Source organism: Talpa occidentalis, unplaced genomic scaffold (genome assembly GCF_014898055.3).
Source record: "Talpa occidentalis isolate TD23 unplaced genomic scaffold, MPIMG_talOcc4v2.1 talOcc4.7, whole genome shotgun sequence".
Taxonomy (NCBI): Eukaryota; Metazoa; Chordata; class Mammalia; order Eulipotyphla; family Talpidae; genus Talpa; species Talpa occidentalis.
Window position 1 is genome coordinate 30477820 of NW_023605083.1, and position 72089 is coordinate 30549908.

Genomic DNA, 72089 nt, shown 5'->3' on the forward strand with positions numbered 1-72089 from the left:
ACTATATGAACCTGTGCATCATACTTAACCTCTCTGTGCTTTAGTCTTCTCATATGTAAGAAAGGTATTGTTGTCATAGGTCTATCTCATTGGTTCTTGTAAAAATTAAGCACAGGAGTTGTAAAATATTTGAAACACTACTAGCACATAATATATACTCACTAAATGTTGTTTATTATTAATATCTAGCATTTTGCTACTCTAAATTTGTTGTAGAGCAACCCCGATACAAAACGGGGTGCCTGACTGTGGGTCCTCACCCGCGCGCTTTAAAGGGCTTATCAATGCTCAACTGCAGGCACACGTGAAAGGTTAATAAAAGGTTTATTTACAAGGGAAGGGGAAATGAGGAAATGTACAGCTCTGGGAGAAAAGTGGGAGACAAAGTTTTAAATGAGTCCTACCCAATCCGCCGATCAGGAATCCCAAAATGGCGCTCTCAGAGTTCGCCGCCAGCCAGGAGCGGTGAAGCCAGGAGGTGAGCGATCGCGAGCCAGAGAGAGAGAGCCCAAGGCCCACGTGTTTGGTTTTTTATATCCAACCTGGCTGCCCAACTCCACCCTCAGGTCCCAGCCACCCTTCCTTGGTGGTGATGGGATTTGTCTTTCCCAGAGTCTTGATGGCTTTAGTCTGGAGTGGGGGTGGGGTCCACAAAGCCTGTATGGGATTATCTCAGGACATCATTTCCCCCTAACAAATTCACAGCTTATAGTTAGTGAGTGCCTGAGCAATGAGGGATTTCCCCTCGTCTGCTTATGGACTTAATAATTCATTAAATTGGAAGTTTCTCTTTGTAGCTGTTTCTGAAGTAAGCTTTCAAAAAAATGAGTTAACATGGAAAGTAAGATTTCAGTAGCTCAGAAATTAATCTTTCGAACACCATGAATATTAACTTTAATTTGGCATGTTTTAATGCAACAAAGGAGAGAGAAGTGCTTAGCAAATACTGAGCATTTATTATGGGCAATTTCAAAAAGTCCAAAGGAAAACACAAAGAGAAATTTATGTATGGGGTGAAGGCAGAGGCGAAAGTCAGTGGAAATGAATAAAAATTAAACAATAGATCACCTTTAGAGTGAATTCCATTTTTCCCTCAGATTCATATGAAAAACAAGAAATAGAAGGCAAATAATCTGTTAAAAGTTTACACAAAGGCTTACTCATCCATGCCAAATAAACCAAAAGATTCATATAATCTTTGCTAATAGAGAAAATTTGTAAGTTAGTCTTTGCCTAAGTTAAGTAATGTGAATCAGAAATCTGAGGGTAGTTCTGTGAGATTATACTGTGTGAAATACTCCTTCACAACTGTCTTCCACACTTCAGGCTCATAAATTATTAATGTATGTTATGACTGTTAGGGGCAATGTATGGAAATTTATCCAGATTCCAAAATCCCAAATAAAAGTAAATGGTTAAGAGTGAAGGAGAAAGAAGGAAGGAGACAATTATATTGGCGTGGTGAAAATTGAAGCAGTTCTACTACTCCATCAGCATTGATTTTAAAGATCTGAATGACATACAGGTTGATGAATAATTCAAATTTCATTTATTAGTCCACTGAACCTACACATGGCTTCATAAAAATGAAAATAATGTTATTCTCCTGCTTCATCCTCCATAGAATGGAATATATGTATGTAGCTGGGTAGAATTTTTTCGAGGTAGTTTGCTCCAGCACACTGTATACACATATATTTGCATGTCATACATTTGGAAGAAATGTTGAGATAAACAATTTCAGTATCATGTATAAAGGAGACCATTTTGCCCCCTACTGGTAGATGAGTTAGGTCTGTAAAAAAGCAATGTTGATTATCATGTAACAACAGGTAACCTGGCAACCAGAAACTAGACAATGCAACAGTACGGTTCTAGGATTGACATTAAAAAGCAATTGCCACCAATGCATATGTAAGGCCACATTTTAGAAGATTATGAGATTTATTCCATGGCTCCCATCTCTGTTCTTAAGATTTAAAACCATCACACTGAATTTTCTAGCTTGGGAAACAGAGTAGTTGGTGGTGAAGTGAACCAAAATAGAGGTTCCAGAAAAAGAAACACATTTGTTGGGGGTAAAATAGATTGAATGTGATCATCCTTTGAACAGAATGAGTTTGAAAAGTCTTTGGGGCCACCAAACAGGGCACTATTAGGAAAATGGAAAATCTGCTGTTCTAGGGTACAGGGAAATAAAAAAAAAAAACTACTATCTATATGCTACAAATCTGCATTTGAAAATTACTTATGTAGAGAAATATTAAGTGATCTGTTATTTCCTAATAGGTACTGACTCAACATCTTCTTTGGATTTAACCAATAGTAAGTATTTTTCAGTTATATAACAGACAATTAAAATTAAAGTTTTGGCTATGATCTTATTACAACAGATATCTAGATACCAGGCATTTATTAATGTAGAGTTTCCTGTAAGACTTTTAAGGACAAATGTGTGAAAAGTCACACATTTTTTAGAGACTGCTTTCCTCCATCATAGTTTTATAAAGGGTCAAAAGTGGAGTTGTAAAAGAATTATTCAAGATGCTCTTTTTTGGAGAGGGTGGTACTCTGGTCTCCACTGACCCCTAGTGGGTGCAAAGTATTGCCTTACAACCCGGGTAGAGAGTTTAATATATATCTCCTACTGTCTTGCAGACCAATGAACTATTAATTAGGAGGTTGAGGTACAGCTAGAAGACTATGATTTATAAGTAGGTACACTCCAAGAATTTGTTGAAACAGATGCTACACGAGTGCTTTTTAAGGGCCAGGCATGGCCTATATTGATAGCAGAGAGGAAGCTGGTGGTGGGTCATAGCTTATCTGCTGGGTACTCACAGGGTAACAAGTGTCAGCAGAGAGGTATTAAAAGTATCCCCAAATTCCCAGGGAATGAGGACTGAGTAAGCAAGAAGTAAACATGATTTTATCACCATCAAAAAGGCAAAGGATGTGAGAATTCTCATAAGATAAAGAATGTGCCTATGGGATATACCTAATCCAAAAAGTGCTGAAAGTAGATGCCACAACTATACCAGTCACACAGCTGTTTTCCAACTCTTTTAATCCCGTTACCCTTCCAGTTTTCTCCAAAAAGAAGTCAGAAATCTTGATTCGGATGGGCTAGGACATGTGAATTAGTGAGTTTAAACAAAATGCCTAACATTTTCCCCCAAGAGCAAGTTCACTTTTGCAACAGGTCCAAGGTCAGAGAAAAGAAAGTCTAAATTTTATTTTACATTTAGAGTCCATATACAACATGGAGAGAACACTGAAATTAGGGAATTCCAAAACTTAAAGTTACTGTGTAATTTTATAGCTCATAAAGTGGCAGAGAAATCTGGCTGTCACTCAGGGTCACAAGCAAAACTAGCCCCAGTCAACAAATTAAATGTATTATGGAAGGCCATGCACCCCTATGTTCATTGCAGCACTATTTACAATAGCCAACCTATGAAAACAAACTAAGTGCCCAACGACAGGTGAGTGGATTAATAGAATGTGGTATATACACTCAGGGGAATACTATGCAGCTATATAAAAAGAAATGGACTCTTGCTATTTGCAACAACATGGAAGGAACTAGTTGGGATTATACTTGTTGAAACACCATCAGAAAGAGAAAGACAAATAACAAATGATATAATGTGGGATACAAGGAAAGAAATACAATATTGTTGCATCGGGACACCACCACACTGACAAATGGGAGTCATGGAGCAGGCTGCACAATGCAGGATGCTGCTGAAGAGCAAGATCCTGGCCCTTTTATTGACACATGTAATTGGTTTTTAGGAGATTAGGGAGATTAAGGAAAGGGGAAGGGTGTAGAAGATTAGGGATTGTGAGTCTGCCCTCCAGGCACTTCTAATCTACTTGATGCTACACCCTAATCCCCAGCCATGTTTCTAATCTTATCAACAAGGCTCTCCACTGATCAGCTTCTGGGGTCCCTTGTCATACATCAGTCCTTGGCCCCCTGGGCATTCCCAGTCATACATCATGATGTATAAATCGGGAGTATATGTTATGCATTGGTCCTCAGCCCCCTGGGCTTTCTGGACATACCTTGTGATGCATAACCTTCCCAGTGTGATCCAGCTTTGTGCTCTTGTTTGATCTGAAGGGCTTAAGGGTTTGGGCTCCTGTTCCTAAGTGGCTGGACCACTTTGACCTCGTTTAGGTGACAAAATGGCGGCCAAATAGGCTGCCTAGGAGTAGCAGACCCACACAATATAAATGCGGGATACAAGGAAACAAAACAATAAAGTAGAATTGAGAACCTGGAATAAATACACACTTATATTGACAGTTAATTTATGACAAAGGAGTACACAGTGGTAAAAGGAAAGTCTCTTCAATGATTTGTTTTCAGACAACTGGACAATAACATGCAAAATAATGAATTTAGAACATTACCTTATATCATAAAATTAATTCAAAATGGGTTAAAGTTTTGGCCATAAGATCTAAACAATAAAATCAAATGCAGAAAACCTAGGCAAACCATTCTAAGACATTGACTTCAATGATATCCTTGGGTATTCAACTCTAAAGGCATGGTAAACCAACGCAAAAATAAACAGGACTACATCAAACTAAGAGGTTTATGAACAGCAGAGAAACTATAATTAAAATAAAAAGACCCCCACTGAATGGGGAAATACATTTTCATATCATACATTTGACAAGGAGCAAATATCCAAAATCTACAAAGAACTCATACAACTCAACAACAAGAAAATAAACCAATTTAAAAAATGTGCAGAAGAGACATTTTTTCAAATAAGTCATACTGACGGCCAGTAGGCACATGAAAAAAATATGTTCATAACACTAATCATCAGGAAAATGCAAGGCAAAGCCATAATGAGATTTGTAAGAATGATCTAAAAACCACATCACACCTGCAAGCATGATCTATATCAAAAAACAAAAACAAACAAGCAGAAACCAGTGCTGGTGAAAAAAGTGTGGAGGAAAAGGAACCTCATACACTGTTGGAGGGAATATAGTTTGGTTCAGTCCAGGTGGAAAACAGTGTGGAGGTTTTTCAAAATATTAAAAAAGAACTACCATATGATCCAGCAATTCCACACCTAGATATCTACCCAAAGAATGCAAAATACTAACTCAAAGAGGTATACACACTCCTATGTTCATCACAGTACTGTTAACAACAGCCAGGCTATGGAAACAACCTACATGCTCAATAACATCAGTGGAGTAGAAAGATGTGAATACACACACACACACACACACACAGTGTAATAGCATTCAGTTATAAAAATGAAAAGATGAACTCTCATGATTTGCAACATAAATGGAACTAGAGGGGATGATAGTGAGTCAAATTAGTCAAAAGAGAAAGATTATACTCATGTGCAATATAAAGAAGCAAAACAAAGTTAACAGATAGAACTAAATCAAAACAAACCCTAAAAATCTGACCACTAGCAGGGAGGGTGGGATAGCAAAAAGGGAAGAGGGTACACTGGACTATAATGGAGGGATATTGGTGCTTATACCCCAAAAACATGTACAGTGTTCTAAACCACCATTAGAGTGATAAATGAAACAAGTATGAAAAGTAAAATCATATCTCCTACTGTTTATAAAGAACTACTTCAAATATACAAATATCAAAAAGTTGAAAATCAAAGAATGTAACTAATATACTTTAATCCAAACTAAGTTTGTTTAGCTACAGTAATATGAAACACATCTGAAGCAATAAATGAGAAAAATGAAGACATTTCTCAATGATAAAAATAGTAAGTTGAGAATGTTTACATTTTAAATAGCATCACATACAGAGGAATAAATTCAACAAAAGACTCAGAAGAACCCATTAGTGAAAAGTTTTAAATATTATTTGGAGAAATTAAATAAAATATAAATAAAAAGAGAAACATAAGATGTCAATTAGAAATCTTAATGTTTATAAAGAAATCTGTTCTCCACAAATTGATTTGTAGATTCAATACAACTCCAATAAGAATCTCTTAAAAATTATTTTGTAGGTATTGAATTTTTATAGACATAAAATTTGCATGCAAGATATTCTAGGACACTCTTCTCAGGTTCAATTAATGTGCAAGAAAGATCACACACAAATCTGTTTTGCTTACTCACTAAGTTACGGATTTATTACAAAGAATGCTAAGGGATCCAAATCAGCAAACTGATGAAAGAGATGCCTAGGGCACTAGTGATGGTGATGATAGTGGGTGAAATTTATGAGAATCATTGAATTATGTATTTATGTGGGGAGCACTTACATTCATGTTTGTTATACCTTAATTTACAAACGTTAGTTCAAAATAAAGAGTAGTTAAGAGGATAAACATGTATATATGAAAAGACAGTATATGTTAAAACTAGTATTTCAAATCATCTGATGACAGTTTTGGACTGGTGATAAGAATAAGACTTATGTAGAAATGAATTGAAAACTTACCACAGCATTGAAGAAAAGCTTCATAATATATTTATAATAATTGACAATTTAAATTGCTTATAAGAATGTTGGTCATGTTTTCCCATTACCACTTTGATTCTTTCACTGCTGTGACTCTCACAGCTTTGCTCCTGTTAAGATAAGTCTCCTGCTTAGATAAGTCTCCAAATAGGATATGAAAACAAAAGCGATTTTATTTTTCTTATTGAATCTACATTGGTCCTTGGAATTATCAGTCTTTTCTAGGCCCTCTCAGTATAGTTTAGAATATTAAGTAGGACTGATATCAACGACTGGTAGATTCTTAAAACTGCTATAGTTATATGAATCTATATTGCCCCATTTGAAAAATTACAAAGTAATTTACTCATTTCCAGTCTTGGAGGGTTTTTATGATTCTCAAATAGTGATAATCATATGATTCCATGTGAATTTACATATGTGCAAAGGAATTTAAATTTTCATTTAATCCCAGTCTTTATAATCGGCTATTTCTGATCATTGATGCTTTAAGTAAATAATTTTGATATTTGTAATATTGCAAGCTGTGCATCTCCATAAGGGGATAAAAATCTTTTTATTAGCTACTAAATTTTTTACGCTTGTAAGAGTCCACAAGATTTTTCAAGGCTGAATTCAATTCCAATTCCCTGCCTGCACATTAAAGCCCACATGAACTGCTCCATATGAATAGTCATTTAATATTTTACTAGAGCTTTTAATTTTACTATCCCCTCAGTAACTTATTCCCCTGATTACAAGCCTTATGGTCAAAAAATTCTCCCCAATAGCTAGTATGAATTTTCCATTCTGTGCTTCCTACCATTCTAAAAAAAAATGTTAAACCTTCCCTATGCCCTTTCTTCCCTAATAAGCCAAAATACTCTATGTTCTTTCTTCCATTCTTAATGCCAACTTTTGTTATACATTAGCTAGTGTAAGAATACCTAGATGAGCACAACATATATGTTACGATCATTAGTTTAAGATCTGAAAAGTTGGGTAGGGTCCGTTTAGCTTTTATTTTGAATATAACATTACCTAAATTACTCCATTCCGCCTCAGTTTCCTTATCTAATAAATATAAATAATAGTGCCTACTTGATAAGGATACTGTGAAGTTTATTTGATATAGAATATGAGATAAGACAATGCATGCTTATAATAAATGTTCAATGGTGATGTTACAATAATTATTTCAGTAGTTAAAATATTTTGGTTTGTGAGCCAATGGATGGCTAGATTAACTCAAAAGTAGAGGCTCTGATGAAGTATTTGAGTGATAGTTGGCAGAAGAACTTCAGAATCAATTTTTTGAAACACAGCAATGAAGATCGCAAAAGGGTCACAGCTGTAGGGGTCTAGAACCATCAGTATTAATAGCATATGATCTCAAACACGACCATCTATCTCCATTTCAAGCACTGAATTCAAAGATAGAGCATTTTATTACTCCAACATAGTTCAGAATATTTAGTATTCTGGGGTCAATGAGTCAAGAAAAGCAGTTGCAACTAGAGATCCACTCTTGTGGATGAAGCTAATGGCAAGAAAGGAGCACTGGGCAGTCACTTCTCTTGTCACCATCTTCTACTATTATAGTCGCTACTACTACTGTTGCTGCTGTGACTGCCACTGCTACATCTCCTTTTAGTATTACCAGCAAGCTTCTCTACCTCTTCATCTAGAATCAGTGAGAATCCACATAGTAAATACAAAATTCCTTGCCCAACAATTTATGCAAGGTTCAAATTGTGATGCCAGAAGGAAAGAGAAATGTCATTTTAAATTATTATTTAGAGGAGTTTACCTTCATCAATTTAAAGATGACATATTCATAGTCACAGATAGAGAATGAAGATAACTTTGAGGAATCCCTCAACAAAAACCTGAAATAATTGTGCGGAAAAATAAGTGACTTTCATATACTTTGTTCTGTCCTCTGATTTGCACATTATTTTTGAATGTACCCAACATATTTTAAGGATTAAATTCACACATCTTTTCTGCCTCTACCTGGCATAGCGTATTGCAAATGCATGCTTATCAAATAAGATTCAATTGAAGTAGATTTAATTTATCTAATTTTGATTAAATTTTTATTTAAATCATTATTGACTTGAACAAGTAAATTGCCATGACAATTGCACTTCTTGGGTAAATATTGCCAAACACATTCAGGCAATATTTACCTGAATAAATATTGGTAAATATTGATTAACAAAAAAACCTATTTGAATAATTAATTAACCATGAGATATAATTATCATTATCAAATTATATTAGGAAATGTGAAATTAACATGTATGATCTCATAATGCCCTTATATTTTCCATAACTGAAGGGTAGCTTACTAGTGCATTATGGAGAAAAACACCCACAGGTTTATGGTGCAGTGGATTGAGCGCAATGCTGTGAAGCTGTCTGTGAAGCACTGCCCTCAGCAGTGCTTTCAGTCAGTCTGCCTGTTCTGCTCCCCGCTCTGTCTCTGGTGAATCCTCTCACCTGCTGTGCCTCTGGCCTGTAAGCCAGCTGTATAAATAAAATAAATCTAAATAAATAAATAAATAAATAGATGTTTAAAAAGTAAGTAGAACATTATGGTTGAATAAACTTATTTTGATTCATTGATCTTAATTATTAGGAGCAGCAGAAAAAATAAAGCAAAAAAGATTTTGCAGTTGAATGAGAATTTATTCACATTTGAGTATATACATGCATGTGTAATAAGAAAAATACTGACTTTGGAGTCAAACAAATCTAGGATGCAATTCTAGTCTGCCATTTACTTGTGAACTTGTGAATAAATTCCAAAATTAATTGGAGCCCCAGTTTCCTCATTTGGAAAGTAAGCACAATAGAACCTACTCTAAGTTATTACTCTGAGGAGAGAGTGTAGAAACAATGATAAGAGTCTAAAACAAAGCATGCAACACAAAGCATGGTAGTAACTTCTTACTCAAAAGACAGATGATTACTTTAGTAGAAACCAACTTATCTTGCAACTGACAGTGTCAACTAATACATACAACTTGACCCTTACAGAAACACAAAATTAATTCATTTAATTTTTTTCTTCAAAAACATCAAGCCTAGCATCTCATTTGATTTCACAATAAGATGAATGCACATTAGATGAAGCAGACAAAGGCTTAGAGACACAGGTTAGTCCAGAGATTTATGCAAAGCCAAAAGGAAGTATGTGGTCAAGTTGTAACACAAATCTACTCCTCCTGACTTTCAGCATTGTGGTAAAATGTGCTTTTTGCCTTAATTCCAGGTAGCATCTATTTCAGGGTTTGGGGTGCCTACCCTCCATTAGCCTTCATATCTGTACTTGAATATCAGAGCAGCAACAAACACAAATATGTAAAAAAATGTAGACATCCAATATGTTCAGAGTAGACACAGTATATCACTTGTGTAAAATACAAAATTACAGTTGTGTAAGCAAAGAGAACAAACAGCATTCTGAGTAATGGAATCTCAACAGGAGAAATTTGCCTCAGCTTCAGGTTGAAAAAAAACGATTATATATCTGCAGGGGGAAAAATATCACCATTATAGCTTACTTTGTCAATACAGCATGGGCCAGTCATCTTTCCATTCTCCTATCTTTATCTACCACCTCAACCCATTCAGTCTCAACAGAATAGCTTAGTTACAACTAAAGAAACCAATAGACATACAGGGCATGTTCTAGCTGAAGACATCCAAAATGGGGTAAATGAAGAAAAATCTAGGCTATTTTCCCAAAGTATTATGGAAATCATACTGCAAGGCTCCTGAAGAAAAAAATAAAAGAGGATTATTGTGAGGTGAAAGGAATCACGATGAGGATGAAAGAAAATAAGCAAAGGAAAAAAAAAGGCCTTTCACAGGGTTTCTACTGCACATGTGCACTTATTTTATTCAGAAGAGTGTTGCTACAGAACCCAGCAGGGGTAAACTATTATTTATCTCTGGTTATTAGCCAAGTCTAAATTGTGTAACAAAAATAACAAAAGATTTTCTTTACATCTAATTAGACATAAAGGCTAGAACAATGTTCTTGTGAAAGGATGCTTTTAAGATGTTTTTTTGGAATTGAAATAGTAACAACATTTGTTTTGTGTGGTAAACAGAAGCCTTTTGGCAGTGCAGTTGCTTTCATTTTGAAACTGCCAAGAATTATTTGCTTATCTATGGAATTTCAACTACTTCTCTGCCCATGCATTATATAGATGCTGATCTACATTAAGAGGGGCTTCAGAAGAAAAGATGGGGGCTCACTGAGTCCCTGGGGCAACTTCCCCCACTACACACACACACACATTCAGAGGAGCAGGGGGTGGAAGACAAAACAAGACTAGAGAAGGAAATGTAAAGGATGAGAAAGAAGAAAAACACAGAAGTATCACCAAAAAAAGAAATGTGATGAGAGAAGGAGATAAGAAAAAAGGTTGGAAGAACAATGTCAAAGAGAATGACAGAATTCCTAGAGACCAAATCATGGCAGAAGGGGAAAGTTAAAAATAGAAAGAAGGAATGGAAGGAAATAGGAGAGGGTTGGGTAGAAGGAACAAGAACAAAGAGAGTAAAGGGAATAATGAGGAAAAATGGGAACAGCCTTGCAAAGACTGAGAAGCAAGAATAGCCTAATATAATTTAAAAATGACTGCAGAGCTGTCTAAATGCTAATAGCATTTGACAATTTGATATGTATTTATAGCTATTTCCAACTATCTCTGAATACTACATAGGATTATCCAGATTTTGGGGGGTTTATACCACAGGCATATAGGGTTAACAGCATAATGAAGTAAAGAATTATTCTCCAGTACAATCCTTTGGCTTGTTTAGCACTCTTCCAAAGTTCCCTGAGCATGGTGCATAAAATGCAATAACCAGGGAAAAGGTAGAGGAGTGTGTGTGTGTATGTGTGTGTGTGTGTGTGTGTACATTTATCTATCAATATCTAAAAATCTTCAAGGTAGGCTTGAAATCCACAAAAGTACAAGGTAGTTTCAGAGAAATTCATTAAATTAACAAATATTATTTATCCCTTACTATGTTTCAGAACTGAAAATTCAGAGGGAAAAAATGCAGACATAACCTTTGCCACACAGAGCTGAGTCCAGTGTGGAATATGTGTTAAATAGCATGTTGAACAAGTTCAGAGCCGTGGGGAACATGTAACCAAAGATTCAAGAGTCAAGTGAAAAATATTGTCTGAGTTCAAAACTTAAAGATGACTGATAGGAATAGGAGTTGCAAGAAAAACAAAAAGAGAAAATGTCCAAGGTGGAAGGAATAATAGAAGAAAGGAATGATTCTTTTACTTTATAGTAAGTCTCTGTCCATGTCTGTATGCACACATATGATGAAAGCTTTGAGATAGGATGCTGTAGAAGAAAGAGTAAAGTCATGAAGGGATTTATCCATCTCCTATGGATTTAGGGCTTCATGATCAGGGAATTAAACAGCTATTGAAAAGTTGCTTATCAGTGATTAATACTATAAAAAAATTTCCCAACTATCACACTTTGGAAAGTGAATAAGAAGTGGAAAATACTGATGTCAAGAGTTAAGAAGCTCTCATAATTACCTATAAAATAGGGCCTCCCTGGTGGCGCAAGGGGTTAAGCACCGCACTATGAAGCAATCTGCAGCCTTTGCAGCACGAGTTCGATTCCCCAGCCAGCCAGAGAGAAACCCACATGGCGCAGCAAATCCCTGCTGTCTTGCCCGCTGCTCCCCTTCAGTCAATCCATCTGTTCTGCTCCCCGCTCTGTCTCTGGTGAATCCTCTCACCTCCCACATCGCTGGCCTGTACCCCAGCTTTTGCATGCATAAATAAATAAATCTTTAAAAAAAATTACCTATACAATAGAAGATGTTGGTCTGAACTAAGATAGTAGCAGTGAGGTGAGAAAAAAGGGTCTGGACTCTTGAAATTAACTTGTAGAATCAATGAGATTTGATGACTGGATTTGATGACTAGATTTGATGACTGGATTTGGAGAGATCAAGGTGATGACTGTATAGCTTGAAAGACAACCATCTGGCACTGTATCTTACTAATCCAGAAGTAGAGTATCAAAAGGGGAGTTGTCATCTATTTTTGGGCATTTGGGTTGTTTCCATAGCTTAGCTATTGTAAATAGTGCTGCTATAAACATAGGGGTGCAGGTGCCCTTTGGAATTAATGTTTCTGTGTCATTTGGGTAAATACCTAGGAGTGGAATTGCTGGATCATATGGAAGCTCCATCTTTAGCAGGTTGAGGAATCTCCACACAGCTTTCCATAGTGGTTGGACCAGTTTGCACTCCCACCAGCAGTGCAGGAGAACTGCACATCCTCACCAACATTTGTTGTTGCTAGTTTTTTTAATATGTGCCATTCTCACTGGTGTAAGATGGTATCTCACTGTAATTTTTATTTGCATTTCCCTGACTACAAGTGATGTTGAACATTTTTCCATATGCCTGTTGGCCATTTACTGGATCAAGAAGATGTGGTACATATACACAATGGAATATTACTCAGCAATCAAAAAAAGATACACTCATACAATTTGCAGCAACATGGATGGAGCTGGAAGGGATCACGCTCAGCAAAATAAGACAGAAAGAAAAAGGAAAATACTGGATGGTCTCACTCATAGCAGAAATTTATTTTCTAAATATAAGGGACCAGGAAAAAACCTAATTATAATAAAGTAAAAATGAAAATCAACAAGCAACTATAAACCAGAGACACACTACAGGGGGTGGGGGAGGGTAGTAGGATCAAAACAAGGGGGGTGGGAATTGTATGGGGACTATAACCAAGATGAAAATGCATACATTATGCAAAAAGTGAAAAATGATGGGAAAATGTATAAAAGAAAAAAAAAAGAAAAAAAGGGGGGAGTTGTAAGCCAAGAAGTTCTAGGAATGCCAAACTTATTGACACTAAGAGGCATGAATCTTCAGCAGCAGCTCTATTGATGAAATGGAATATTTTTCTGTCTTCTGAGCTTCTCCTTATTTAAATATTACTCACTAAACAAATTTAATAAAGGTTTGTAGAATGAATGATTGAATTCAAGATGGATATGAGGGAGTGAATAAATAAATGAGCAAATTAAGGAGTGAGCAAATAGATGAGAGCAAAATCATGGATGGAGGAAGGTAATGAACACATAAAAGTAAGTTTTCCTAATTCAGGGAGTCTATTACTCAAGATGACAAACACAGAGCAAAAGTAAAATATACCCAGACACAGTGAGATCTGATGAAGCTTCATTTAAGGATACAAACAGGGGTTTGCACACTTTATATGTATTGCTTTTTCCCAGGAGGATGAAAAGTTACAAATAACAATATCCCCATTAATTCTCAGAGAGAAGCCCAATTTAGACTTCAGACTCTGATATAATAAGGGTTGGCTTCTACCTTCTACCCTTGAATGGATACATGCTTATTTAATGATCATTTTAGTATGATATAAAAAACAAAGAGGCAGGATGGCTTCATTCACTTCATCCCTGGTTTTAGAGCTCTCTGGGAATTTTAAGATCAAAACTGTGAAAACAGCAAGATCTAATAAAAAATAATTCTTAATTTGCCATACTTTAGCACCTTCAGGTCATAATAAATACTCACACGTATAACTGGGGGAGAAGAAGAGGGCACCAGTTAGTGTTTGTTACATTACTGAATCATCCATCTGAATGAGCACTTTCATCCTCGTATGTTTTAGTGCAATGCAGAGAAACTCATTTCTCACTCAATATAATTGTCAGCATATTTAATAATTCAGAATGAAGACAGCTCTCAAGCTAAAGGGTAGGACATTTTAGTGATAGCAATATCAACATGTAAAGTAAGAACATCTAAATCTGTCAGATAAGGGCAAAATCTGAGGTACACACTATAGAACAGAATTTTGACTATGTCAAAAGCAGAACAAACATAATTGGTCTTATGCATAAACTATCTTGTTAGTTTCTATATAAAAAGTGATTTTTATTAATAATGCTAAAATTATATTCTCTGTTGTTCAAGGAATAGAAATTTTATTCCTAAATTTTCAGTTATTAGAAAAAATCATTAAACCCAGAAAAACTTAGATAGGATTTATTCTTTATTTCATTATGACATCTTATTTCAAATTTATAAACATTTTTTTCTCCTCATCTTTAAATGGGAATAACAATTCTGATCTTTTGAGACTATTGAAAATATTAAATGACTTAGTGTATGTAAACATTTAATAAATATGATGCTGATGCATGTGAGAAGTGCAAAATATCAATCAACATAACTAGTATTCTTAAACAGGCTGAACTCCATGGGAAACAGATCAGAAACACATTTTTGTCCAACTAGTTATTTCAAACATACCCAGCCAACTTTCTTTTTACCCTATAAGCCCCAAGAATCAGCACAAGGGTGAAGTCACCTCCAGCAAAAGCCCCACTGAGCACAGCCTCAGCAGGCTACTTGAATGAGTATGAGGCAGAGCCAACCCCAAACAGATATCCCACTGTTTATGTTATGACAGAGCACAACAGCAGGTACACAGCCTAATGGGGAGTGAGGGCAGACAAGTCCCAAAAGATACCATGCAGACATCAGCACAGACTCAGAAAACTCAGGAAGGGCCTGAGGATGATTCCATAAAGGCAAACTCTTCACAGACAATATCTCCCCAACCCATGTAAGAACCAGTTACAGATTAATTCTCCCTGACATACAGCACCATCTACTGGAAAAGTAAAAAACTAGAAGTAAAAAACAAATAATGAGAAAATGAAGAAACACAACAAATGACAACCGTGAGTCTTTAGGGGAATACTACACCACAGAAGAGAAAAAAAAATCTACAAAACTTAATCAAAAATACATGCAAGATCCGTTCGTTCTATCAGACACAGAGGTCAAATTGCCATGATAAGGAAATTAAAAGAAATGGGGAAAATATAGAAAAGTTGATAAAAGTTACATAAGAAAACTCTGAAAATGCAAATGAGGGTCCTGAGAAATAAATGAATGAATATACGATTGAAATTGAAGCTTTAAATAAGAAAATAAAAGAAATGCAGGTTGTAAAAAGATCAAAAGAGGAGGCAAAAAAATTTCTGAAGAAAGCTATGAAAGTAGAACAGACCAAATGGAAGATCAAATCAGTGACCTTGAAGATGACAATGCACAAAAAATCCAGGTGGAAGAAAAAAAGATATAAAGAAAAAAAAATGAAATACTCTGAGAATTATCCAAGTCCATGAAGAAAGGCAATATAATAATAATGGGTATCCAAGTGGGGGAAGAGAGAGAAAGAAGAACAGAGAATATACTTAAAGAAATATTAGAGGAAAACTTCCCAAAACCTGGAAAAGGAACTAAATATACACTTCTATTACGTTAAATCAACATCAAGGTACCTGGATCTAATGAGACCTACACCAAGATACAGAGTAGTGAAACTTGCAAAAATTCAAGACAAAAAAAGAATATTGAAGCTAGCTAGGGGGAAAAAGCAGATAACCTTTAAGAGAAATCCCATCAAGCTAAAAGAAACACTATGGGCAAGAAGAGAATGGAATGATGTAATTAAAATACTAAAAGAGACAATCTTACTGCCAAGAATACTTAATCCTGCAATGTTCTCCTTCAGATAGGACAGAAATAAAGATCTTCTCAGCCCAACAGAAGGCGTTTGCAAACCCCAGATTCCTCTTTTCAAGAAATGATGAAAGCAGCTCTCATATTTAAATTGAAGAGAAGAACATACACAAAGAACTGCACAAGGAAATTAAAGTACAAAATTAAGGACAAATGGCCACATCAGATTTCTCTATGTTTAATAGTTCTCTAAATACAAATGGACTAACCAAAAAGGCATAAAGTGTCTAGTTCAATTAGGAAATGGAATTCAACATTTGACTGTGTCCAGGACACATACCTCAGCTCCAAAGTAAAGTGTTGGACATAATCCTACAAGCAAATGGGATCCAAAGAAAGAGGTTTGATAATATCAGATAAATTAGATTTCCAACTGAAGGTAGGTACTAGTCTCTTTATTCACATATGCGCAAAAACTCTCAGAATGCATGTGAAACACCCATCCCCCACCCTACTCCTGTCTCAGAATAAAGTATGCAAACTAGCCTCTGCAGCTCAGCTGATATCCACCTAGGGTATGAGATGTCATTTTCCTATCTTGCAATTAACTTCAAATGCTTCAGGAGATCCTATTGGAGTCTCCCAAACTTGACTTAAAATATAAAGAAGAGATAAACAAAAATACATACCCCTAAACTTATAATTCCTTACACTTCCAATTTTTTTCTTGATTTTCTATGTTCTGATTTTACTATAGGTTGTACAGATGATGAGACAACTCAAAAGGCTTTTTTAAACCCTAGAGGAGATTTCTTAATCTCTGCATTATTAACACAATGGATAAGATTATTTGAGAGCCAAGGCTCTACATTGCAGGATATTTAATAGCATCTCTGCCAAATAGCCATCAGATGCCAGAAACTTCCCTTCCTCTTGAGGGATGACAACTGAATTTGTCACATAATATGACCAAATATTCTATGGGGGAGTGAGTCACCTCTAGCTGAGAACCACTACACAATGGAAACTAGCTGTGACTGTGTATTCTCTCTCCAGCATATGAAAGTGCCTTTGCTTGCAGTCCTTATCTTTCAGTTTTATTTGCAATTTTGAGACAAATAATTCATGTAATTACATGAGTTCCCCATCCCCTGATTCATTTAATGGACATTCACTCTCTTCATTTACTAAATAAATACCTCCGTTCGCTATGTCTCAGACATTGTCTCAGTCACTGACTGACAAGGTCCTACCCTCTGAAAGTTTACAAGGTGGTGATACGAGAAACATCATAGAGCCCTCAGAAGATAGACAATAGAAATCAAAGCAGTGATTGAGGAAAATTACCAGGGCATTGCTGTATATGATGGGGGGGGGGGAGGAAAGGTTTGGAACCAGAAAAAAACAGTTAGTAAGTAGTAATTGCCATAGCCCCCCCCCAAAAAAAAAAAGTTAAGAAAATAATGATCTGGATATGACTCCTGGGTTGAAGGAGAAGGAATAAAACAGAATGAATTTGAAAAAAAAAAAAAATGGAATTTTCTAAGTGGTTGGGGAGACAGAAATGGGAAGAAAGAAAAGTCTTCATTTTGCTTAATGAGACATTATCACAGTTTTCCTATCACTAATAGATGTGAAATTATTGGGATTTTACAAAAGCAAAAATTATCAGTCATAACTGTGGCAATGGCAATAATGAGCGGTATATTAGGATATTCACTTGTGATCATTTTGACTTGAGAATAAACTCTGTTGGATCAGAAATCTACAGTTAAGGATTTCTCTAGAAATGATGGATAGTCTTCACCTAATTTTTCTCTGAAATTATTAAGATATACACAATGGACTGGTAGATGTCTCAATTATGCTTTCAGGAAAATAGTTTATTATAAACTCAGATTCTTAAACTAGCATCCAAAAATTAAAAAAGTAAATAAATAAACTGCCTCTGAGGACTTTCCCTATGCAGAATCAGACTAAAGAAAATCTTATCTTCACAGACAGGAGGTATTAATCTTCACAGATCCTTGAAATGACAGCTATTTTAAAAATAGACTAATTTAAATTTAAGAAACTTTAATAATACAGCAATTGGACAGCACGTGTTGAAAGAACAGGTTGCAAAGTTTGTGTAAAATTCTAACTCAAGTGGCCATAGGATTACTTAATTAAGCAACAAAATTAATAGGACTAGAATTTGAACTTTTTCTTTTTCTCCCCATTTCTCCATTTGTTCAATAGAATTTTCTTAAATTTTACATCACGGAGATTAAATTGTTTCTTTTTTTTTATGCATATAAAAGCTGGGGTGTAGGCAGGGAACAGAACAGGAAAATCTACATTTGATATATACTGCTGAGGAGAGCAGGGAGCAGGCACAACAGGAGAGGTCTGCTGAGCCATGTGGGTTAGCTCTCTGGCTGGGGTTCACACTCATGCTGCAGTAGGTACAAATAGTTGCCGATAGCTTCATAGTGCTGAGACTAAACCCCTTGAGCCATCAGGGAGGCCCAGGAAGTTTAAATTATAAAAAACTTTTAGACTCATAATCACCTCCAACCCTCTGCAAACCACTTTCCAGTTCCCACAATGGATTCTTCATTCTCTCTCTCTCTCTCTCTCTCTCTCTCATGCTTTCTTTAAGCTGTGTAAGAACAAATTTTTGGAAGGCATATATTCCTGGGTGCAGATATCAAGAATACACTTACACAATCACTCTGTAAATTCAGGCAAGTCCTTCTCCAAGATTTCATTCCTTTAGAGAGGAAATTTTTTTTACATGGTTATGTTTTTTAAATGACTTAATTAAAGAGGCTCATAACATAACAAGTACAGAAATCATTTTTAGTTGTTTCTCCTCTTCCTTTCTCCTTCCACTAAGTGATTTAGTAATAGGAAATATGAAACACCTATTACCCTATTATGTATTTGCCATTATACATGTTAAAATAATAAGGGTAATGAAAGACACAGAATTTTTGCATGCTGCAATCTGAACAATGCCAGACTAATAAAACAATTCAAAAATTACAATTCAAAAATAAAACATTTCAAAAATAAAGCAATTCATGAATAGAAAAAAACAAATGCAAGGATGTATATAATTATTAACTGATTATTCTGGGTATTGAAAAAGTGAGTATTTTTTCTTCACTGTTCTGTTTCCCAAACTTTATATAATTAATTTTTAATTTCCTAATGTAAAACATTAATAAACTTCAGTGAAAAAAGGTAGAGAAACTTTCCACAGTAAACAAAATTCTAATGTTCTCATTAATGAAAACAAAGGCTACTAGATAAACTTCTAACTCAAAGAAATATGCCTCAGACCAAATAAGATGTTCTTTGACATTTTTCCATGAACTGTTATCCTGCTTACATTATGAATGAACCAAACCCCACTGGGGCCCATGGAACAGACCCACAGTCCTCAGACTGTTTACGACAATGACTTACAGCATTTTTAATATAAAAATAAGGTATTTTTCAAGCAATTCTGGCCATTAACATAATAGTATTAACTAACTAGTTTTTAAATGTCAATTATCTTTATACAGATTAGTACTAAATTGTATAACTAATATGATTTAGATTTTTTTTTCCTAACAAAAATACAGAACAAATCTTAATATTTAGGCATATACATTTACAGCTCAGTTTTGCCTTTTTTCTGCTGATTTCTTAAAAGTCAGAGTGTTTAAGTACACAGCAGAGTAAGTCTAGTCCACATACCACATTGCAATTTCAATTCAGAATCACATCTCTTCCTTACCATACCCTAAAATGATCTTCAAAGAAAACATGAAGATTTGGGTCAAGATCTTTCTCACTAAATTACAACTAGTTACTCAGAAATCTATTTCATTCTAATAATGTATTTTCCTTTAAGTCAAGGGGAGAAGTTTCGATTTTTTTTGTATTGCTAAATCAAATGCCAGGACATAGAACCTGTTCAATTGTAAATAAGTAATGGATGAGTGGATGAATGGATGGATGAATATTTGAAATGAAGGGAATCTTCTTTTAAAAAAAAATAGAAGTAACATTGCATTATAACATTATATATGTTCCAGGTATACATAATTAAAAAATCAATATGTACTACATTAAGTTCACCTGTAAAAGTATGATTCAATCAAAATGGAAGAAATGTTAATAAGCATATAGCCCTAATGTCTACCAACTTTAGAACATTTTCCAGTGCATAACAAATGGTACGTTCAGGATGCCTTTGACTCTCATTATCTTGTGATAGGACACTCAGGACTGTAAACCTCTTCACCCGGCTTTAGAATCCAGGTTCTGTCTATGCTTCTTTTAACCAAAGCAAGTTGTTTATTATTTTTCACTAGGGCCTGTTATTCATTCATCTATTTTTCTTAAATTGAAGAAAACATACTAATGAGAGCTCTCTAAAACCTATTCCTGATCATAACTCTAAAGAGGACCACTTTGAACACATCCCATCCCCATTTACTACAGTTTCAACGGCACACAACGCAGTGTCTCAATTACTTGGTCTGCAAGTCAGGAACTGACAGCCATTTTCTGTCCTTATGCCTTGCCATTTATTAATTTACTCTTCCATTCATTAAATATTTATTGTACATCTACTCTGTTGCTGAAATTGTGCTGGATCCTGGGGTGTAAGTAATAATTTTGATCTGCCTAGAGCTTGAATCTAGAGACCAACATGCAACAGTATTTTAGAACAGTGCTTTTCCCAGCTTCGCATCCAACTGGAAAACCAAATAGATTTGAAATTACGAACATGAGTATGAGGCAAATATTCCCCCAATGCTTAATTTATGAAGAGGCTGAAGAAGAACCATAGATACCTCATAGATCAAGGATATTTAAAAAATTAGATATTTCCTTCTCACCATCATAAAGTATAGGACTTGTCTTCCCACTGTAAAAAAAAAACAGAAAACTGAGAAAAGCCTATTAAAAAACTGTTTTCAGATATTGACCAAATAGGAAACACAAGGCTATTTTCCCTAACACTAGGGAAACACAAAGTGAGACAAGGCCAAGCTTTAGCCTGCAGGCACTTTTCAGACCACATAGCATGAATGGGGATTCTAAGCAAAGCACTGTGACCTTGCTGAGTTAAGACTTGACTTTACAGTTCTGGAAGCTGAGGTGGCTAGAATTCGCAGGTTAAATTACCAGACAGGAGGGAGCTATTAACAAATGAGGTCCAGAGATCTGCATAGGGATCCTCTTGAGTCTCTGGATGAATATCATCCTGTGTTTACATGAGGCAGAAAAGGAACACAGTTGAGCTCAACAATTCCCAGAATTCACATAGGGTTGGTAGATGTTGGACCAGCCAAAGTAAAGAGAATTTGTTGAAAAACTAAGATGACTCAACAGAAACTCCAGAAGGGCAACAACTTAATAGTGAACTAAACTAGCCCTAGAATATAAGCTCCTCTAAAAATACCAGAAAAAAAAAAAAAACAATTAAAAAAATGTTTCAAGTTAAGTGGAGCTATAAGTTCCTCAATTGCAAGAAAAACAAATTTCAATGCTCTTTAAAAAAAAAAAAAAAAAAAAAGATTTATTTATTTAAGCACTGGGTACAGTCAGAAGCACGGGAGGGTGAGAGAATTCACCAGAACCAGAGCAGGGAGCAGAACAGGCAGACTGATGAAGTACACTGCTGAGGAGAGCGGCAAGCGGCAGGAGAGGTCTGCGCTCCACGTGGGACCTCCCCGGAGGCTGGGGATCAAACCGGTGCTGCAGAGGTTGCGGGCAGCTTCGCAGCCCACCACTCAACCATTGTGCCACCGGGGAGGCCCTCAATGATCTTTAAAAGAAGAAAACTCATATGAGAAAATCAACAATGTGAGACACATGTAAACTGAGAAAAAAATGTAAAGAATTCATAAACAAAAAACATCAGCTTTCCTCTTACACCCAAACTACAGGAATGGCCTTCCACAGTAAACAACTTGAAACTATAAAAATGATATTAAACAATTGATTAATTGTAAACAGTTAGTAAACAACTAGAAACTATAAAAAGGATATTAAACAATTAATTAAATAATTGTTTTCAAGATTGCCAGATAAAATACAGGGTACTAAATTACCTTTGATTTCAGACATTTGATAGATACTGATACTTAAAAAAAGTATTTGTTATGCCTCTAATATTCAAATTTAACTAAGTGCCTTGTTTTCACTTGGCAGATTTGGCAACTCTTTGTGATTGGAAAAGAGTCACTGGTGATGAATATTGATAGGAGGGAAAATAATGTTAACCCAATGATAGTCTCGACATTCAGGCTAGAGGTAATTCTATACTATATTTAAGGGTAATGGAACCCAAAAAAGCCTAGAAAATCTTACCCAAAAAGAATCTGCAGACAGAGAGCTTGGGGAGGCCAACGTGGCTAAGCTATATAGGACAGAGTACTGTAGACAAGAATGTAGGAAGTTTTTCAGTATCCGGGAAGAAAGTGAGCTCCACAAATTCAATACATATAATTGTGATTGATAAAACTTCATGAGGCAGGGAAAACAACTGAAAAATAATCAAGGGACTAAGTTAAAAAATTCCCAGCACTCACACAGAACCAGAGTTTCTACCAGTCACAGTAGAAAGTTTCCAATAAATACATGAGACTTTTAGTAAAGACTCCAAAACAACAATGTCTTAATCATGGAAATAAAATAACATTAAAGTCAATTCTAGATGTGTCACAAAGAGACAAATGACATGCCTCAAAAGAATCAAACTCATATATAAGTAATTTAATTATTGGTCAGATGAAAAACCAGCACTGAATACCACAAAATTTACTACTCAGCAGTGTAAAAGTAATACAGTTAAATATCCAACTGAATATTCTTAGGCAGGAAAATATTACCAAGAGAAAAAGCAGTCAATATAAATAGTGAAAAATGACAGGGAGGATGCTACTCATAGGTAAGGATTTTTAAAAACTATTTTAAATTTTCTTAATCTGTACAAAAGGGTAACATTAATATGATGAGAGAAATTGGATATAATTTTAATGCTTGAAAATAAATTCCTATATTCGCCTAACAAGTTAAATAAGAGAATTTAAAAGATTAGTGAACGTGAAAACTTAGTAATAGATCTCTAAACATAGTGACAGAGGGTAAAAAAAAAAGATGATTAAAAGAGATTCTGTGACATGTGTGACAAAATCAGTCAATCTATCTTACAAGTAATTGAATTTCCAGAAGGAGAGAGGATATGGGCTTACAGACAAAAAGAGAGTTCAAATTATTATTAGAATTGTCCAAAAGTACTGAAAAGTATAAACCTGTAGGTCAAAGTCAACAAATATAAAAGAGGAGAACCATAAAGAAAATCATCTCCAGGCACATCATAATCAGATTTCTGAAAATTAGTGATAAATAAAAGGTTTTAAAATCAGAACAGAGGAGAAAGGAGCACAGTACACAGGCAGGAAAAGAATGCTCCCTGGATTCTTGCTAGTAAAGTGCAAACCACAAGACAATTAGAGCAGCAATTTTAACATATTGAGAAGAAAGAAAAAACTCTGAACTTAGAAATCCGTATCTAGAAAATAAGTCCTTCACAGATAAAGGTAACCAAAGACTTTTTCAAAAATACAAAAGGTGAGATAATTTGTCATCAAGCAAACTTGTAACATGAAAAAATGTTAAATATCATAGGTAGAAAGAATCTTACACCAGCTATAACTCAGGTCTACACTAAGGAATAAAGAGCACAAAAATGATAAATATATGGGTAAATACAGACAATGTCTTCTCAAGTTTTGATTTCTTAAAAGGTTAATTGGAAAGTGAAAATTTCAGAATATTAAATCTTCTCCCCATAAGTAATGATAAAACTAGATAAAGCTGTCAGCAACAATCCCAGAGTTCTGAAAATCAACCACAGGCATGCAACAAATTCAGAAACATCTATTAAAAACAACAACAACAACAACAACAACAACAAACTACTGAACCTTGAGTAAGATCAATGGGAATTTGGGAATTTGTATTTTTTTAGCCTGGAGAGGCTGTTGTACACCCTTCCACTGGCTTCATTAGAATACTTATACCACAAGAGGGTAAGCTCTAAAAAACAGAAGCTTTGTTGCCAAAGGGAACTTATTAAATTTTTAAGTAGACTATGGGAAAACATGTACCTGGAAGTAGTTGGTAGCCAAGTGACAAGTTGAGGTCACACCCAATCTGAAATTGCAAACTTAACTGTGGACCTGATGAAGAGCCAGACGTATAATAGGGAGACTCACAGAATAAGGAAGCCATAATAGGCTTAGAGCAGGCTCCCACACACTTTGGTGGTCTAAAAAGCTGTGTGTAGGGGCCTCCTTGGTGGCTCAAGGGGTTAAGATGCAACATATGAAGCTATCTGAAGGCTCTGCAGCACCAGCTCAATCCTCGGCCAGGGAGATACTCACATGGCGCAGCAGACTTCTCCTGACTCGCCCGCTGCTCCCCTCAGCAGTGTATTTCAGTCAATCTGCCTGTTCTGTTCCCCACTCTGTCTCTGATGAATCCTCTCACCCCCCACATGTCTGGGCTGTACCCCAGTTCTTGTATGCATAAATAAATAAATCTTTAAAAAATAAAAAGTTGTGTGTATTTATAAGAATGTGTGTAAGATGAGGAGAAAGTGGAGATGGAACAGCCATCCACTGAAGGCAGATGAAACTATGTGCATGCACAGAGAGATATTTGAAAGCAGAAAGTAAAAGATAGGTCAAATTTACAAATTGTATGAACTTTGAATGAATTTCCCCAGAGAGGAATCCTTACTGATTCAACTGAGGTATTTGAGTAAAACCTCTGACTATAATCTCTGATCAATTAATAGCTGATCATTAAATTCTATTGACACAGGGATGACCCCTTAGGAAACTAGGATTAAAAATAAAAACAAGGTTTGTTGTTTTTTTTTTTTTAATATGAGCAGATATTTCAGTGGCCACACTTTATCACATACTATAAGAAGTAGTGCAAGCAGGTTACTAAACAACCAGTAATAATAACAACTCTAGGAAGATTCACACAGAGTTGCTAGAATATATTACCTAAAATAACTTTCAGCAAATAAAGAAATTGTAAGACTTACAGAGAAATAGGGTATATGACTGTACTCATGGAAAAAGAGCAATTAATAAAAACTGTCTCTGAGGTCACAGATGTTGACTTAGCAGAAAAATACTTTGGAGAAGCTATTAGAAAGACGTCCAATGAACTAAAGGAAGCTGCATATAAAGAACTTAATGTAAGCATGCACAATAAGAGTAAGTACAATGTACAATAATGTGTGAAAATATAAGTATGGACAATATTAATCCAACAAATTATTTAAAAGATTCAGCATATAAACTAAATAAATGTAACATTTATTTCCATTATTAATACTTCGTAATCTTTCATATAAAGATGTTGTACATATCTGATAGACTTACACCTTTTTGTTTTGAAACTATGATAAAATGCCTTTTTTTATAAAAAATTTTTTGGTACAGAACTGGGGTACAGGCCAGAGGGTGTGGGGGGGGGGAAGGGAGGGAGAAGATTCACCAGAGACAGAGTAAGGAATAGAACAGGTAAACTGACTGAAATACACTGCTGAGGAGAGCAGCGCGCAAGGCAGGAGAGGTCTGCTGCACCATGTGGGTTAGCTCCCTGGCTAGGGATCGAACTCAGGTTGTAGGGGTGACAGCACTGAGATTTAGACCATGGGCCACCAGGAAGGCCCTAAAATGCCATATTTTTAAAGTCTAAAAAATTCCTCATGTTGGGGCCTCCCCAGTGGCGCAGCGGTTGAGCGCTGGGTTGCGAAGCTGCCCGCGGCCTCTGCGGCGCCGGTTCAATCCCCGGCTGCTCCCCGGCCACCAGAGGAGGGTCCCACATGGCGCGCAGACCTCTCCTGCCGCCCGCTGCTCCCCTCAGCAGTGTCCTTCGGTCCTTCTGCCTACTCTGCTCCCCGCTCTGGCTCTGGTGAATTCTCTCACCCTCCCGCGCTTCTGACTGTACCCAGTGCATGTATAAACCAAACAAACAAATAATAAATAAATAAATAAGACATGCCTCTAGAAAATTAAAAAAAAAAAAAAATTCCTCATGTTAATTGCCTGTCTATAGGTTACAGTTGACTGTTGGACACTAACCTTTTATCCTGTAATCCCAATAAACTTCAAGTTTCAGAAGTTTTTTATAGATTCTTTGGGATTTTCTATATCCAAATAATATTTCAATTTCATTTTTGAGTAAAGTATAGCTGAATATAGAAATCTTGATTTACTTTTTCTTTCTTAGAGTACTTGAATGTTATCCCAATAACTTTAAACCAGTATTTCTGGAGAGAAGTCAATTGTTGATAATGGGGTTTTTTCCCTATATGCGATACATTGTCATTTTTTTACTGTTTTCAAGAAATTCTTGGTTTTGACTTTGGGCAGTTGGAGTATGATGTTCTAGATGTCAATTTTATATCCATCCTTTTTCAAGTTAGTTGAGTTTTTTAGAAGTCTAAATTAATATTTTGTTCAAATTGGGGAAGAATTAGCTATTATTTCTTTAAATAGTTTTTTCTACTTTATCCTCTTCTGTGATTTTATTAAACTTCTAATCATGGATTCTCATAGGTCTCTGAGATTCTGGTTTTTTCAATTTTTTTTCTTTTCTGTTCAATTTTATCTTCAAGTTGGCTGGGTTTTTTATTATTATTATTATTATTATTATTATTATTATTATTATTCTACTATTTCAAATATGCCATTATGCCCTTTAGTAAATTTTTTAAATCCAATTATTTTTTTTTTAAGATTTATTTTCTTATTTATACAAGCACTGGGTACAGTCAGAGGTGCAGGAGGGTGAGAGAATTCACCAGAGCCAGAGCGGAGAGCAGATCAGGCAGAGTGACAAAGTATACTGCTGAGGGGAGCAGCGGGCGGCAGGAGAGGTCTGCACGCCATGTGGAACCCTCTCCTGGTGGCCGGGGATCGAACTGGCACTGCAGAGGCTGCGGGCAGCTTTGCAACCCAGCGCTCAACCACTGCGCCACCAGGGAGGCCCTAAATTCAGTTATATTTTTAATTTCTTCAACCTAATACAAAGAACCTATGAAAAATTCACAGCTATTAAATTTCATGTGAAATACTAAATGTTTTTTCTTAAGATTGGGAACAAAGTTCTATTCCAACTGTATACTAGAGATCCTAGTCAGTGTAATAAGGCAACATAAACAAATCTACATTAAAACATGAATTCCCTTTAAAAAATTAGAACTAATACATGAGTTAAGCAAAATCAAAGGAGACAGGATAAATATAGAAACATCAATTAATTTATATAATTAAGCCACACTCATGAAATTCCATTCCATTCACAACAGTCTCAAGACATGAAAAATTACTAAGTGATTAAATTTAATACAAGAAGTAAAAGTCCTATACCAGAAAAACTATAAGCCACTACACAGAGAAAGAAAGGACAGAGACAAAAGAAGCATTCTAAAGTCATGTTCAATATTGTGAAGATGGCAATTTTCCTCAAATTAGTCAATAGATTCAAAGGAATCTCTATCAAAACACCAGCAGGGGTTTGGTTTTGTTTTGTTTTTCCAGAAACTGATAAGCTATTCCTAAGATTGACATACAATCTTTATTGGCTAATGATAGCCAAAACCATTTTGAAAAAGAATAACAAAGTTGGAGGACATACATTTTCCATTTCAAAACTTACTGTAATTATACACAAAAAATAGTGTAGCACTGTGAAAAGAAATGATGGATAAATCAAAGGAAAACTAATGAGAGTTCTGAAGTAAGTTCTTACATTTATGGTTAATTAGCCTCTAACAAAGTGGCTAAGGCAACACAAAGGAGGGGAAATGTCTTCTCAAAAAATAAAGTTAAGATGATTTTATATCCACCAATAAAAGTGTGAATATAGACTTTTCATCAGATCATACACAATAATTAACCTAAAATAGATAATATACCTAAATGTAAGAACTGAAACTTAAAATTTTCAAAGAATTCATAGAAAGCTATCCTTATTACCTTAGATTAGGAAAAAGTTCCTAGATACATACCTAGAGCATGATCTATAAAAAGAATAAAAATGATAAATTGGACATGAAATTGAAGCTTTTATACTTCAAAAGATGCTCATGAGAAAATTTAAAGATAGCTATAGTGAGAAAATATTTGAAAATAACATATTTGACAACTGTGTCTATCATACATAAAGAACTCTTATGACTCAATAATAAAAAGATTAACAAATTCAATGGAAATAGTTAAACATAATGCATGTGAATATGAATAATAAGCACTGGACACTTTTACAATTTGAATAATCACAATCTTCAAGGATTTCTTACTCTTCAAACTCTTATATTTATTTCCCATTTCATTCTTTTAGCACTATCTATCGTGTGTTGTTTGTTGTCCTTATACATTTGCCCTGACTATTCAACTGGTTTATAGATTGGAGGAGACAATAAAGAGTATATACTTTGAGGAAGCAAAGTCTGGTATAGTACATTGCACAGAGCAGTTATTAAATAATTATTATTAAGGAAACAGGAGACTTCAAGAGAATTTTAATGAAATTCTTCTATAGAAGACTGAATGTAAAACCTTCACGCTTATCTACTTTTTCCCTTCTTATCTACAAAGAAGTTTTCAGAGCATCCTTTGCTAACTCTTAGTTTTAACAATTCTCACTATAGATCGACAATATACACAATCAGTCAAATACTTTTAAGATATATTCCAGTTAATGTAGGTACCTTTTTAAAAAGAGCAGTTTAATTTTGTCACCTAAACAAGGTTAACATTCAGCTTCAAATTCTATTCAAATATGTTTAACCAGGTGAGACTACCTTCATCAAATCCACAGTGCCTTGAGAAATACTAGGCAAGAATTTTAATATTTAGTCATGAAAAATATACATAACATAAAATTTACTTTTGTAAACATTTTAAAGTGTACTATTCAATGGCATTAAGTACATTCATATTGTTGTGCAACCATCACAACTATCTGTCTCTGGAGTTTTTCAATATGAAACTGAAACTGTATACATTAAATACTAACTCCCTCCCCCCCTCATCACCCAATTTCTTGATAGCCACCATTCTACTTTGCTTATGTGAACCTGTCTACCTTCGTAGTTATATAAGTGAAATCATGCAATATGTGTCCTTTTGTGCTGGACTTATTTCACTTAGGATAGTGTGCAAGGTTCATCCATATTATAATCAGATTTTTTTCCTTTTTATTGAAGTAACATTGGTTTACAGTATTGTATACAATTTACAGGAATAAAATCTCCCCGTTCAGGTGTTATTACAAGACCAAACCTACCAACCAAGACACCTATAGGTCCATTATACTCCTTCCCCAATTTATTCTCTCCCCTCCACTTCTATGGTAGCCTCAGTTCTACAGTTTAGGGTTCATAATTTATAATTGCTTTCTTTTCTGCAATGTATACTCTGTGCTCCTTTGTCATAGATCAACTGTCCATCATAGGTATAGGTTTACTTTGGGTTCCCAATTCTAGTTCATTGGTCTGTGGTCTATTTTTGACCTAGTGCCACCCTGTTTTGATAATTATACCTTTGTGGTATAGTTTAAATTGGCTTTATCTTACCCTTTCTTTAATTTTTCTATATTCCACAAATAAGTGACACCATCTAGTATTTGTCTTTCTCCTTTTTTTGTTTGACATATACCTTCTAGTTCCATTCATGTTATCCCAAATGGCAAGATTTTAACTTTTTATAGCTATGTAGTATTTGTGTGTGTGTATCATATGATTTTCCTGATCCACTCATCTGTCTTTGGGCACTTAGGTTGTTTTCATAGCTTGACAATTACAAATAGTGTTTCAATGAACATAGATTGCATATGTTCCTTCAAATTAGTGTTTATTTATTCTCTGGGAACATGCATAGGAGTAGAATTGCTGGGTTATATGGTAGATCCATTTTTAATATTTCGAGAAACCTCTATAATGTTTTGCACACATGCTGGACAAGTCTACAGTGCCACCTACAGCGTACAAGGATTCATTTTTCTTCACATCTTTGCCAGCACAGTTTTTTCTGGTCTTATTGATATGGGTCATTCTCACAAGGGTGAGACTGTATGTCATTGTGTGTGTGTTTGTTTTTTTTTTTTACATAAGTGATGATGAGTGATTTTTTATATAACTGTTGGTCATCTGTATGTCTTTGAGGAATAAACACTTATTTAGCTCTTCTACCCATTTTTGATTGGGTTGTTTCCTTAACGTTGAGTTGTATGAGTTCTTTGTAGATCTTGGATATCATCTTTTTCCAGATACATGGTATACAAGTATTCTCTCCAATTCAGTCAGGTTTTTGTTTGTTTGTTTGTTTGTTTGTTTTACTGATAGTTTCTTTCATTGTGCAGAATCTTTTTAGTTTGATATAGCCTCAATTGTTTATAACTTCTTTTGCTTCCCTTGCTGTTGGAAATGAATCCACAAAGACATCACTGAAGCCTATGTCATGGAATGTTTTGCATATATTTACTTCTATGTATTTTATGGTTTTAATCTTATATCCAAGTCTTTTATCCACTTTGAGTTAATTTTTGTGTGTGGTGTGAGATAGTGGTTAAGTTTCATTTCTTTTTTTTTTTCATGATGCTATCCAGTTTTTCCAATATCATTTGTTGAAGATGCTTTCTTTTCTGCAATGTATACTTTGTGCTTCTTTGTCATAGATCAACTGTCCATTATAGGTATAGGTTTACTTTGGGTTCCCAATTCTAGTCCATTGGTCTGTGTGTCTATTTTTGACCTAGCACCACCATGTTTTGATAATTATACCTTTGTGGTATAGTTCACAATCTAGGCGTGTGATACCACCACTCTTGCTCTTTTTTTTTTTGGTCAGGATTTCTTTGGTTACCCAAGGTCTTTCTTTTGTGGTTCCATATGAACTTCAACAATGTTTGTTCTATTTCTTTGAAGAATGTCATTGAAGCACATAGAAATTGCATTGAATCTGAATATTGCTTTGAATAAGATTACCATCTTCACAATGACAATTCTTCCTGTTCATCAGCAGAGAATAAATTTTCATTTCTTTGTGTCTTCTTCTATTTTTTTAAACAATGTCATATAGTTTTCAATGTATAAGTGCTTCACCTCTGTTAAGTTTATTTCTTTTTCATGTGATTGTAAATGTGATTATTTTCTTGATTTCTTTCTCTTCTAATGTCATTTTTTGTATATAGGAAGGCAATTGATTTTTGTATATTGATTTTACACCCTGCTACTTTAAGAGCTAGATATTCTTTAAATTCAAAATCTCAAGGACAATATCCAAAGATAAAATATAAATATCCAAAGATAATATAACAAAATCTCAAAGATAATATAACATTGTGCTATTGGTATGCTTAGGTGTGTGATCTGTCAAATTAATAATTTTTTCTCACTCTGATAATCTTCAAATGCATTGTTATTTTTTTATAATCAAACAGTAAAAGATATTACTTCCCTGAATTGAGTACAAATACATAGTAAATAACTAATCATTAATTATGCATGACATTATATACCAATTATTTGTGAAGACGCCTGGGAGTGTTATAAATATAATCTCATTAGTTTTCTCAAATTTTCCACAAGCTTGAAAGGTAGTCATTATTATCTCTATATTTAACACATTGCTATATTAATAAAAATTATGGACTCTTTTACATTTAACAAAACACATTTACATTTATCATTCTATTTGCCCTTTTGTGAAACAGATGCTATTATCATCCTCTTTTTTCAAATGAGAAAATGTAGTTTTAATTACCTCCCAGAATCCTTATGAACATTAATAAAGGCTAATCTTTACCTCTGAGAAAGTGGCTCTAACATAAAGGATCATCTTAATGTAGGAGAGAGTTGGGGTACCTGGTTTGGTATGAGGAAATGGTATCATCTGATTTATGGTTACTGTGTGGAATTAAAGATGTAGATTAAGAATGAGAACTACATTGATAGAGCATTATTAAACATGGAAAGAAATTCACCAACAATGGAGCCCAAAAACAAACAAACAAACAAACAAACAAAAAACACAACTCAGATAGATTTTGGTGGTAGAAACAATAGGAAAGTCAGAAGAGCAGCTATGGGAGTTAAGACAAGGAGTGACTCAAGAATGACTCCTTGGTTTCTGATCTGAAATGTTGTGTGGGAGGTGGTATCATTTACAAAAGCAATTATAAAACCAAAAGGATGTATATTGTTTGTTATTTTGTTTGTTCATTTTTTGGTTGGCTGGCTGTTTGTTTAGTGGTGATGACTACATCAAAGTTTAAGAGTTTGATTTAAAAGTTAATTTTATGAAAGTTGTGAGACACTCAAATGAAGACCTAGCAGGAAATTGCATATTCAAGTCTGGAGTTCATAGGAGAGATTCTGGCTGATTGTATATATTTGGGACTTGTCAGCATAAATGGGGTAATTAAAGTCAATATAATACATATCTCACCTAGAGAGTGAATTTAAGAAAGAGAAGAGGGCCAGGGCAGCATCCTGGAGAGCTCCAATATTAAGAGGTCAACAGAAAAGCTGGCAAAAGTGCCTGAGGGGTGACCAGGAACAAAACAATATCTTGTCATTGACTCCAAGTGTAGAGAGTGCTTAGGAAAGAATAAGCTGTGTCAAATGCTCCTGGAACGTCAAATCAGATTAGGGAGAAACAAGAACTTTGAATCTATTCACTCATCCATTTAGTGCAAAAAAAATTCTCCTAGCTTTGATTAATTCTTTCATCTGACCAATACTTATTCTTTGCCAATTGTGGGCCTAAAAATTGTTTTAGGTCCTCAGAATAGGATGGCAAATGACGAGCCATGATTTCTGCCTCCATGAAGTTTGCATTCTGTTGGGGCACAGAAACAATAAAATAGGCTAATAAGCAAGATGACTTCATAGCATGCCAGTGCTGGAAACAAAGGCAAAATAATAGAGAGTTACTGGGCCAACTTATTTAGGTCTAGGAATAGACAAGGACATCAAAATTTTTTATAAAGTGTAATTATAAGAAAATTTGTTTCTCTTTGAGTTGAATGACAGCAAATAATATTTGCTTTAAAACTTCACCAAAAATGGCCTCCCTGGTGGCACAAGGGGTTAAGCACCGCACTCTAAAGCAAAATGCAGTCTCTGCAGCACGAGTTCAATCCTTGGCCAGCCAGAGAGAAACCCACATGGCGAAGCAGAACTCTCCTGACTAACCCACTGCTCCCCTCAGCAGTGTATTTCCCCACTCTGTCTCTGGTGAATCCTCTCACCCACCGCATCTCTGGCCTGTACCCCAGCTCTTGCATGCTTAAATAAATCAATCTGGAAAAATAAAAAAAAAACTTCACCAAAAAAAAAAAAGGGACCTGAGACAATAGTGGGAGCTAAGTTCATTAACTAGAAGTTAAAGGTGATCTTCTAATGATCCTAGCGTTGGTGTCTGCTCTGAGGAAAAGAAGGAAGCTGTTGGAGGCAGTGCAATGCCTATGGCATGAGTTCTCTGGATACTGCTAACTTCGTAAAGTATTTCTATCACAGCACAAGAACTGTGGGCTTTTCCAAATTGATGTTGAATGTTTTCTAACAAATATTTTCTAAGAGAAGTAAATATATTTTCTGTCATCTACAGTTGTGTTCCATAGAATTAAGATGTGTGACAACTGTCTGTATGCATGTGTTCCAAGACGGCAGTCTGCTAGGCAATACAAGAAATAAAATGTCATTTGTTTTATACTCTGACCATCCCCCTCCTACCAGTTTGGCCATTTCTGTTACTGCTCCAAAGGTCATGCAGTTCACAGAAGAATACAGAGGGAGGGCAATGAGGCAAAGAAGTAGCCTTGACTTTCTCCTTCAGTGAAGCAAAGTGTATGAAACTTTTCCTGTGACCGCTAGGCACATGCATGTTTATCAGAATCCTCAACTTATGCACGTTTCTCTTACAGGACACAGATAAGTCTTCTGGAACCATCTGTCTCACAGCAGAGTGTAGGAGGAGCAGAGTTCTTTCTGGAAGCCAATCCTAGACTACTACCTGAAGGCAGCTGGAGTTTGAATTCAAATCTGCACCAATTAAGTTTCCCTATTTTCTGAAGAGCTGGACAATTATAAGCTTCTCTGCCATCTAACCTCAAGCAATTTCAGGTCTTGAATTTCTTGCATCTACCAAACAGAGCTAACAAGTGACAATCTATAGATGATTTTTGCCTCCCCAGAATTGACAGGTAAGTTTTAAGGTTTAATTTTAGTGTTCATTTCAGTTAATGTTGTTGCCTACAAGGCAGAACATAAACTGTACAACTGCTGCCAATATATTAAGAAATATCCAGTCCTTTTGGACAAGAACTGGGCATTGGAAGGTCCATAAGTTCATGAAAAGCACATGAAAGGGCACTTGCTGGGATAAATATGGTCACTGACTCCTCTCATTTCTCTTGTAAACATTTTCTTCCACACCACACCCTCTCAATTAACCATATTAACTGGAGGCCAAAATATTTAAAATAAGGCTAATTTACGGAGTGATTTTTTTGTGACTTCATATGTCTTTGATCCAACATGTATAGTTTTGACATAATCTAAAATTATCCAATTGCCTATCTGCCATGAGGCTTATTGGCTTCACAAACTGAATAATTTTCTACATTCCTGAAAACCAAGTTGGTTTTTTCTTTTATTAAATTATCCCAGAAACTCAAAGGAATGTGAACCATGAGTTGAAACCCTAGTATAAGACACCAAAAATTTTCCATTCCTTCTAAGACTAAATCTGCATGTCCCTCTGGGGGAAAAATATAAAAGGAGTGAAGTTTAACCTCGGTCTTCCTTTTTTCCATTCCCTATAGTTGAAAGCACTCAGCAAGTTCCTTTGAATACATACTGTCATCTATCCCAACTGTGAGAAAACCACAGCAGAGTATTCTTTCAAATCTCATTCCTATAGAATCAAAGCCACCAAGTGGTAAATGTCATCAACTCAGCTACATATCAACAGAGGAAGAAGAGAAAACCACTACTAAACAACAGAGGCTATTTCTACTTTGTGAAAGAGTGGCCTGCAGTGCGAACTTCAAGCAACGTGAGAGAGGCACCATTCCAAGCAAGGCAGAACATTTCCAGGCACTGGAGAGTCCAAACAAGTCTTCTAGCTTATAAGATGCATGATTATCTCTGAGATGGGAACAAGATCAACAGGCCAACTGCTCCTTTTTAATTTTTATCTCCTGTCATTTCAAAATTACCCATTTGAATTCATCAATATTCAATAGGGCATAATTTTATGACAATAAATTTATAAACAATTTGATGGATATTTGCAGTTATCTAGCCTCATCTATCAGTCCACATGATATATAAAAAGATGTGGGAGTGAAACCACTACCCTAAAATCTGTTCACAGTGTTTGAATACGTTGTACGTGGACTTCTTTCTTCTCAGGTGTGAAATTCTGCCAAATCAAGAGTCATTTGGGTTAACAAGCCCATTTTGAAAGGTAAATAACTCTAAGAGAATTAGTTTAACAATTAAGTCCTTTATGGAGAGTGCGCTGGCTGCCTTAAATTACTTCCCTCCTAAACTCTAGTTGAGATATCCCCAGAGTAATGAGTACTTTAATAGCAGAGACTCACAAAACAAAAAAGCAATTTTGGAATATGAGAAGGGCTTTAAGTAAAGACATGCATAGGACAAGAAAAAAAAAATGGGGGGGGTTAGAACAGTCATAAGGAATGATGAAGCAAAGAAAGGAGTAAAGAAAGTGAAGTATGAAGGCCTAAAAACAAAGGATGAATGTTTCAGATATTCGTTCTCATTAGGCATGCTCCCAGTTTTTGGTGTAATAGCACCTCTTGACTATTCAGATATAAAAGATAACAGCATAACAGTTTAGTCCAAAAGAGAAAAGTCAAAAGTAGCTTTAAACTCTGCACGCCATAGAAACAGATCATCTCAAAATCTACCAATTGTGTGATTTCTTAAAATTTCCATATATCCAAATGTGGATATGGAGGAGGAGGGGCAATTTTCCTGATATTTTTTTCAACAGCTTCACTGGTTTTATTTTTTAATGATGAAATTTTTTCTTCTATCATTGTGGTCCCCAGAGTTGTCCTGCCACCGTATCTCCCATTAACCATCACCATATTCCCTGTGTTCATCTCTCCCCTGTTTAAAAGGAAGAAAACAAGCTGAAAGACATATGACTGGCTACAGGAGGGTTGTCAGACATGGGAGTTCAATATTGGGCATTATCTTAACTCACTGTGTCATGCCTACATTTCTCAGACCATTATTCTAGTCAGTCAAGGCCAGAAGTGAACACATTTTCACTCGAATACAAGACATCTTTCCTTGAATCCTGGAGAGTTTTGACAGAACTTCAGAGGAGCTATACACAGAGTATAACATAGACTTATGAAAAACAGGTTTTAACCAGACTCAAGAGTCAAATGAAGGTATTTTAACTCTATTACTTACTCTGCAACTGGAATACATTTTTCGAAGAGATTATTTATAGTTGTGGACGCCAAATAGATGCTCTGTAAACTGCCTGTGGAGAGAGTTGCTTTAAGAATCACAAAGCTAGCTGGAGGAAGCAGCATGGAGACTCTCACAGGCACAGTGACTCAGTGGGCTAAGAGAGGACTCCACGGATTTCTGTTTTCATACAAGCTCTGCCCTCACAGTCCTGCCACATAACCCTAGGCAGGCTTTTAACCTGTTTCAGCTGTACTTCTTCCCTAGTTAGTGAATTAATCAGCAGTCCTTGGGAGGGAAAACTAATTTAAATGATTTGTAAACAAAAGATTTTATAGAGTTTACAATTAATGATAAACAGCAAGGCATCAAACCTCTGATAGCTCAAGCAAATCAGTTTCCTGCCCTTACCCTAATCTATCAGAAGCAATCATCTGGCAGTTTTTACAAAATGTTCATATCTGCTATTAGACCAAGGCTTCCCAATCCTGCTCAGTTATAAAATCTAAAGACTTTAAAATTAGCTCCTGATTCCATATTCCAAGTCTACCAAACTGGGAAGGTCTGGAATTATTGCCTTTTTTTCTTTTTTTTCTTAGAGTCTACTGACAGTGGCCACGTGATGGTTTCGATAAATGTTAGACTTCCAGGGCAATGAAAGCCAGAGATCTCAAAACAGTTTCAGGACATCTGAAAACAGTACCAAAGCTGATGTTTCAAGAGTGTGGTATGAAGTTACCTTTTAGTGTTTCCTAGGAGAACCCTAGAAACACACATGAAAGCCAATATAGCCTTCCTTATATATATCCAATATAGAAGACTGCTCTTTTTAACCCACTCCTTTGACCCACGCCCTAAACAATGTCAGTCCTTCAACTGTATTTACAGTTCCTCAATGCTGGTGCAGGAACATTTACTGCTGCTGCTATCTTTATCTTTTCAATGTGTAGCACCCTGAGAAAAGCAAACCGAGTAAAAACATTTTCTAGTTGTTAAAGTCTGCCTAATTTATCACATGGAAATCAAGAATCTTGATTTCAATCATCAGTCAAATTTGCTCAATCAAAATGCCCATCTACATCAATACTGGAGACTGTGGTTGTCATTGCTTGTGTTGTTGTTTTGACTAAGACTTTGTGTAAATGATGATGGAGTTTGTTTAAAATGCCTTACTTTTGTACCATGAAATGAAAACTACATGCAATTTATTGTATAGTTAACTTGAGCATACTCACATGCAATTATTATGGTGGGGGGTCTGGAATACACATTCAGTCCCTCTCCACTAAAACATTAATAAAAATCCTTTGCCTGGGTGTTAAAAAAAAATAGTCTTAGTTCTAATCCAGCATGGTTTCCTTTCCTTGCAGCATGCAGCCTCGCTAAACCTCTTTTGTGTACCCCATGCTGTGTTTATTCATACAACACTAAAATGCAGCCTGAAAAAATGTTTTCTTTTATCATAGTACTTATTCATAGTCTCTTTATGAAACCTGCTCAAAGTTAAATTTAAGTATTATTTTTAATAATTGTATTTCTAGGAAACCTTTGCTTTCCTCAACATATTGTGAAGAATTTCTGCCACTAGTTGTTGCTCACATTGTTTCCTTGATATGTAGTTCATCTCCCACAACTGAGTGCACCACATGATTGGTGTTGGTCAGGAGTTCTGCATGTTGTTGTGATGGAATTCCTTCTGATCAGTCTGACCCCTTTAATAGAGATAACAATTGCTGGAATGGGATTATGAAACAAAAATACTCTCACCAACTTTGTAGAAGTAGACATGATTTCATTTCTATTCCATAATTAATAACTATTCCAATTTTCTCTCTGGCTCACTCCAGTAATAAAACCAAGTCTTCTTCCCCATCTCCACAAAAACAGTATGTCCCACATTCTAATGTCCCACCTTTTGCAGCTGCAACCTGACGAACAGGGCCTCAAATCAACTACCTCTTATAGCTAATAGAACACAGAATTCATGACTCCCAAAGGACTACATTAAGCACAATATCGAGTTTCAAATAGGCACACAAGAACTTTGTGCAGAAGGAGAGAGCACAGAAGGAATAGTAAAAATGGCCCAAATCCAAGTTTCTCACTGGAACACATTCGATTGCATACTTTCCAAGCTGCTGCCTAGGGCTTCAGTATCTAACTAACTGCAAGTGGAAGTTCATAGGGATTTTTCCAGGAGCATTATAGAACTGGTGGACACAGTTTCCATTTCCACCCACTGGTCTCAAGCTTCTCTCTAGAAGAGCTATTCCACACATTTAGCAGCGCTAACATTCAAGTCACCTAGCTAAGGAAGTTTAGTATTCACGAGTCTACCAGGGTCAAGGAAAAAAATAGATGCAGTTTTTTTTTTTTTTTTTTTTTTTAGATGCAGTTTTATTTGGGTGCACAAGCACCCCCAGAGAGAAGTCCCTCTAATTCATCACAGACTGAGCAAAATCACTCTGTTCCAGTTCTCCCTACTAGTTGATAGACTGCATATCTGCTATCATGACTTTCCCAAATACTGCATAATGATCTAACTTCCAATCAGTCAGAATTTACTGCTACTAGCAGTCCACCAGGAAGTTAAGCAGGCAAATGGGCATACCCCATGTGTTTGAGGTCACTAATGGGTTTTGGAACACACTCCATTACTGGGAGCCACTAAGAACAAAGATGGTGACTTGGATAATCACAAATGAGTCTTATTTGAGAGACAAAAAGAAACTGGGGCTCAGTTGATTGATGAGGTACATTCCTAGCATGAGGCCAATTTGTTGAGACTGGAAGATGTGGATGTTTATTCCAGTACATAGAAACCAATACAGAAAGTATTGGTATGTTCATATGTTCTGAACAAAAGAACAAGATAAAGTCCATGAAATCAACTTTAATGAAACAAAGATGAGTGCTTAACTCAATAGAGAATTCAAAATAATAGTTCATAAAGATACTCTCAAAGGTAAAATAAACAATGCACAAAGTGAGAATTTCAACAAACAGTATACAAAGTGCCTAATAGAAATCACAGAAATAGGAATACAATAACTGAACTGAAAATTTCAATAGAGGGAGTCAGGATCAGACCAGCAAGTGAAGGAAAAGATCCATGAACTCGAATAGAAGGTAGTAGAAATCATCTAAGCAGAGAAGCGAAAAGAAAATGAAAGAATGAAAATGAGTAAATACAGTTTAAGAGACTTACGGAACCAGTATAAATGTTAGAGATACATGAGAAGTATAAGAGAGAAAGAGAAAGGATCAGGTGATTCATTCAAAGAAATAATGTCTGAACATTACCCTAACTATCAGAAAGTAAGACATCCAAATTTAGGAAACCCAAACAAAACCAAGGAAGAAGAATCCAAAAAGATCCATACTCAGACAATTATAATTAAATTGTCAAAAGTTTAAGACAAAAAGAGAATCTTGGGGCCTCCCTGGTGGCACAGTTGTTAAAGACAGTGCTATCAAGCTATCGCCTGCCACTGCAACACAAGTTGGAACCCCAGCTGGCCAGGGAGCACCGACATGGTGCAGCAGACCTTTCCTGCCTCGCCTGCTGCTCCCCTTAGCAGTGTATTTCAGTAGATTTTCCTGTTCTGTTCCCCATGCTCTCTGGTGAATCCCCTCACCCCCCGCACCTCTCTCTGGCTTACACCTCAGTTCTTGTATGCATAAATAAATAAATCTAAAAAAAAAAAAAAAAACCTTAAAAGCAGTAAGAGGGAAGTAAATTGTTATATAGAAGGGAACTTCTTGACTGTCAGCAGATTTTTAACAGAAACCTCAAAGACCAGAAGAGAGTGAGATGACATAGTCAAAGTGCTGAGAGAAAAAACTGCCAACCAAGAGTACTTTATCTAGAAAAGTTGTCCACCAGAACTAAAAGAGAATTGAAAATTTTCCCAAACAAAATTGGAATTCACCACCACTAGACCGGTCTTAGGAGAAAAGTCGAGGGAATTCTTCAAGCTGAAGATAAATGATGCTAATTAGTAACATGAAAGCATATGAAAGTATAAATCTCACAAAGGGAAATTTATAGTCAAACTAAAATATTCTAATATTACAATGGTTGTTGGTAAATTAATTATAACTCTACTATAAAGGTTAAGGGATGAAGTATTAAAAACAGCTATAACTACAATACTTTGTTAATGTCAAGATGTAAATTGTGACATTAAAAAAATGATGTAGAAGGGAGTGTAAAAATATAGGTCTCTTGTATGTGTCCAAATTTTAGATGTTATCAGATTAGAGCATACTCTTATAATTACAAAATGTTTTAAATAAGCCTCAGGGTAGTTACAAACAAAATCTATAGTAAGATACATTAAAGATAAAGAAAACTACAAAAATGTCATAAAATCACAATGGCAGAGAGCAAGAGTGGAATAGGCAGCTAAAGGAACACAAAACAACTAAAATGCCATTGATAACATGGCAATATTATGTTCATACTCATCAATATTTACTTTAAATGTAAAGGGGCTAAGTTCTCCAATTAAGAGACAGAGTGGCTGAATGGATACTGTAAACAAGATACAATAATAAGTTGTCTACAAGAGACTTACTTAAGTTTAAGCATAAATATATACTGAAAGTAAGTGGATGAAAAAAGATAATCTATGTAAATGGAAGCCAAAAAATACAGAGATAGTTATATCAGAAAAAATAGGCTGCAAACCAAAATCTAATAAAATTCAAGAATCATTGTGTAATTATATGTATATAATGACAACACCATAATTAAATCATCAAGAGAACATAACAGTTGTAAATATTTTAAATATTTGTGTATCTAACATTACAGTACCTAAATATATAGAGCAAGTAAGAGCAAATATGAAGGAGAAATACATAGTACAATAATGCTAGGAGACATTTATATCTCAATTTCAATCATTCAGACAGAAAGCCAATAAGAAAACACTGGATTTAAACTGCATATTATACCAAAGTTCGAACAGACATACAGAGCAAACATTTTTCCTTTAATTTTTTAAAAATTTTTTTTTGTGTGTGTGTGTGTGGGACCCTTGCTGGCGGCCAGGGATCAAACCGGCGCTGCAGAGGCTGCGGGCAGCCTCACAGCCCAGCGCTCAACCGCTGCGCCACCAGGGGAGGCCCTAAAAAACATTTATTTATTTATTTGTTCATTTATTTATTTATTTATTTATGAAAAGATTTAAATACTTTAATCCACCTTGATGTGACTCAACTGTACCCTTTAAATAGCCACATTAAGTAACATCATCTGTGAATTGTCTGCAAACTTGACTTGGGTGTATTTTCATATTGGACATGCCCAGCAGGCTCAGACTTAGACTCAGTTCCTGTACAAGTTTCTTCCTTCCTTGAGAGGGTCCAAAGCACAGGCCATCAATAATTAAGGACTTTTAGAAATAGCTTATTCAGAGTTAAAAAGCAAAACCTCACAGATGCTTGCCTAGTCAAGGTTTTTTTTTAATATGTCTTTCTTTCTGACCTAGACAGTTATATACAGTCTTCTCATCTTCCTTTAACCCTCCAGCTTCACATTTGGTCTTTAGCAGAAAAAGACTTTTTCCCACATAACTCTCAGTGGCTTCAGGTCAAAACCACTTACATCACAGCGGCCTACCAACACAAGTCTGTGGTGCCCTCAGCTCACAGCAATTCTAGCATCCTGAAGCCTGTCCCTGGAGACTTGATTTATCATTCTCGCTTCAGGTCAGACTGCTAAAGTTATAACTTCCTTATATTCCTCAAACTTAACTTAGCTCCTGCCCTTGGAAACTCCTAGCTCTCTCTAATTTGTACTACAGTCATTAAACATATCTTATATTTCCTATCCTTCTAAAATCATTCCAACATTTGCCTGAATGTGAAAGGAAAATAGTCTGTATAGTGTCCAGAAAGAGAACACTAAGAGAGAATACTTATAAACATGCCCTTAGCTTTGTTCAGGAAGGAACATACCCTAAAGGGCAAACAAGTCTGATTGGGTGTTTTGGTTCACTTATATTGCTTAAGAACCCCAAACTATCATACCCCTAAGGCTCTAGCCATTGGGGTTATACCACATATTCTAGCTATTCCTGTCCTAAGCTTACCAAGAATTCTTCTGAGTAAAGGCTGCCTTCCTACATTGTTTTTCTCATGCTTGGCAGATCAGCTGACACAAGTATACCCATTTTCTTGGAAGCTAAATTTCTTTTTACTATATATTTATGCTTCACTCTAGTCTATTAAGCACTCCTGGGTGAATCTGATTAATGTAACTCATCTCCTGCAACAGATTACTTCTATAACATATAAACATTTATATATCTGAACTTGAAATATTTTGGCTCAACCTCAGACTTTAAGAGACTACTAAAGTTATATAGTAACTAGGGTTAAATGCTCAATTCAGCTATATTCCTGGGAGTTCCTTTACTCACAACTGGGCAACTTGGTTTTTTAGGTCTTCTTTTCAACTTTCATTACTAAAAAATTCAACTAATTATTCTATTAGTTTCTATGGCATTTGTAAATGAAATTGTCTTTGAAGTCATCATTTTGAATTATTTACTTATGACTAGTATTGGTATCTTTAAAGTTAAGTCATGAGTCATTGTAGGCTTCCAGTAGCTTGATAAATTTGCAAAAGTCTTGATTTCTTCAAAGTCTAACAGTTCTCCCAAATTTTAAGGCAAGGACTCTTCTGCAAAGTTCATGAATATTAAAGTAGGGAAAAATCAATGCAATATTCCCAACTAGCAAGCATAATATATTTTGAATTACTACATTTTTCTTGAATCTCTTTCCAGACTATTGCTTCAAAACTATCTTTCTTCAAGACATGGCCAGTTAACTTAGATTGACCTACCTCACCAGAATCCTTACATGGGTTTTTTGTTTTTTTCTTAGCTTTGAATTATTGTTGGTCTTATATTTATTGACTTCTTCCCACATGGAGCCTTTTGGTAGCCTTCAGTCTATAAACAATCTAGCCCTTAGTTGTCTTTTAGGAATTACCAAAATTGGAAATTGTTATGTTTGTATGTTGATTATGTTTCATTATTCTAGCCATGGATTTATTTTAAATTTCACTGTCCATCTCTCCTCCCTGTTCTCTTGGCACTGGTTTAATCTGTGTAGTAAGAGACAGGAATAGAGGTTTGAATTATAAACTAAAGTTTAAAGAGAAATAGCTGCAGATATTGCATCATGCTCCACTAATTCCCAGGTGGTATAGGAGAAGTCTCTGAAGGCAGTCCCACTCAGAGTCAGCTTTTGAGAAGATTATTTCCCCATGTGTATAGATTGTATTAATGATCTCTCTGGTTGGCTTTCAGATACTTAATGCATTCTCCATAATACAGCCAGAATGATCATCTCCAAAACACAACCTTAGCCTTGCAATACAATGATAGTTGAAATCATTTCTGCCTCCACTTTCTATACCAAATGAAACTCTGAGACAAGTACACAAGCTCTTCCTCATCTAGTCGTTTCCATTCTCTGGAACTCTTCCTTTGGAGCCTCTTCTCCAAAAGCTTGCTTACTCCATATATTCCACCATATATTCTATCTCAAACAAGCCACTAGTGTTCCCCAATGGCCCTATGTTTCTGCACATGTTTCCTCTGAGGACAATTCTGTTTTCCCTTCTTAAAAATGTATTCATTTATGTCACTGCCTTTGCTTAAGACTTTATTGATCTACAGCCACCTTAGTCCTGCTTTGTGAGCCCAAACTACTTTATGAAACTTTATCAGGATGCCTGTAACTCCTCATTATGTTTATTTGCTTACATTGTATGTATCCATATTTACAAGGCTCTAAACTCTTTAAAGGCTACATAGATGCATTTAAATCACTTTATCAAGAATGCATGATAGAATATCTTTGGATATAGTCACTGCTCCAGGAAATTATATTTGCTAATAATGCCTTGTAAAGCAAATGTCATTCTACCAACACACAAGAATGAATTTGGAATTCATTTTTGAGCAGTATAAAAATTTCTCAACCTTTAAGAATCTTTTTTCAATTTCCTCAGTAATCAAAAGCATCCAAGTGGATTGGATGACCCATGATCCAATAATAACCCTATTTTCTTACCAATGGAGGAGGATGATGCTATACAATCAAACAGATATTACACATGGACACACACACATACACACACGCACACACACTTTCGAGGGTCTGGATTCATACTCACCTATAAGCTGACATCAAAGTGCATAATATCTATCAAAGTAGGACTTCTAAATTTATCTGAAATAGTCTCACCCAACAAAGGCAAATTTGCCTTAGCAAACTCCTTAGCAAAAACTTAAAATTTTTTTACAGTCTGACTCCTTAGGGAATTAGATACAAGAAGATCAAGAATAATGTGTCACTTTTTTGGAACTTCATTCAAGTATTCAGAAATCATGGAATTTTTGCCCCAGCTTATCTTTTACTTTGTCCACCTGCAATTAAATTCAAACTTGACTGTGACCTTTTATCAACACATTTCCATTTACGATGAAATTATTGTACCAGTAATGAGATCTTTAGGAACAAAAACAGTGTTGTTTATATCTTTGACTCCTGTTGAATTAGTAGTGTACTTGTATATTATATTCAATATATGTTTACTGACTACACATATGAAGTATTTAATTGTCACTCTTTTCCATAAATATAAATAAGCAGTGTCATAAATATTTATAACTATAATGTAGATAGGCGCTCTGATTGAAAACTCTTATCTGGAAGAGAACATCAAAAAGGACAAAATAAACTGAATGAGAAGACATTTTAAAGATACTTAAAATATCTTTTTAAATATCAGAATTCCATGAATATTCAGTATAGTTGATTTGGTATAGATCATCATCATTAGGAGTTAATTAAATGATTTAGGTTTTCCTTGTATTCATAGCATTTCATCACCAAATAAGATATTATCAGATATTACCTCTTTTCTTCCCTTTATGTCTTTAAAACTTTTCACAGACTCTAATAACTATTTTCACAAGTGACCCTTTAACTAGCATATATAATCTATTTACATAGATAGCAGAGTTGCACAGTGGAAGTGTGCTGGGTCCATAAAACATAATCCATACAGATATCTAACCTTTGAACAAAATTATCTATTACTGCATAATAAAGGTAATTTTTGTCATCCCAAGTGGAATGTCTGACGGTTAAGAACTGCAACTTATGAAAGAATTCCCAAATCCAATGAAAATCAGCCTAGGTAGGTGGTTTATATTTTATGGACCCAGCACAATTCCACTGTGTAACTCTGCTATTTATGTAAATAGATTATATTTTATGGTTAAAAGCGTCATTTTTGAAAATAGTAAGATTTCTGTAGCCGTTTCAAAAAAGAAGGAATTTAAAACAGAGAATTAGTGTTTATAGAATTGATAGGAAGACTGGGGTAGGAGGAAGACAGTGGATAAGATTGTCGGGATTTAGAAAGTTAGAAAGCTTTAGTTATTTAAGTAAATTACTCTAATGAACTCAGTTACTGTAGCACTGGAGCAGAGACTTGCCATCTGCCCACCTTTACCAGATAATAAAAATGCCCTCACTTCCAACTTCCAAATATTATGCAAATGTCTCATTAGCAGAATCTAACCCAGAACCCTATTATTAAGGGCTTATTACTATTAACAGCCAAAAGACTAAAAGCAAATGCATAACCTTTCCTTTAAGCAAGCCTGTAAACTATTGCTTAATAAAAAAAATCTACTCATTTATTTGTTTTTAATATATATATATATATATGTTGCTTTTTTTAATGGCTAAAGATTCTTTGACACATCTCCCATCAGCAGGAGGCATCTATGTCCTCTTCCCCCTTTTGGATTTTTGGGTCCCTGTGACTGTCAGAAGATAGAGTATGACAGAAATGAAGATGTGATTTGTGCAATTGGGTGATAAATACCATAGAGCTTCCACCTGGCTCTCTTGTAATGCTTGCTCTCAAGATTCACCTTCTTACAACCTAGCCACAATGCTGTAGAAATGTTACAGGGCAGGGAGAGGGGAACCCCAAAATCCCCAAACCTGCCCATTGTAAATAGGTTCTGCCATCCACTGCATCAAGACAAAACATACAGACCTTTAATGGAAAGGAACTTTAACATAATTAGTGTGCAATACAGAAAAGACAAAGAATATAGTTTCTAAGTCAAGCACCCAAAGTTACCTGTCTCTTTGTGGGTAAAAGTCCACCCAAACAGGATTGGCCCAGAGCAAGGTCCGAAAGCCTGCCACAAGTCTAAAGCACCTTCCGGCAGAGACACATAGAAAAGGGTCAGAAATAGCCAGATAAGTCTGGGAGGAAAAGAGCAAAATAGAAATCAAGATAAAAGCTGCCATTGTTAAATAACCTCCCCACAGGTCTCAACCCACGTCTGTTTCAACTAGTCCACAACCAAAAGGCAAGTTCCGTTTCTTCACGTCTCTCTGCTCCATGTGCCTAATCCAGGTCCTCTTCTTGCTCTCCACCCTGCTTCCTTGCTTCCTCAGTCCCCTCTCCAGCTTCTTCTCCTCCCTGATCAGCTCCATCCTCCTTTTGGGTGGGGAAGGGAACCTGTAACCTCCCCTTTTCCTGGGTACCACCCTGTTACAGAAACAGCCCCAGCTCAGACATCGGTCACGTGAGTTATCCTGATGCTGCACTCCCTCTGGGGATATGAAACCTCAGCTACCAAAAAGCAAAGACAACCTGTCTCATAGCCTCTTTACTGACATCCCAACCCACATAATTTGTAAGCATTATATAATAGCTGCTTGCACTACTAAATTTGTGGTAGTTTATTACTCAGCAATAGATACTGCACAACTCCTGAAAACATAGTGTTAAGAAAAAATAATGAAGTGGATGGAGACTTAGAGACTGTGGAATTCATCTTGAGTATGCAAATTTGAAAGTTGCCCCAGTAGCTTAACAGGTAAGATTTATGCACAAAGCTATGCAATTAGGCGTACAATCATCTGTTATAAATTTCTTGTATTTGTCTGACTCCATTTATTTCTTTTCCAGTTATGCAATCTTAAGTCTGGTGCCTAAAACCTCAGAGACAACAGATCTAGTAGGTCTGGGTCTTCCTTACCCATTCCCAAATCATCGCCCAAATTACATAGTTGTAGTGTGATTTGGGTCTTTAACATGTTACAATTTTCAAAGATACTGCATAATTTTACCACATTAATTAACTCTCATCCACACATTCCCAGAGGAAAAGAAGGAACAAAAATTCCAATTACCGAATCCATTTGCTAAGAAAACTGAGTTCCCGGTAAGTGGAGCCTATCATATATTTCTAAACCTTTCCCTTGAGTTTGGCAATTCACAGTTACAGAACATTCTTATGGCTAAGTTTCTCTTCTGTTGCTTCCTCTCACTTTTTATCCAGATGTTCTCTTTGATTTTTATTGCCTTGTTCTTGTTATTCTTCTACCAAGAGTGACAGTTATTACAAGCTTTTATGTGGCATTGTATGTTATCAAGCACCTCAGGGATTAAATCTACTCATTATTCTGTTCCGCACTCATTACCACTCATTACCTTTTTCTACATGTTTCATGTCCATTGTATATAAAACTGTAGCTTGGTTTTATGGCAAGTGAAAAAAGTACTGGAAGACATAGTTTCTTGCTACAGGCACTTAATTTCTGATAGAGTTAAAAATAGAATACATAAAATAGCATGAGTTTTTTTTAATGACAAACAGAAATAAAGGAAAACAAGTTTTCTGTAATTCTGAAACAATATGAATAGTATTATTGTAACAGGGTGATCCCCAGAGAAAGGGGAGGTTCCAGTTCCCTGCCCCAAGCAAAGAAGGGTGGAGCTAAGCAGGGAGAAGCTAGAGAGGAGACTGGAGAGGGAAGGAGGAAGGATGGAGAACCAAAAGGAGACCTGGAGGCACATGGAGCAGAGATATGTGAAGACGTTGTACTTACTTCTTGGTCGTGGACTAGTTGAAGAGACCCTTGGGGAGGTTATCAATGGCAGCTTTGATCTTGATTTTGATTTTGCTCTTTTCCTCCCAGACTAGTCTGGCTGTTTCTGACCCTCTTCTATGGGTCCCTGCCAGAAGGTACAATAGACCTGTAGCAGGCTTTTAGGCTTCAGTGGCCCTGCTTTGGGCCAACCCTGTTTGGCTGGGCATTTACTCACCAGGAGATGGGTAAATTTGGGTGCTTATATTCTTTGTTTCACACCAATTGTATTAATTTCCTTCCTATAAAAGGTCTTATATGTTCTGTCTTAATGCAACAGATAAGAATCTATTGAGAGAGGGCAGGTTTGGGAGTTCCGAGGTGCCCCTCTCCCTGCCCTGTAACATTATTACTTAGACAGGCACAGTTATAGGACTTAGTGGGACCCCTGTGGCTGTGATGATTGTTCTAAGAAGAACGGGGTTTGAGTTAATCATTTTCTTTCTCCCTATTTTACTGAGCAACTAAGTCATGCTAAGTCATATACTAGTCAGTTTACATATTTATTTAATTGTCTCACAGCTTGGGTTGCCACTTGCAGTGTTGAGCAATGACCCAATAGATCAAATCAAGACAAATGTTGTGGGTTTGCTCAAGGGAAGTGGTTCAAATGTGAAGTGGTATTGCAATAGTTATAGGTAATCAAACCATTAAAGGCAGAATCTACGTCAAATCTTTTATCTACAGCCCATACACTATGTGATTAAAAACTATTAAACTTGGAGATAAGGAATGGTATAGGTATCACAGGAAAAATACACAGAATGTCACTCAACTCAAGGTGAGACACAAAGAAAAGGCAAATCTAACCCAAAAGGGATATAATTAGTCAGGGATATGAGGTATCCTATGTCCCAAGCAATTGGGTTATAGTTTAGGATAATCTAAAACAGAACAGATAATCACACAAACAACAGCATGGATGAATATCAAAAACCTCACATTTAAGAAAATTTTAAAGCTACAAATGAGCCTATGCTGCACGGTACAATTATAAGTTCAGCAGAGATAAGGTTTATCTGTGGTGAAAAATATCATAATAGTAGCAGTTTCCATAGAGTATTGACTAGAAGGAAACACAAAGGAATTACATAGGGTGATGAATATTCTATATATTGTTTGAATATTGGTTACAAGACAGTATACATTTGTCAAAACTCATTAAATTGTGAACTCAAGATCTCAGTCTTTCAGTTTGCTTTATGCTTGGCTTCTCAGCCTCTCAGCCCTGGCCACCGACAGCAAATTACTCAAAGGTAAGAATGTTATAGAGCAACCCCGATATTAAACGGGTTTCTGGCTGTGGGTCCTCACCCGCGCGCTTTAAAGGGACTTATGAATACTCTACTACAGACACACGCAAAAGGGTTAATAAAAGGTTTATTTACAAGAGAAAAAGAAATAAGGAAAATGTACAACTCAGGGAGAAAATAGGGAAATAAAGTCTTTAATGCGTCCTACCCGATCCGACGACCTGGAAACCCCAAAGTCACTCTCAGAGCTAGACGGACGCCGCAAGCTGGCCGAGGGCCCCAAAATGGAGAGAGAGCCCCCAAAGCCCACGTGTCTGCCTTTTGTATCCACCTGGCTGCTTAACCCCACCCTCAGGTCCCAGCCACCTTCCCTTTGGTGGTGATGGGATTTGGAGTTCCCAGTGTCTTTGGCTTTGACCTGGGGTGGGGGTGGAGTCCACAAAGCCTGTATGGAATTTGCTTTGGGACTGCCTTTTCCCCCTAACAAGAACACCGCAATGCATTTCCCTGCTCTCCACTAATTGGGCCCCACACACAAGTCCTGAAAGACATGACAACTCAGCAATACCTACAAACAATGCATTTCATATTATTATTATTATAATGTGTACTACTAATGAAAGCTAAGAGTAGAAAAGGTGGAAAGGAAGCACCACAAGACCAGAAACCTGACTCATGCAGCTCTGAGTGCTGGAAGTGGAGGTAGAAGTGATTAACATAGTCATTAAACCAGCTATAGAAAGAAAAGTCAGACCAAAGGAAAGAGGATAAGGAGGTTGAGGACCATTAGAGAATCTCTGGTCCTTTTCAAATTCTGCATAGTTATTCAAAATTAACAAAAGTTAACTCCCCAAAGGAAGAGCCCCTCCCAAAGAGAAGACTTTATCAGGGCAATTTCTGCACAGGCAAGGGGCAGCAGCCCTTCTGCCTGATTGGGCCCATGCAGGTGCTTCTCTTTGCCATACTTTCTTTTCCTTTTGTAGGGAAGGAGCAGTGCCCTTCTGCCTGCCTGTGCCCATGCTAGAGCTCCTTGCCAACAGCTCCCTCCTCTGCAGGGCAGCCACCCTCCTGCCTGCCTGCGACCTGTGACGATGCTAGAGCTTCTCTGCACTGACCTCCCTTAGCAGAAGCAGCTCTCCCCAAAGCTTCCCGCCTATGACCATGCAGGCCTCTCTTAGCAAACTTGTCCCTATCAGGGCAGCCCTTTCTGCCCACTTGTGTCTGTGCAAGCATTCTTTACCAGCCCCTCCCTTTTATAATAAACCTGCCCTTTGGGCTATCACTAACACCTCTGTCTCATGGAGGAACTCACCTGGAAACTCACCAGTGCAGCTGAAAGGGGAGCTCTGGTGAAACTTTTCCCAGAGGTAACCCTAGGACCCCACTCTCCGAACCCAACATCTCCAAAACCAACTTCACTACTGTTTCTATTTTGTTTATTGAGATAAAACTGGTCCGTTCCATCCAGAAATGGAAAATCTAAAAAAAGATTTTTTAATAAGCACATGTTTGCCAACTAAGAAACCATATGGAAAAAGATAAAACTGAATCTGTTCTTCACACCATATACCTGTATGAATATCAAGTGGATCAGAATAAGAAACCATATATTGATACATAGTAGTAAAAAAAAATAGACAAATTTCTTTATAAGCCAAAAGTAGATAAATTTTCCTCTGTTACAAAAGCTAGGAGTAATATAGGAACAACTTGATACACTTGACTGCATAAAAATTGGTAACAATTATTTTGCATTATGAAGCACTATAGGTAATGAAAGAAAAAAATTAACAAATAGATTTCTGTCTATAATTACAGGGCTCCAGCAAACATAGTGAATGTTTCTAAAACCTGCTGGACTTTCTATAAAAAGTGTGAACAGAACCAACCCCCTGAAGTGACACAGTATAAGAAGAACAAGAATTTTCTGCCTACCCAGGGAAAGTGGTGTTTCATCACTAAGCAGAGTGGCAAACGAAGCTAATTTTCCAGACAAAGGATAAAACTACAAAGACAATTGTGCTGAGACTTTAAGGTGCTGAGCCCCACTGCAGATCTAAGAAAATGCTGGCTATTAAGAGATGCAAATATTTTGAACTGGGAGGAGGTAAGAAGAGACAGGGTCAAGTGAACAAACCATTAAGCTTCACCTTCTGTTTTGTTATGAAGACAATAAACTTTTAATATTATGTACACTTGAAAAAATAAACAAGATGATAAACTGAGAAAATGGATGTCACTTACAGCAAATATTTTTGATATCCTCATAATTAGAAGATAATTATAAACTACCTATAAATTGACAAGAGATAGAAAAAGCACAGAGAAAAGAATTAGAGTGTGTGTGTTTGCGTATGTGTGAATATATAAGCAATGCTCACTGCTCATTCATAATTAGGGAAATAAAGAGCTTAAACTATTCTGTAGACTTAATTTCAGCACTAATATAAATGTTTCTATTTTAAAACTATTATAAGAATGTTGTGGGAGAAAGTAAATAATTGTATTAAAGCTAATGAAAGCAAGGATTTTCAGTTTGAGAGGAAATATTCCAAGAAGTAAAAATTCTAACACTGAAGGGGTCAATGCTAGTTCAGAGTTACCAAACACGGGAAACCCAGTATTATTTGCTTCCTGATGTGATTCTGAAATGCACACTTTCATTGATGAGGTTTAGGAAAAAAATAATGTGATCAAATCAAATCTTATATCTAAATCCATTCTTCAATAATGTAGAACCATAGGGAGAAAGTAAAACTATGCCAAAAGAAGCAAATCAAGAATATAGGAGCTTCAGTAAGACATCTGGGCCAATTTCTTCAACAAGTCAATGCATGTGAGGAAAAAAAGGCAAGAAGGACTAAAGTAGATTAATGTTTAAGAAGATGCTTAGGAGACATAGCAAATGTGCCTTTATTGGACCTTATTTGAGAAAATTAACTCTAAAATCATGCACTTGATTCCAGTGAAGAAATGTTAATATAGAGACTAGTTATTCTAAGTTATTAGGAAATTGTTGTTAATTTTGTTAGGTATAATAATGTTATTGTGGTTATGTGAGAAATAATCTGTTTTTAAAAATAAATACAAAAGTGGATTCAATTGCCTCCCATTTACACATAAATGTTAAATAGATTTACACAGCTTTCATGAATAGCAAAGTAACTACTGGATACATTTTGTGCATAATGCACTTTATTATCTTTGGAACTTAATCAAGAGTTCAACATTTTGAAAAAGCAGTTTACTCATGGCTCATGAGCTGCGGATACAGCCTTTACACTGACCCTGACTATATAGAAGCTTTGCCCCCCTGTGGTTACATGTGTGATATCATGGTGGTCTGTATACCTTACTTTTAAATGTTATTTATAAAGAAAATGGTATTTTAAAAAGTGGTTGAAAATAAGGTGTATTGTTTGTGTGAAATACTCTTTTGTCAGGTCACAGATAAACCTTGAAAGCTGACCACAGATCTGAGGCATCCAGGAGGGAAGGGGGATGTGGATAAGTGAAAACAGGAGGACGAGCAGCACATTGAATTATGACTAAAGCCACCAGATGGGGCATTTGGTGGGGTGGGAGCAAAGGGGTGAGGGGTTGCAATGGATTACTGGGGCTTTGGGTGAGTGAAATACCATACAATTGTAGAGGTGCAAATTTATATTCCTGAGCCAACATGTAAATGTAAATCAATATTACCTCAATAAATATAACTTTACAAAATAAATAAATAATGAAAATATACAGCAGCGACATTCAGCAACAATGGAGTTAAAAAAACACTATAACTGATTAAAAAAATAAAATTGAGGACCTTAAAGGCAGACAAACAGAAAAAAATGGAGATAATTAATAAACTTGAAAACACAATACTGGAGAACACGAGAACAGAACAAAGTAGAGAGAAAAAAGAATACCAAAAATGAAAACAGGTAAGAGCTCTCTGGCACAACTTAAAGAGAAATAATTTTCATATCATGGGCATCCCAGAAAGAGAACAGAAAAAGAAAGGAATAGAAAAGCTGTTTAAAGAAATTGTCACTTAAAACCATCTCATCCTAGAAAATGAGCCAGAGTTGTGATCCAAGTTGGTGTCTCATAGACACCAAGGCACGTTTTAGTAAAGCTGTTAAGGACAAAAAATAGGGATAATACTAAAAATATGAAGAGAGAAAGGGTAAAAATAAATAAATAAATAGTTATTATGTCATCTTAAGTAAATGAAAATGCTAAGATGTTTTAAATTGTGTTAATGACTAATACAATTCTTTTGTTATAAGAATTTTCTATAATTTGTTTTTATTTATATTGACTCATTTGCTGGCCAATCTTGAGGTAGGGTAGTTTACAGCTTGAAATAATAGTTTACAGGATATAAGAAACAGATTTACAACTCACTATTGTTTGTTGTTAGGATGTGAGATACTATCATTTTTTTTCATTCCCATTAAATAATTCATCTCCAGTGACTCGGACTTTTATCCACAAATCACTATATAATGAAAAACTCTTTCTCTACCTCAGAGAAGGGACAATGGATTGCTATCTTTAAATCCAGAAAAAAATTGACAGTTTTCCATGGGCTCCGAACCCTGGGATAAGTGGAATGGTCCCCAAGGTTGGTCAAATGTGACTCTCTGCAGATGGCTGCACAGGCTGACACTTCATAAAACATCATTCTTCTGTTAAGCTTCACAGCATCTCTGCTGCTGCAAACATATTGCTTAGTTCATGAGGATGAGCAGGTTCTAAAGGTAAGAACTGAACAAGTGCCATTGCTTAGGAAACAGAGCAGATGGTCCATCTCTGATGGTCTGCCTTGGCTTGATGAGGGGCTACTCCAATCCCAAGCAGACAGTTGCCAATTAAAAGATGTCATGGCTGAGGAATCTGTACTTTTCTGTGATGCAGAATCAGCCTCTCCCTTTGCTCAGACTCTGCACAGTCCCCAGTTCCATCAGGCCCTCTCCAAAATGAAGAGGCCCCTGATAGCCAGTGCTGTGAAATATTCTGCTGATACTTACAGTGAATGTCTGGATCTCACCCCATTTCCAGGATCTGTTTTATTTCCATACCCTTTTTTATTTAATCACTAACAAATGAAAGTGTCCCTACTTTGTAAAAACATCAAAGACATGGTGTATCCAACATAAACAATTGTTTGGACTTGACATTTTGTTCTGCCACCAAATGAATTTTATTAGCACCTCTTTCCAAGCACATTTTTAATTGAAATATTTTGGCTGACTAGAATTCATTTTTCTCAAAACTAGGCTTTGAAGATATAATTTTTAAGATTTTATTTATTTATTTTTGTAAACAAGAACTGGGGTGCAGGACAGAGGTGTGGAGAGAGAGAGGATTCACTGGAGACAGAGTGGGAAGAAGAACAGGCTGATCTACTGAAATACACTGCTGAGGAGAGCTATGGGTGAGACAGGAGAGGTCTGCCCCACCATGTGGGTCAGCAACTGGCCTGGGATCAGACTCAGGCCGTCCCAGTGATAGCGCTGAGACTTAACCCCTAGGTTGTTAGGGACGCCTTTTGATGATATTTTAACTAGTAAGTATATTTCAATGTTCAAAGTTCAGGATATGTTGAAGGAAAACAAGAATATGAGTGTGGAGACAACCATCAAGATCAAATATCCAGTACCAAGAACTAGGAGCTCCTGTTTAGAAGAGACTCCTGGGACTAGGTCAATGGATCATAGTAGTTAAAAGCCTGAGTAACTTGGAGCAAGGTGTGAATTACATAGCAAAACCATCAGTCAGAAATGTACCAGGTTTGAAGAAAAACCAAAGGAGGCAGTAAACTAGAAGAAAGCAGTGGTTTGAATACAAAAGTGTAAGGAACTAGTGAGGTATGCAGGAGGAATTAGATTAGCTCTGAAAAGAATCTTACCAAAAGGAGATCTTGGCCCTGTGTTTCTTTTAACTTTGGTATGCTTTTCTCAGTTAAAGTTGGGGCAACTTCTTACCATGCCCCAAGTTAGATGATAAAGCCTGTAGAAGTAGACTCCATACATGTATCGTTCACCATTCTATCCTTAATGCTTACCATTTGTTTGATATCTAGTAGGTGCTCATTAGGTTTGAATAAAGGAATGCCCAGCACATTGTTTGACTTGAATAATTATTGTTTCAAAGAATAAGTTGACTATTGACTAATACCCTTGGCATATCTATGGTTGAATGTTGTTTTCTGTTGTTGCTATTCTCTTTCTCTAGTAAATCCAGAGAAACACAAGAAGACTTCTCTTTAAAATTCAGAACATTGAGGGCCTCCCCTGGTGGCGCAGCGGTTGAGCGCAGGGCTGCAAAGCTGCCCGCAGCCTCTGCAGCGCCGGTTCGATCCCCGGCCATCAGCGAGGGTCCCCCGTGGCACGCAGATCTCTCCTGCTGCCTGCTGCTCCCCTCAGCAGTGTATTTCGTCAGTCTGCCTGTTCTGCTCCCCGCTCTGGCTCTGGTGAATTCTCTCACCCTCCCGCACTTCTGACTGTACCCAGTGTTTGTATAAATAAATAAATAAATCTTTAAAAATAAAATAAAATTCAGCACATTGAACCTGGAACTAACTCTCACTGTAATCTAGAGTTGAGTACTTGAACTGTTAGAAATTTCAGGTGAATCGAATGGGTTTTTTTGTAGAAGATTTTTAAATATTCTGATCCTACCTATAAAGATTTTTTTCCTTAGTATTAAGAATTAGGTCTTTAACTTCTTTCTCCTGTATCTCATATAACAGCTTTCAAAATGATCTCCCTGCCTCCAGGCTTGTTTCCCCTACATTTCATCTTCCACACGCCTCCAGCATAACCTTGCTAAAACTCAGAATTGATCAGGTCACTTACTCTTCTGTTCCAGAATTCCTTCTTGGTTCATAATTCATGCCTTAGCATGACAGAAAACACCTTTCACCTTCTTTTATTTTCAGCACTATCCAGGCAAGGTCTCTTTAACCACAGATTCCATCTCTGTGCTACACGCCTGCCAAACTGTAGGTTTCACCTATCCTGAACCTTCCATAACTTTTCTCTTGCTCTTTCTTCTGTCTTATATGCTCCTTTCTTAATTTTCATTCTGGCAGTAACCAACTCCTCTGTCAAATTCTAGTTTAAATGCCACTGTCTCTGTGAAGCTTTTCTTGACTCATCCAGATAGAATTAATCACACTTCTATGTTCTCATACCTTAATGTAGAGTGAACAGATGGAAGTGAATGCTCTGGAGCCAGAAAGACCTCATTTCCATTCCTGGTTCCTCTGTTCACTGTGACCTTGAGCAAAAACACCTAGTCTCTGAGCCTCGTATTTCTCATCTACCAAGTGGGTATAATAATGTCAGCTTATTGATGTTGCTGTAAAGATGGACTGTGTGATCATGTAGACAAATGCTTCACATGGATATTGGCTACTTGGTTGAAAATGCAAATGAAGGTGTTCACATTGCTTTTATCATCTCATTCTTTTATCATAACCTGATTGATATTACAGATAACTTCATTCCTTACTATCCAATTTTAAGTCATTAAAGTCAGGACTATAAAATACCCATTTTTATCCATCATATCTATACAGTGCCCTGACTCATTGATGGTGCCAAATTATTGTTTGTTGAGACAAGTCCATTTGCATTTGATACAATGATTTCCTGGACTTTGCTGTGAATTCATATATATGAAATCATGTGCGTTACTTTAACTAAATTAGCACTCATGGTGCTATAAATTGTTATTTAAAGCTTTGATCATTTTGCTTCCTTTTCAACCATAAGTAGGAAATTAACATGACTTTGTAAGACTTACAAAAAATAATATATAAATTCACCTCTCACCTATATTTCCGCCAACATAGCTGCAGGAGATTGCTTGAATGAAACTGCATTGAATCTCCTGAATGGACCCAGTTCATTCAGTTCAATTGCTATTTAAGTAAGGGCTGTGTTGAGTTCATTGGAAAAGCAGTGTGAGACAGAACAATATAAAAAGCTTTTTTTCTAGTTCAGTTAAAGTAAATAATGACATACGCCCCCACTGAACTAACAACTAAATAGCACCTAAGATATACAGGTGGGAGAAGTAAGTGTGATTCAACTGTGTAAGTCTCACCAGATCATGTCTGCATGTCCTGTCTCCAAGAAAATCACTCCCTCTCTGCCAACAATATAGTCATTCTGTTTTGTCATTACCCAGTCAAATTTCTCCCATGGTTACATATTTCTGACCTATATCATATAGTCCAAATTTTGGGCATATCACTAAAGGTCTTGGGGAGGGGTGATGGTGCCAGATCTTGATTTCAGATATCACTCTCTAATAAGAGGAACCAGAGACCTTTGAAGGATGGGTGATTCTAAGATACACGTAAGAAATATGCAAGATTTATAAGATGAGTCTGGAACATTCAGTATTATTAGAAAGCTTGCAAAACAAAACAGAAAACGTAATTAGAAAGGGGTAAGTCAAAAGGACACAGGAGTCCGCTGAAGGAAGTCCCAATGGCCAAAGGAGGAACAATTGAACCAACAACAACAAAATACTGTCTTAGGACCCAAAGTATACAACAAGTAGTTGTGAGTCCAAAGTTATTATTGATAGATAAATGATGATGATGATGATGATGATGATGATGATGATGATGATGATGATGACGACAATGATGACAACGATGGTAAGTAGGTAGGTAGGTAGGTAGTTAAGATCAAGAGTGATAAGCTACATGGATAATATATCAATCAATGAAAATTTCAGACAAACTCCAAATGAAGGGAATTATGCAAAATATCACATCAGTATTCCTCAAATTTTTTAAGTTCATCAAATACAAATCTCAAACACTGGCACAGCAAAAGGAGTGTTAGGTGACATTATAATCAAATGCAAAGTATTATTCTGGACTACATTCCAGAACTGAATTAAAAGGATGCTGAGAAAAAAAGTTATGAAACTCAGAATAAAGTACTGACTTTAGTTAATAATATGTCAATGTTGGTTCATTAATTGTGACAACTATATCATTCTAATGTAAGAAATTAAAAAGGGAATCTGGCTGTGGGGTACATGTGGGCACTGTACTGTTTTCATCATTTTTCTGTAAATCAAGAACTATTCTAAAATAAAAAGCTTATTTAAACGTATTTTATATTTTCACCCTTATTCTAGTGCTCATCTCTCCTAATTATGATGTGTTCTTTTCTTTTTTTTTTAAGATGTATTTATGCATAAAAGAGGTGGGGTGCAGGCCAGAGATGCAGGGGGTGAGAGCATTCACCACAGACAGAGTGGGGAACAGAAGAGGCAGACTGACTGAAATACACTGCTGAGGAGAGCCGTGGGTGCAACAGCCGCGGGCGCAACAGGAGAGGTCTGCAGTGCCATGTGGGTTGCTCTCTGGCCGGAGATCGAACTCGTGCTTCAGAGGCTGCGGATTGCTTCACAGTGCGGTGCTCAACGCCATGTGCCACCAGGGAGGCCCTGATGTGTTCTTTTCTGGACACAAACCCACTTCCTCATTTGATAAAAATCTCAGAAAATGCTTTTTCTATAAAGTCATCTTCAACCTCCCTAGACAGTGTCCATTGTTTTCCTTTTTCTTGATGTTATAGCAATTATCTCATTACAACATAATCTTGCACTTTCCACTTCCCACACTAGACTGAGTTCTCTGTGGCTTCCACCAAGACATATCATTCAAACACTATGCTGACAAAGTGCTGAACACCATGTAGGCAGTCAAGTAGTGTTTGTTGCCTAAATGAAGGATTATGTCAGCAATGCTTTTAAATTTCTAAAGTAAGTTTACTTAGACTATTTTGGATGTTCATCCCAGCCACTTTGTGTGTTGATAGGCTACTATTTTTTCCCTTTTAAATGAGTAAATTGAGACTCAGAGTTGAAAAGACTTGTCCTATTTTACACAACTGGTAAATGATGGAACAGGCATTTATCTCAGTTCTTATAGCCCTACTTTTCATTCCCACGAAGAGTCAAGCTGAGGTTCATCAACTGGGTTTAAATCCTGGCTATGTCCACTATTATCTGTCTAACCTTGAGCAATTCACATATTCTAGGTGAACTGAAAACCCTCACACATTTTAAGAGAACAGATAATAGTATTTATCTCATAGATTTTTTGTGAAAATTAAAGATACGATGCTTGTAAATAAATTGCAACCACTTTTATTTTTTCACCAATATTAGTAATAGAATAAGAATCACCAATCAGCTTCACCCAAATGCAGAAAAAAAAGAAGAGGCACATTCCATTTGTTCTACTTAGTTCAACACACAGCATCTCCCCCGCTTCCCTCTCCCTCTCTCTCTTCTGCCTTCCCCTTTAAAATCTAAGTTCAATGGCAAGGAACCAGCATTCTGTTTGAGATGGTCATTTGGACTACAGGGCGCTTCTATGTTACTACCACTCATACTCTACATTCTTTGTTTCCTTTGCAGTCCCCCAAATAATGTAGCCTGCAATATCAAAGGTTCAGTAAAGGTTGGCTGGCTCCAGCTTTCAAACTCCCAACACAATCACTTTCATGTTGCCAACTTTGATTCAGTTTGTGATTTATGGGCATATGGAGTGTTTTGCATCCCAGAGTTTCCTCTTTTGAGTCATGATTTGCAAATGGATATAATAACCCATAAACTGATATCAGCATCAAAACAGAGCCATCCAACTCCTGTAATAAATGGCCTTTGGAGGGAAAAGACACTAGCCCATTAGGAAGGGCACAAACAACAAGCAGGGGAGTGTGAACAACAGCCTTCATAAAATCAGGGTTTCTCAGTTCACATTCTGTCCATTCCACTCATCTGTGTGATGAGTGCCTAGTGCAATTGGACTCTCACTCTCCTTTGGCAAAGCAGGCTTGCAACAATAGACTAAACCTCAGCCCTGCCAACCACAAACAGGGATGCCAGTCTGCCTCATTCCAGATTTGTGGCTTGTCTCCATAAAGTAATAGTGATTCTCCTGTCTGTACCAATTGCAGGCTGCAGATGGGTAGGCTAATGCTGTAATGTTGGACTAAATTCTCCACAGATGAACTGGAAAATTTCCTCACTCATTCAGAAATCTGCCAGCCAGCTGTCAGGTCTCCAGGACTCCCTCACTTGCCCAGATCACCAATGAACAGACGGTGTTCACCACAATGATTAGGCTGTGTTCTCAGCTCAATCCCTTTTCTCCTAATGATTTACTCCATTCTTCTTTCTTCGAAGACTCTGGAAAATGGTCATTGAAAGTTTCTTAACCAGATGATTCTTCAAGAAGGTAACAAAGAAAAGTGCTAATAATAGCTTGGAGTGGGGACAGAAAGTCTACCTGTATCATCTCTTCACTGACATGACCTCCACTCCATGACCAATCATTCTTCCAAGGTGCCCAGTGGAGGACACACTTTTGTGCCAAGAGAAATGGGGAATTGAAAAGCAGATGCCAGCCCACTAGGTACTTGACTGTCACCATCAATAAAGCACACAACATAATTTTAGGAAGCTCCAAAAACCAAGACATTCCTTTTAAATATAACAGGAAACAAATGGATAACAAAGAAGTTAGAAAGGAGAGAAGAATACATTTCATTTGTCCTTATAAAATAGAAGAATATTGCTCAGGCTAAAAAGTGTCCTTTTGCCTTCACATATTTAAGTCAATAAAGAGAACTTTAAGAGATCACTTCTGGGCCTTTAGGGAAGATTATTAGTTTTTTCTTTTTTATAGAATTTGTTTTTCTTTTAGCATTTGATCTAGATACAAGCAATTTAAAACATCTAAGAGCTTTCATTCACAGGATATTTCTCTCTGGAGTGAGGATTTTGAAAAATCCCAAAGCTTCTTCATGCAAGTTTCCCTCAGGTTTCTTCCTTGCAAATCATTAGTCTAAGTGATTCACTCACAGATACCTTCTGGGAAAGCATGTGCATTAGGGTTAAATAGGTCTAGGTTCAAAAACTGGCTTCATTATTTACAGTGTGGGAAATATTTGGAAACTCTTTATTGTTCATAGCCTCAATTTCTTCACCTTTCAGTGTTACTGTGAGTTTTCTATGTACAATATCAAGTGCTGTCCAAAACTCCCCACGAATGCCCCATAAACTATATAGTAGTCTATCGGGCCTGCTCAATCAGATCCCTGCCTTCCTCTTCAATTTCATCTCATGCTACTCTTGTAACATACTGTGTTCAGTTCCTTAATATATACCTTCAGTTCCCTCCAACCTACTTTCAATTCCTTATGCCAAGGATTCCCTTTCTCATGGCCTTCTCATGCCCTGTCTTCTCTACTTGAATCACCTTTCTCTGTTCTTTCCAAAGCTCATCCTTCAGATTTCATCTCAAGTATCAGTTCCTCAAAGGTCTTCTTGATCACGTTATCAAATAAGTCCTCTTGTCACACCATCTGTTGGTTTCCTTTATATCTCTTTTCACAATTTACATCTATACACTTGTATTTCTTATTACCTTCTCCTTCATGGAGGTACAAGCTGTGTCTTCACAGAAGGTTTTCTTCATTGATTGACTAATTAGTGTTCCTCCTTCCTTAGTGACACTACTACTCAGACTTCCTAGTTAGGATAAATCTCCTTTGTATATATTTCCTTAGCACCCTATAAACTCCTACTGGAACTCTCAAAAAACTTTCGATTACTTGGTTATAGTCTCTGTTGGCTAACTAAACTTACATTAGGACAGGGTCAAAGTCTGCTTTGGATTGTGTCCATACTGCTGAATATATAACCTGGCATCTAGAAGGTGCTCAACAAATGTTCACCTCTGTCCCCATGTTACTGTTAATTATATATCCTTTGTCCCCTTTTAATTCTCCACTAGTGTCTTCATGCTGCGCCCTCTTTTACCTGGTTTACCCAAAACAAGTTAAAGTGCTTTGTTTTTCTTGGTTGAGGGTGGGTGACCAATTATACATATAAGCAATTACTTAGTACATAAGGTTCAAATGGCTTGTGGGCAGTTTCTGATTACTCTCTCTTTCCTAATTTTACCATCACATCTTACTTCTTCAGCACTTACATTTTCTTCCTTTTTTCACTCCCACCTTTCACAGCAGCCTAGTTTTCACAGAAGCCTCTGTCTTCTAGCAGTGGGTTTTTTCCCAAACACCAAGCCCAACATGGAAACACCTGTTTGTCCTCTATTGCAAATGCTGTACTCAAAAACTCCCAGGAGCAAAACTTATACCTGTGGGGATAACCGTCACATGACCATATCCAAAACAAGTAAATAATCCAAACCAAAACAAATAAATAAGACCAATAAGTATTCTAGACATTCCAAAGACAAAGGGTTTTTATACAGAGACTACTGATAAAATGTTTGATTCCTTACTGAAGGGTTTCTCATGTTCAAAGTCACTCTTCTCCTAAAGCTCTAAACATTGCAATTAAATAATAATGCTATATTCTTTTTGAACACATTATTATTACAATTGATAAGCACTGTCTTTCACATCCACATTTAGAATTTTTCTCCAAAAAAATTCTCCTATTTAGTCCCAAGAAAAATGAATCTGAAGTTTGGGAAACTTCATGACTATCAATCACAGAAATGCTACCCAGAGAACAACAGCAATCCTACAATGACAAAAAGTTAATTCTTTAAACATTTGCAGAATTTTAAGATCTCCAGGTAACAGACTAGATTTATTGAAATTAAATTGAACTTAAAAACTTTTAAGCTCTCTCATTTAGGATTAGTAAGCTTTTAATGTAATCTCTGTAAGAAATAGCAACATAAAATGGCCAAATAACAACATTCTCACCTAAATATGAAAATGTTCCAGAGAATTCAACTATAAGGAAATAAACAGACCTTGCTAATATGGAACAGAATGGGTATTCATAGCTATATACAGTTCTTTGCAACACAGGTATTATTCAGGTTATAAGGAATTTCACATTATTGAAGTACCAATTTAATGTCTGTCTAAGGGACTTATATATTCCTTCCCTGCCTTTCCCATCCTCTGTATCTATCACTGCCATATGCTCTTCCGGTCAAACAGGATGCATTTTAATCCTGACAGTGTGTCACTAGGCAAGGTACTTAAACTTCCTGAACCTGAACTCCTCATCAAAATAGGGTTAATAACTGTCTCATGAATTTTGTGGATTAAGCAAGGTAAGAACGCAAAGATTTTAGCATAAAATGTAGCCCGTATTCAGTCAGCACTTCATAACTATGTTAACACCTCTGCCCTTCATTTTAGGAAAATAGAAAATGCACATCTCTTATTACCTCATGATTTAAAATGTGCCCTCTGGTCAATCCTCACAGCACTCAATTGTATAGATCTCAAACAAATTCCATTATAACAACTCCAAAATGTTTTTCAGCAGTAGTTCAAAACCTGAGCAATAAACAGTAACCATTTTAAAAGAGAAGGGTTGGGAGCCATGTCATGGATGAACTCAAATACAATTGTAGTCACCTGAGCGCTTCAGTTCAAAAAATAAAATACTGAAAGTAAATTGCCTCTTCTGACGACCACTTGCAACAATGCAGTTACAAAGAGACAGTCACAAATTTGATCACAAATCAAGTAGGAGTTTTCAAAAACAGCCCATCCAAATAGTACAGGCTATGTTTGTACTGCTATTTTAAATTGTTCTGAAAAATTAAAGCATGTGAAACTTTCCAGTTCTCAAAATCTTTGTGGATTCCCTGAAGAGGTACCATCATATAAGCTAGTTTGAAAAACAAAATTTCCTAGTAACAATTTCATGAGTATTTTTCTAAAAAAGCAGATTCAAGTCTAGAAGCAAAACTGAACTCTGCCACATTTTACAAGTGTTCTCAACCCTACTTTTGATACATTTTAATGTAAGCAAAAAAAAAAAAAAAACAGTGCTTTGAAAAAAAGTGCAGTAAAATGAATTATGAAAATACTACTTTTCCCCCTATTTTTGAATCTCTGTTTTATCTTTTTTCAGCCACTGTTTGGGAAGTTGGGTAATCCAGGGTCATAGTTAAACCTCTGCAACTAAGCCAGGAATATGATAGGATGTATCCAGCCACATATAAGGAAATATAGAATGGCAGGAATTGTGGTGAACTAAAGCACTGACCCTCCTTCCAAGAGGCAACCTCTGACCAAACCTGTATCACCATAGAAAAGACATAAACCCAGATTTCCAGGTCATCTAATTCTTCAATAAACCAAACACTAGAATTTTATGTAAATTCTGATTTTTCACTGATGCAATTATTTCAATTAAAAAAAAAATAGCTCTTTAAGCCAAGTAAAGCATGTCTGTGAGCCACATTCACTCGTAGGTCTTTTGTGACCACCAATCTTTAGGTATAATTGAGGGGTTTGGGATGGAAAGAATAATGGAAGGTGAAGGGGCTTAATAGACTTCTTAACCCACCTGTCCCTTTCCTGTACCCCATCTCTTCTGAAAATATTTATCTAAATGTGTTCTTTTTTTTTTTTAATAGAGGCATTTTTTTTTATTTGTTTGTTTTGTTTTGTTTATACATGCACTGGGTACAGTCAGAAGCATGGGAGGGTGAGAGAATTCACCAGAGCCAGAGCGGGGAGCAGAGCAGGCAGAAGGACCGAAGTACACTGCTGAGGGGAGCAGCGGGCAGCAAGAGAGGTCTGCGCGCCATGTGGGACCCTCCTCCGGTGGCCGGGAGCAGCCAGGGATCGAACCGGCGCCGCAGAGGCAGCGGGCAGCTTTGCAACCCAGCGCTCAACCGCTGTGCCACCGGGGAGGCCCTCTAAATGTGTTCTAAATGTTGGAAATTTCTAGATTGATTGGCAGGGATTTCACTATATGTAATACAAATAAGAGAGAAAATTCATGTAGAGTATTTCATCTAACCAGCAGCTAGTATGATTATCAATTTCTGTAATTCCAAGTTGCAGAAACTTAAAATCTCAGAAACTAAGCAGCTTCCCTATTGGCCTAGGGGTTAAGTCTCAGTGCTATCACCTTGATGGCCTGAGTTCTATCCCAAGCCACAGGTGGCGCAGCAGACCTCTCCTGTCTTACCCTCTGCTCCCTTTAGCAGTGCATTTCAGTAAATCTGTCTGTTCTGCTCCCCACTCTGTCTCTGGTGAATCCTCTCACCCCTGTACCTCTGGCCTACACCCCAGTTCCTACACAAAAATAAATAAAACCTCAGAACCTAAATAACTTTCCAAAAGTTAAAAATAAAAACAAAACAAGTATAGTTGTAAATAAGTCCCAAAAGCTAGTCCTAGTTGATTCTGATCAACTAAATCATCAAAATATTACTCTTAGAACCCTCCACTAAGGCATGACAATGAATTTCCTTTGTAAGAAAGGCCAATTGTTACATAAACATCCTCCATCCCCAATACACTGCCACTGCTAACATTAACTTTATTGGTGACAAGTTTGAAATATATTCCTTAAGTTGATTTAATTAGCTTAGTTCTATATATTTTTATCCATTGGTTGACTAGACACCTCCAATTAGTTATCCAATAGAATCTTCAGGCTCAATAATCTAATATTGAGTTTTGTGGTTTTACCACCTTGATGTCTCCAAGTCCACAGCTTTTGCTTTTCTCCACTGACAGTGTTTTAGTTTGGACTTTTTAAAGTTTCATCTGCCTTACTGGGAGAATTTCTTGCCATACTTAAATCAATGCTTACCTCTTCTAAACTTTTATCTAAAGATAAGCGATTAGTTGTAATATGTCATTCCTCTATTTAAAATCCACCAACAGTTACCAAATGACCTCAGGTAAAATCCTAATTTGTGACAACAGCCTATAAAATCATTCCTGTCTAGCCTTACCTTACAACTCTTGCCTCCTCACTCCCAGGCTTCCTTTCTTTGCCCTATAGACCTTGATCATTCTGAACTACAAGTATAGCTGGCCAGGGGATACCAGCCTCATCTGGGTCAGACTTGGAGCTATAAGCCAACATCATTTCAACTACCATAATAGGAGTAGAGTAAGGATAATATTTCAAACAAAAATAGGGGGTATTGTTACCAAAAGAAGATAATGATTTCTCTCTTCTACTTGAAATATATTTGGACATATAGACTATCACCTAACAGTCCTCCAAAAGTGAGACTTAACTACTGAATTTATGCATATATGTCTGCAGGTGTGAAGTTTTAACATTGATGGTGTCTGCTTTAGAATATTTGCTCCTTGAATGTGTGATGTTCCTCTGTCTCTGCCATTTATAATGCTGCTTCTTCTTCCTAAAATATACTTCTTTCTCTTTTTTGATGATCTACTTGTTCTTCAAAATTCGGTTTCCCTCACACTTTGTGCTTAGCTATCAGGGTGTTTATATGGAGACAAGAGCAAAACTTGAGCACAGGGCCTAAGTGTTGAATAAATATTCAAAGAATAACGGAATAATATATAATATATACTTAAAGGACTAATCTATATTTAATAAAAGCCAACCATCATCTCAGTTCATCCCATCTATGCCTCATGATTCATATTCTAATGAAGAATGTCCATTTCTTCATTAGACAGAAAGATAGACAGGCAGACCCACACACATATACACACACACACACACACACCTGCAACATATTCCATCTCTTCACTTTATCAGATGCACTGCTGGGTAACCCACAGAACCTCTGTCCCATGCAGATGTTGGAAAACTGAAGAGTTTGAGATCCATTGCCTTATTACAGAACAGAAAACCCACATTATCTCCACAATGATATCTAGCTGTTTATTTTGACCAAGGGCTATTTACTCTAAATTGGATAAGAGTTAAAATTAATTACAGACATCTTATCACTATGGCTCAATGATCACAGCCTGGAATGTTTCCATGTCTTGATGTCTATCAACACATACAAATCACCTATCGTGTTACTAATTGATGTGCTCTGCAGAAGTCTCAGGAGAGAAGCTAAGAGACTGAGAATTTTGTGGTTTCAGTGTACCCTTGGAGAAGTATGCTTTCCCTTGGGATCAGAGTTATCAAAGGACACTTTGATCATGGGAGACAATTAAGGCTCCTCCTCACTCTCAGTATGTCAAGATTTTAACGGAAACATAATATTGTAGTAAGTCCAATGTCATCTTTTTGATACTTATGAGGAAGCAAAATAAAATGGGCAATTAAAAATCTATGAAGGTCTATTGATTTTCTCTACTAGCAATTATGCCTTAAATTGTTTGCTAAAAGAGGAATTGGCATTTTACAAAGCCAATGATTGGCTGGGATTTTGTGCTTACTGAACCTCTATGGGTTTCGAGTTCGGGTTTGGATTAAAACCAAGAGTTGAGCAGCATCTGAGAAGCCTCTCCAAAGTCTTTCATCTAGAAGCTGGCTGGTGAGCTCACGAGGTTTCTGACATTTCCCCCATTCCAACCAGGCTGGAACCCCACTGTAATCAAAATTCACAATGTTCCAGAACTTAAACTTTGGTCCTCATTAAAAATCCAACAGACAAAAAAGTCCAGGAGGCCTGCTAGCGAAACCTTTTCACACGGCAGGGAAGGTTTGCATTCGGTTTTATTTTTGAGTTAGCAGACTAGGTTGGAACTCATTTTAAAGGCTGGTGAAAGACTGAGAGCCCATGTTTCATCTTCTGATTAATCCAAAATTAAACAACTCAAAGATTTTGATCACTTAGTCCCTTTTAAAAACATATGTCACAGATGATAAATAGCCATCTCTAATACACATAACAGGACACATTGTCCTGGAGGCTCTTTATGGGCCATTCTTAGGCTGATCAGATAGTAAGTCACTATTTCCTTTTAAAGCTCTATTATAATTTTCACCTTTTATTGAAACCAAAGAGTATGTATCCTCCTACTTGGACATTACTTCACCTGCTGCTCATACTCCCAGTAATTCCTAGTAGCTTATGTTAAAAAAAAATATTTTTGATGAAATGGACATGTGATATGTAAGCCTTCTGTATATGAAAGGAGAAAGGAATTAGATACATATTGTAAGACTTACATTGTAGGCATATATTAGTAGTAGCTGCATTTGAGTTAAACATAAATTTTCAGAGAATAACAAAGCATTTTGCATTTCACAAGTTTTTTTTTCCAAAATTAAGACTTGAAAACATATGATTTTCAAAATAATCATCAATCCTTCAGGATATGAATGCAAGGAACATCTGAATTCAGGAACATGCCAAGCAAGATCACACAAATTTCAGGGAGAGAAATAAATGGCCCTATACATAAATGCCATGACCATCCTGTTCACATGAAAAATAGTCCCACTTTCTGTGACCACCTTAGCTCTTTCTCTTTCTCTCCAATCCTTCTGACCAACTCCCACCCTTATCCCCAAGCACAATATGAAACTTCATCACTCAGATCCCCATAGGACTTTGCCTATATCTTCTTTTGGCTCACCACTATGCACTATGGTTATTTGCTTCCTTGAACATCCTCATAGACTGTGAGCTCCCCAAGGACTAAGACCTAATTGTCTTTTCATTCCCAACATACAGCAGAGCACCTGGCATATTTCTTTTGCATATGCATTTGTTTATTTACGCCTCGACTCTCTGCAAAAGAATATTTTGAGGCGCTTTATAGAACAGAGGTATTTATAATCCAAAGGAATAAAAGATAAATCCATAAGTAAAATAGGGCAAAGTAAAAATAAGAGGCGATTAGTTGGTGCCCTGCACAATTGCTGGAGTGTATCAGTCAGGGTCTCAGCAGGAATTTGATGGCACATTCTAGTTGAATCCATTAAGGAGAGTTTAATAAAGGGGCTATTTACCAAGGTGTTGGAAGGGTTTAAGAAATGAAAAAGGTACAGAGTAGATTGCCTCTGGGAAAATAACAGAAATCATTCCTCTAGGAGTTTTTACTATTCTAGACCTAAGGGCACGGTGATCGGTTAGCAGTACCCAAACAAAGAACTCTGTAGAGAGTACTACTACCCGACAGGAACCACAGACTTATAAACAGAGGTAGCTAACATGCAGTGTCCTAGTCAGCAAAGAGCTCAGGGAATAAGTCTTAACTCTCTTGCCTTTTGATCCCCTTCTGGTACCTCTCATGAACTAAACCTACTGGCAGCCCAAGAGCAGATAATCTCTTTGATACAATTCATATGGACCAGGTTCCAGAGCACAGAGTAGTGAGTGTGCAGAAAAGAGAAATAAGGAGAAAACATCTAACACATGGTGTAAGCTGCAAATTCCATTATTAGCAGCTGGTCAGAATAAAATGAGAAACATATTTAGTTCCAAAAATCAGAGCAATTTTCATTAACAGCACATCAGTTCAGTGGTTTGTGAAAAATCTAGAAGTCCTGAGATAAAATCTCCCATGGGAACTCGTAGAGTAACTTCCATAAGGTTTCTTCTTAAAACATATCTGGAGGTATGTTTTGCTAGTTCACCAACTACTTGCCAGTCAAAATTTTTGGAATCTTCAGGATTTCACCCCAGGCTCCGTCTTCTTTTTACTTGAAGGTCTCTTCCTAGGTTATTGCATTAACACCCATAGCTTAAATAACCACTATTTGCAAGTGATAACCAGATTTATCAATATCCTAGACTTCATCTCTAAGCTCCAGAATAATTTTCCAACTTTCTATTTGAAATCATAGCTACAGTGTCCCTAAAGCTTCTCAAGTTCAACATGTACAAAAGAAAGCTCATTATTTTCCTCCCAACCTTAGTTCTTTCCTCTCGTCTCCCCTCAGGAAGTGATGGAAATAAGCATCTATTTACTTACCACTACCAAGGCCTCATTTTGTGACTCCCTTTCCCTTACCAGCCATATCTAATCATCATCAAATCCTGCTGACTTTGTAGTGGAATCTCTTATATCCATCTACTTTTTTTCCATTCAACAACGACAAGCTTATAGTCCACGTCACAATATTCTTTTTTTAGACTTTTCCCAATAATGTATGACCTAAATGTGTGTACATTTGCTTTGAATCAGCCAAACTCTTCTGATCTATTCTCCACCAGAGACACACATCTAAATGAGTGATATCTTTTCAATACCAATATAATCATGTCACCTCTCTATTTAACATATATCAGAGATTTCTCATTTTACTTCATGCTAAGTAAAATTTTCTTTAGATGCTCATAAATGCCTTCTTTCCTATGCAGGTGCATCTAGCACTTTTCTATTCCTCAGTATCTCACTTGTAAGACAAGGACATTTTACCACTCATTACACCTCTGGGCACCTGTCTAGGGCACTGGCTCAAGTTGTCTGCTCTATCAGCAAAGTGTTTCTCTCTCTCCTTTTCTACTTAGCAACTACTCATCCTTCAGATCTTATCCAAACATCACTTCTTCATAGATGTCTACTTTAACTGCCAGATGAAACAAAATGCCCCTGTTTTAGATTTCTATGAAGCTACATATTTGTACTTTATGTCATTTCTCTTACTTGCCATTTTATATTTTCTCCACAATAATTGGCTCAATATTGCACCTGTAAGCTACAGGAAAGTAAGCAATGATCTTTTTGTTCACTACCATATCTTTAGCATCTAGCATATTGCCTCAAACAATATAGGTGCTCCTGGACTCAGTCATTATTTTACCAGCATTGTACTGAGTCATATCAAGAGAACAATAAAGAAGACAGACTTCATCTCTTTGTTCATACAGTTTTTGTCTAATGTAATGAATAAACAAGTGCAATGTGATGTCTGGTAGGGGTTAAAACAGGAGCATTACCAGGTCAACAAAGATGTGGAAGGTTAAGTAAGGCTTCCCAGAAACAAAAGACAAAATAGTAGTGGTCGCTATATAAGCATTGTACATATTGTAAGTCATACTGATCTTCATCTAAGAGGGAGGTAAATAAGAAAATGAGGATCAAGAAAAATATGTCACTTGCCAAGTTTGCTCAACTAATTAGAAGGGGAGCTGGATTCAAACCCAGACCGTCTGGCACCCACTTCTGCACTGAGTTTTTGAGTTGCCTAAGCAAAAGAGAATCAACGAGTCAGGCAGGGTTCCAAACAAAGGATAGAGCAAAAACAAAGATTCTGAGCAAATGAAGAATTAGAAGCTTTTGAGCAACTGATTGATCAAATTCCTTTTCAGAAAGAAAAAAAAAAGCACTGACTATAATGGGAAGATTGGATTGCAATAAGTCAAGTCAAAAATAGGTTCCTCTTTTCACAAATACACCTATTAAAAATTCTGGGGACATGTGTTCCTTGTAAGACTACATGTGAATACTACTCTACACAAGCCAAAGACTGTGGTTTGAGGTTTATTCCTTTCATGGGTCATCACTTT

General features: G+C 36.4%; 1 long non-coding RNA gene and 1 pseudogene across 1 annotated transcript; both read left to right on the forward strand.

Moving 5' to 3' along the window:
* Nucleotides 1-1881: 1881 nt before the first annotated feature.
* Nucleotides 1882-35353, forward strand: LOC119232521 (uncharacterized). Its single transcript, XR_005122134.2, has 4 exons — nt 1882-1914; nt 2290-2325; nt 34067-34345; nt 34967-35353. It is a non-coding gene; the product is annotated as an uncharacterized LOC119232521 (long non-coding RNA).
* A 1878-nt stretch (nt 35354-37231) lies between these two features.
* LOC119231349 (60S ribosomal protein L36a-like) lies at nt 37232-52024 on the forward strand (annotated as a pseudogene).
* The last annotated feature ends 20065 nt before the right edge of the window (nt 52025-72089 follow it).